Source organism: Aulonocara stuartgranti (assembly GCF_965226115.1).
Source record: "Aulonocara stuartgranti genome assembly, chromosome: 13".
In the NCBI taxonomy this organism is placed as follows: domain Eukaryota; kingdom Metazoa; phylum Chordata; class Actinopteri; order Cichliformes; family Cichlidae; genus Aulonocara; species Aulonocara stuartgranti.
This window is the reverse complement of record NC_138949.1, coordinates 521,975-593,572: the sequence shown is the minus strand read 5'-3', so window position 1 is coordinate 593,572 and position 71,598 is coordinate 521,975. Positions and strand designations below refer to the sequence as shown.

The 71,598-nt window shown below is 43.4% G+C and overlaps 5 protein-coding genes across 13 annotated transcripts in view; 1 reads left to right on the top strand and 4 right to left on the bottom strand.

Moving 5' to 3' along the window:
• Nucleotides 1-15,835, bottom strand: part of cep68 (centrosomal protein 68) — an 18,906-nt gene extending 3,071 nt beyond the window's left edge. Inside the window, exons 1-7 of one of the 4 annotated variants that reach the window (XM_082556857.1) lie at nucleotides 15,600-15,835; nucleotides 15,269-15,371; nucleotides 12,446-12,729; nucleotides 9,882-10,913; nucleotides 8,781-8,985; nucleotides 8,417-8,577; nucleotides 3,795-3,917 (exon numbers count right to left, since the gene is read on the bottom strand). In XM_082556857.1, the coding sequence (XP_082412983.1) occupies nucleotides 3,795-3,917; nucleotides 8,417-8,577; nucleotides 8,781-8,985; nucleotides 9,882-10,913; nucleotides 12,446-12,703 (1,779 nt within the window). In that variant the 5' untranslated portion in view covers nucleotides 12,704-12,729; nucleotides 15,269-15,371; nucleotides 15,600-15,835. The other 3 variants (XM_082556860.1, XM_082556859.1, XM_082556858.1) reach the window with 3 other exon arrangements.
• A 1,264-nt stretch (nucleotides 15,836-17,099) lies between these two features.
• Nucleotides 17,100-21,288, bottom strand: sdhaf4 (succinate dehydrogenase complex assembly factor 4). Its single transcript, XM_082556877.1, has 3 exons — nucleotides 21,127-21,288; nucleotides 19,337-19,450; nucleotides 17,100-17,383 (listed from the first exon to the last, which is right to left on the bottom strand). Exons 1-3 carry the CDS (start codon nucleotides 21,221-21,223, stop codon nucleotides 17,274-17,276), a joined length of 321 nt encoding a protein of 106 aa, XP_082413003.1. The 5' UTR covers nucleotides 21,224-21,288; the 3' UTR covers nucleotides 17,100-17,273.
• Nucleotides 21,289-25,538: 4,250 nt separating this feature from the next.
• tlx1 (T cell leukemia homeobox 1) lies at nucleotides 25,539-28,740 on the bottom strand. 2 transcript variants are annotated; one of them, XM_082556872.1, is made up of 3 exons: nucleotides 28,193-28,740; nucleotides 27,249-27,486; nucleotides 25,539-26,417 (listed from the first exon to the last, which is right to left on the bottom strand). In XM_082556872.1, the coding sequence occupies exons 1-3, from the start codon at nucleotides 28,641-28,643 to the stop codon at nucleotides 26,207-26,209; spliced, it is 900 nt and encodes a 299-aa protein (XP_082412998.1). In that variant the 5' UTR covers nucleotides 28,644-28,740; the 3' UTR covers nucleotides 25,539-26,206. The 2 variants fall into 2 exon arrangements, with proteins under 2 accessions (XP_082412998.1, XP_082412999.1); XM_082556873.1 differs by having other exon boundaries at nucleotides 27,249-27,450.
• A 9,712-nt stretch (nucleotides 28,741-38,452) lies between these two features.
• On the top strand, nucleotides 38,453-42,510 carry LOC309720724 (uncharacterized protein; the record flags this gene model as incomplete). Its single annotated transcript, XM_082557861.1, has 3 exons — nucleotides 38,453-38,476; nucleotides 40,567-41,422; nucleotides 41,808-42,510. 3 exons carry the CDS (start codon nucleotides 38,453-38,455, stop codon nucleotides 42,290-42,292), a joined length of 1,365 nt encoding a protein of 454 aa, XP_082413987.1. The 3' UTR covers nucleotides 42,293-42,510.
• A 27,443-nt stretch (nucleotides 42,511-69,953) lies between these two features.
• LOC309720197 (uncharacterized protein) overlaps nucleotides 69,954-71,598 on the bottom strand; it is an 8,146-nt gene continuing 6,501 nt past the window's right edge. Inside the window, exons 1-3 of one of the 5 annotated variants that reach the window (XM_082556871.1) lie at nucleotides 70,605-71,598; nucleotides 70,341-70,402; nucleotides 69,954-70,058 (exon numbers count right to left, since the gene is read on the bottom strand). The exon at nucleotides 70,605-71,598 is cut by the window's right edge and continues 521 nt beyond it. In XM_082556871.1, coding sequence (XP_082412997.1) covers nucleotides 71,143-71,598 — 456 coding nt within the window. In that variant the 3' untranslated portion in view covers nucleotides 69,954-70,058; nucleotides 70,341-70,402; nucleotides 70,605-71,142. The other 4 variants (XM_082556869.1, XM_082556868.1, XM_082556870.1 and 1 more) reach the window with 4 other exon arrangements.

The window sequence follows — 71,598 nt, the reverse complement described above, 5'->3', positions numbered from 1 at the left end:
TGCAATGTTGCGTGGAGATCAGGGGCAGTACCTGTGGACTGGCAGACCGGGGTGGTGGTCCCCATCTTCAAGAAAGGGGACCGGAGGGTGTGTTCCAACTACAGGGGGATCACACTCCTCAGCCTCCCTGGGAAAGTCTATGCCAGGGTGCTGGAAAGGAGAGTTCGTCCGTTAGTCGAACCTCGGATACAGGAGGAACAATGCGGTTTTCGTCCTGGTTGCGGAACACTGGACCAGCTCTTTATCCTCTCCAGGATACTTGAGGGTGCATGGGAGTTTGCCCAACCAGTCTACATGTGTTTTGTGGACTTGGAGAAGGCATTCGACCGTGTCCCTCGGGGTGTCCTGTGGGAGGTGTTGCGGGAATATGGGGTGTCTGGCCCATTGCTACGGGCCATTCGATCCCTATACAACCGTTGCAAGAGCTTGGTTCGCATTGCTGGCAATAAGTCGGACTCGTTCCCGGTGGGTGATGGGCTCCACCAGGGCTGCCCTTTGTCTCCGGTTCTGTTCATAATTTTTATGGACAGGATTTCTAGGCGCAGCCAAGTGGTGGAGGGCTTTCGCTTTGTTGGCCTCAGAATCTCATCTCTGATTTTTGCAGATGATGTGGTTCTGTTGGCTTCATCGGGTGAGGGCCTCCAGCTCGCACTGGAGCGGTTCGCAGCCGAGTGTGAAGCAGCGGGAATGAGGATCAGCACCTCCAAATCTGAGGCCATGGTTCTCAGCCGGAAAAGGGTGGAGTGCCCACTCCGGGTCGGGGATGAGTTCCTGCCCCAAGTGGAGGAGTTCAAGTATCTCGGGGTCTTGTTTGCGAGTGATGGGAGAAGGGAGCCGGAGATCGACAGACGGATTGGGGCTGCAGCTGCAGTAATGCGGACGCTGCACCGGTCCGTCGTGGTGAAGAGGGAGCTGAGTGTAAAAGCGAAGCTCTCAATTTACCGGTCGATCTACGTCCCTACCCTCACCTATGGCCACGAGCTGTGGGTAGTGACCGAAAGAACGAGATCGCGGATACAAGCGGCAGAAATGAGCTTCCTCTGAAGGGTGGCTGGCCTCTCCCTTAGAGATAGGGTGAGAAGTTCGGCCATCCGGGAGGGGCTCAGAGTAGAGCAGCTGCTGCTCCACATCGAAAGGAGCCAGCTGAGGTGGTTCGGGCATCTGACAAGGATGCCCCCTGGGCGCGGTGTTCCAGGCATGTCCCACCGGGAGGAGGCCCCGGGGCAGACCCAGGACACGCTGGAGAGATTATATCTCTCGGCTGGCCTGGGAACGCCTTGGTATTCCCCCGGATAAGCTGGAGGAGGTGGCTGGGGAGAGGGAGGTCTGGGCCTCTTTGCTTAGGCTGCTGCCCCCGCGACCCGGCCCCGGACAAAGCGGATGAAAATGGATGGATGGATGGATGGATGGATGAATGATGTGATTTATATGGGCTGTGAAGGATGACACCCAGACTCTTAACCTGAGTTATCAATGGATGGTGAAAAACTGTCAGAACTTTAGTTATGAGTAAATCAAACCTTGATTTCACTTAATCAGAAATAGATGTGGGTTTGGAAGAGAAGTAGAGCTGGGCATCATCTGTGCAGCAGTGAAACTGGATGTTATATTTCTTGAAAATATTACCTAGAGGTAGAGCTGGGCGATATGAGATTTTTTCATATCACGATATGTTTTTTTCATTTCAGGCGATAACGATATATATCACGATATAAGCCAAATAACTATATTTGTAAGATTTAAATGTGCCGTTGCTCACAAGTAAAATGTGAAATAATCAGCAGCTTGTTTTGATTTAAATATTTATTTCCCATAATAAGTTCAACAGGGTAGATGTACTTAAGGAACATGAGACTTTTTCAGATAAATAAAGGCAAATATTACAAACTACACAAAAGGCAGCCGCTAAAGCGTTTAAGTTTCAAAATAGAACAAACGAAGCAGACTACTAAATTGTCAATTCCACTTAGAAACAAAATATTAATTCTAAAAATAAATCTTAGTTTGTTTTACAGAAGAACAGACAAAAATGACTAACTTTTGTCAATATCAAATAAACTGAGAACTAAAAGGAAATTCTCAATCTCTCCTTGTTGTATAGCTGAGCTTTTCAAACAGTTTTAACAGTTACTTTAGTCTGACAAAAGCCGAATGACGAATTAGCGCTTCCAGTCAGAGACTGAGGCTACGTCCACACGTACACGGGTATTTTTGAAAACGGAGATTTTCCGTTTTCGTTTTAAAAAATAATCCCGTCCACACATAAAGGCAGAAATGAAGGAAAACGCTGCTATGAACATGCCAAAGCAGCAGGTGGAGCTAGATTCCTAACCGTGCAGAAATGTTGGCCAATCAGAAGTCTAGAAGCCTCGGTGGGAAAAAGTAAACAAAGCTGAAAGCTGGGGCATAGAAGCAGAACCGAGTCGTATGTGTGGACGGACAGTAACTGTGTGTATATGTAAGCATTTAAACACTGCAGAGAGTAGAATTAACAGTATTGTAGAAATTCATTTCACCGAAACAATAACGTGGCGCGCAGTGTGACGCATGCACCAGTTTATTGTATTTCCAGACTTGCTTTCGGCACAATTTACAGTGCACGCTACTCTGTTTTTTGTCAGACTTGAAATAGCCGAAATACCTTCACACTACGGAGCTTCTATGGCTCTTCGGTTCGACAATCTCTCCGGCGTTGGAACCATCATCTGTTTTCTCTTCGGTCACGCTCGGTTGATTTTTCTAGTCGGCACACTCATTTCCTCCATTACCCGCTGGCTGCTTCCCAAACAAACACACGTGCGGCTTGGCACTTGTGCTGTACGTAACAAGTCACGCGACGTGACGCTGCGGCTGTGATTGGTTCGGCTCTGCGCTACTTAATTTGGATTGGCTGACCTTTTTTTTTTTTTTTTTTTTTTTAAGAGGACAAGAGCGGCGAGGTCTATCGCGATAGTTTAATTTCCCTATCGAGTAAAAGTTATATCGCGATACATATCGTTATCGTTCTATCGCCCAGCTCTACCTAGAGGTAGGAGAAATAATAAAAACCAAAGGCCCCAGGAGAGAGCCTTGGGGAACACCAGAGTTAACTGGTGTAGACAGTGAAAAGATCATTTGAGGTGTTTCTGTACTATGAAATGAATGAAGCCAGATTCAAATTGTTCATACAAGTTATTTCCAGGGGGGCGTCTATGAACCTGTGTAGCCACTCCTTTTTTTTTTTTACCTAAAACCTTCGATTAGTTCAGAAAGCTCTCAATGCTCCCCCCAGCAAGCTACCGGCTTCAGTGTCTATAACCCAGTGTGAACTCTCAGGTCATCAGGTGCAGATGTTTTAAGTCTTCCCATGATGATCTAAGTGTGCTGCAGGTGCTTTCAGTTACTGTAGTCCTGTTCTTTGGCACAAGCTTCCTGCTGAGCTGAGGTGTGCATTTCAAAAACAGACTCAAACCATTGTGTTCTCACAGTAGCTGTCTGTGTGTGTGCACATTTGTAAACTTACACCTTTTGTCTTCATTGTAAACATATATAGGTTTTTATGTTTGCTGTTGGGAACGTGGATTTTGAATGTGATGAAATGTGTCATTTAAACAAACTTGCTATCGCCACTGAACTGCTTAATTCATCAAACAAAGGATTTCTCTGTATTACAAATCAATTAACAATTAACATGCACACTGATAAAACTTTCAGTAGTGCTGCTTTAGCCTGTGTGAAACAGACACAGTAACGTTTTTCAGGGCAGGACTGTGTGTTTGCTGCCAGTGTAACAACTCGAGAGGCTCAGCCTTCACCTGGTAGTCAGCCAGAGATGACTTCCCACGATCCACGTCCACAGTGGGTTCAGTCAGCAGCTCCATCTTCTCTGACATGGCATTCAGCTGCTGGATGAGCAGCTCCAGGTGAGAACAGAAGACCTGGAACATACAGTACAGGGAGTGCAGAATTATTAGGCAAATGAGTATTTTGTCCACATCATCCTCTTCATGCATGTTGTCTTACTCCAAGCTGTATAGGCTCGAAAGCCTACTACCAATTAAGCATATTAGGTGATGTGCAACTCTGTAATGAGAAGGGGTGTGGTCTAATGACATCAACACCCTATATCAGGTGTGCATAATTATTAGGCAACGTCCTTTCTTTTGGCAAAATGGGTCAAAAGAAGGACTTGACAGGCTCAGAAAAGTCAAAAATAGTGAGATATCTTGCAGAGGGATGCAGCAGTCTCAAAATTGCAAAGCTTCTGAAGCGTGATCATCGAACAATCAAGCGTCTCATTCAAAATAGTCAACAGGGTCGCAAGAAGCGTGTGGAAAAACCAAGGCGCAAAATAACTGCCCATGAACTGAGAAAAGTCAAGCGTGCAGCTGCCAAGATGCCACTTGCCACCAGTTTGGCCATATTTCAGAGCTGCAACATCACTGGAGTGCCCAAAAGCACAAGGTGTGCAATACTCAGAGACATGGCCAAGGTAAGAAAGGCTGAAAGACAACCACCACTGAACAAGACACACAAGCTGAAACGTCAAGACTGGGCCAAGAAATATCTCAAGACTGGTTTTTCTAAGGTTTTATGGACTGATGAAATGAGAGTGAGTCTTGATGGGCCAGATGGATGGGCCCGTGGCTGGATTGGTAAAGGGCAGAGAGCTCCAGTCCCACTCAGACGCCAGCAAGGTGGAGGTGGAGTACTGGTTTGGGCTGGTATCATCAAAGATGAGCTTGTGGGGCCTTTTCGGGTTGAGGATGGAGTCAAGCTCAACTCCCAGTCCTACTGCCAGTTTCTGGAAGACACCTTCTTCAAGCAGTGGTACAGGAAGAAGTCTGCATCCTTCAAGAAAAACATGATTTTCATGCAGGACAATGCTCCATCACACGCGTCCAAGTACTCCACAGCGTGGCTGCAAGAAAGGGTATAAAAGAAGAAAAACTAATGACATGGCCTCCTTGTTCACCTGATCTGAACCCCATTGAGAACCTGTGGTCCATCATCAAATGTGAGATTTACAAGGAGGGAAAACAGTACACCTCTCTGAACAGTGTCTGGGAGGCTGTGGTTGCTGCTGCACACAATGTTGATGGTGAACAGATCAAAACACTGACAGAATCCATGGATGGCAGGCTTTTGAGTGTCCTTGCAAAGAAAGGTGGCTATATTGGTCGCTGATTTGTTTTTGTTTTGTTTTTGAATGTCAGAAATGTATATTTGTGAATGTGGAGATGTTATATTGGTTTCACTGGTAAAAATAAATAATTGAAATGGGTATATATTTGTTTTTTGTTAAGTTGCCTAATAATTATGCACAGTAATAGTCACCTGCACACACAGATATCCCCCTAAAATAGCTAAAACTAAAAACAAACTAAAAACTACTTCCAGAAACATTCAGCTTTGATATTAATGAGTTTTTTGGGTTCATTGAGAACATGGTTGTTGTTCAATAATAACATTATTCCTCACAAATACAACTTGCCTAATAATTCTGCACTCCCTGTACAAGAGCAGATGCTGCTGGTGCAATAAGCTGTACGTTTTACGTCCAATGGATGATGATCTGATTAGTCGACTAATCGCAAAAATAATCTGTGACTAGTCGACTATCAAAAATAATCGTTTGTGGCAGCCCTACAGTACATATTATTCATGGTGCTTTTAATCATATAATGGTTGAAATATTGGAATACACAGATACATATCATTGAGAAATTCAAACAAAGTCACACAGTACAGAACAAGCCTGGCAGAGGAAGGAAGTGAAAGATTTAAAAGATTCTGGAAAGAAAACCAGTGAGAGATGTCCAAAGACCCCAGAACTAAGGATGGGTATTGATATGATTTTCATGATTCCGATTCCATTTTCGATTCAATTCTTTATCGATTCTTTATTGATTCTTTTTTAAAAAGGAGAACACTAAGGTCGATTAGCTTAGAACTTTGTTTTATATCTTCTCTTTGAACAAGATAGAAATTTAGGAGTAACATGGCCTTACAAACCCAACAGTGAGATCTTAAGAGATCCAGCCTACGGCTCTTCAGTGGGTGTCACAGGGCCCCCAGGAAAAAATTGTAAATGTAAAATAATAAAATAAATATTCTTCTGTAGCAATTACACAAGAATATCCAGTAATGTCCCTGCCTACAATTAAACACATTCACTTACTGAAAATCACCTGCTGTGGCAAACGGCTGCAAGCCTTTGACCACAAACTGAGTCTCTGCTCGGTGACATTCGTCTATCCTGCCTGAAAGGAGACGCTACCGGCAGACTGCAGCGAGAGCTGCCAGCATCTGAGCCAGACTGCCTCTCTCATCATGGTCACTAAATGCACAGTAATGGCAGGTTTGTAATAAGGCAGATCGCGCTAACATAACATGCACTGTTAGTTGATTATTTACCTGCCGCATTAACGGGAGAGGACGTGCAAACGTTACCGCTGCTGCTGGGTTGAGATTCATGGAATTAAAAACACGACATTCATTTAAGGTCATCGCGTGTTTTGTGAGCAAATGCTTTTGCATATTCGTAGTGTTTCCTCCCTTAAATGAAATATAAATATATATAAATACCTTGGAGTTCACATTGACAATAAACTGGACTGGGCTAAAAACACCACAGCACTTTACAGGAAGGGCCAGAGTCGTCTCTATTTTTTGAGGCGACTGAGGTCCTTCAACATCTGCCAGAAAATGCTCAGGATTTTCTATGAGTCTGTTGTGGCCAGTGCGATCCTGTATGCTGTTGCATGCTGGGGGAGCAGGCTGAGGGTCGCAGATGCCAACAGACTTAATAAACTAATCCGTAAGGCCAGCAATGTTGTGGGGATGGAGCTGGACTCCCTCAAGGTGGTGTCGGAGAGGCGGATGCTGTCCAAGATAAAGACAATGTTGGATAACACCTCCCACCCACTCCATGACATGTTGGTCAGTCACAGGAGCTCGTTCAGTGAGAGACTGAGATTACCGAAAAGCACCACTGAACGACACAGGAAATCATTCCTGCCTGTGGCCATCTCCCTGTACAACGCATCCACTTAACACACTGTTTGCTGCTACAGCTACACATGTTTCTTTTCCAGCTATTTATTTATGAGTGACTTATGTATGCATGCATATATATATATATATATATATATATGTATATATTGTACTATTCTTAGTTAGCGTATTGTCTGTCTTGTCTTAATGTTGGTTTATAATGGAGCACTGTAACAAAAAATAATTTCCCCCAGGGATCAATAAAGTATTCTGATTCTGATTCTGATTCTTTGCAAGTATTGCAAGTTGCCCTGTTGTCATCCGTTCTTGTAAAGTATAACCAAACTTTTGAGCGTTTGAGCCACTGTGTTTCCTGCCAGGTAAATGACGCTCTGCAACGTGGTGACGTCATTCGGGGCGACTGGAATCGATAAGGGAATTGTTTGCAAAAACGGCAAACACTTCCAAGGAACTGAAACAGTGGGAACCGGTTCTCAACAAGAACCGGGTTTCGAAACCCATCCCTACCCAGAACAGCTGCAAAGAGACTAGTGAGGGACTTAAAGAGTGGAGGAAAGCTAGGAGACATAACTTAAACATAAAAACAGACTGAATTACTAGAACTTTAAGTCAAGGTTATAAAAAACTTCAAACAAAAGAGCAAACATTATAACTTAATACTGTTGAGTTCTAAGGATATCAGCAGTTCAGCTGATATTTGTTCACCTATTATAAAGCTAAGTTATCATAACTAACTGCCTGACGATGGATACAACAGAAACAGGAGAACAAACCAGCTGCTCTCCGCTGAACGATTCATGATATACTCTGAGTGGCAGGGGAGCAACATGAGGACACTGTCACGGTAAATGTGTCGCAAATGTAAGAAAAACATCTGAACTTTTTAAATTTTCTGTTTAGTTTTTGTGTGTGTGTTTTAAACACAGTAACGGCTTCAGCCTTGTTATTGTTTGGTGGCCCTGGTCCTTTTGCGCGAGCCACTATGATGTGTTGACGCATATGAATGACTTTGAGTTTGCTTGTGCTGCAGTTAAAGTGAAGCTTAGAGGATAAAATGACACAGCTTTTCAATAAGAAGGCTGAAGACCAGACTGTTGACCCTGGGGCTTTGGGTTTTGGCACTGATGCCCGTGATAGGTTCACCTTTCCAGTCAAGGCTTAGTGGACCTTTCACTATTAAAAGCACTTTATTAGACAGGGACTACTTGATGCAAACACCAGAGAAGAGGAATAATCAGTGGTCATGTAAACCTCTTAAAGCGCCATAATACTGCTACTTCTCTTCCTGAACTAAGCAGTGATAGCCACTCCATACAAAACCCTACACTGGCTTCATTAGTGACATCTGCCATAGCAGGAGTTTAATCTGTTGATGACTTTCAGTCTGAAAAATTAGTCACAGATCCAACTGCGTCCCTACCTTGATGTGTTGCATCAGAGAGTCACTGTGCTCCTGGCCCTCCAAGCTCTCCTTTGGATTATCAATCAGGCTGAGCCCACACAGCCGGTCCACCAGAGTCTCAGCCTTCTTGAGACTAGGGCGACCCAAGCCACCGTCAGCATGCCCTACGTAAACCGCTGCTGACGGAGAGAGAATAGTTTTTGTTTGTATTTTCCTTAAGATCAGAAATCTCAAAATCACACACTTGCAAACCCTGACAATTAATCCGAACTCTTTTGGATAAAGAGATGGAAATATATCCATTGCAGTGAAGGTAATTTGATTCTTTAACTGTGTACAGGGCTACAATCTAAACATCCTTACAAATATTTATTACAAATACCTGTTGGAGGAGCATTTTTGTGCTCTGTGCTCCACTTTTTAAAGTCATTTCTGTCTTGTTTGTCCTCCTGGAGCTCCTTGACTTTAGTCCTTTCCTCTTGTTTTCCTGACAAGCTGATAGAAGAGGGCCAGGAGGTGGTGCATGTTTCCAGAGAGTCCCAGTTAGCTGTGACAGGCCAGCTCAGCTGAGCTGTCATCTCCCTCACCTGCACACAGGGACCACAGTGATGATGTGATGCGTTTTGCTACTTTAGCAAGAATTGCTAAAGGAATGCACAGTAAAAATACAACGTTGTGAACATGATTAGCAATGATGTAAAGCAGCGGTCCCCAACCCCCGGGCCATGGACCGGTACCGGGCCGTGAGTCGTTTGGTACCGGGCCGTGAGAGTTGAGGCTCAGGTGTGAAATGTCTGGTTTTCAGGGTTTTTATCGGTTTTCAGCGTTATTTTGTTATCGTTTTTATCGTTTACTCGTTTTTTCTGGGTCTTTTCACGTGTGTTATGAATAAATCTTCTTTTTTTTCGGTACCGGTACTAGTTTTATTTTGTTGTATTTATCCGCGACACCTTAAAGGCCGGTCCGTGGCGCGTGTTACACCCCAGCCTAGGCAACCGGCGTGCAACGTATGAAAATAAAAATAAGAAAAAAAACACACGAGAAAAAAACTAAAGCTCTCCACCAAAATCCCAAAACGAAGGTGTCTCAAACGAAAATATTAACAAACCCATTCACAGCTATTTACAACAGACTATTTATTTACAACAAAACACCAAACTATTTACAACACGGGGGAGATCGCGACCATGACCAACTGACACACAGGGCTTAAATACATAGAAGGAGCAATCAGGGAATAGACCACAGGAGGGAAACACAGCTGGGGCAAATTAGACCTGACGAGACAAGGAAACGTAAACTGAACACTCTAAGATAACAACAGACCTTCAAAGTAAAACAGGAAACACATGACAGTCACGCAAAAACAAAACACTGACAACACCGAAACGTAACACGCGAAAAAGGTTGGAGACCGCTGATGTAAATGGTTCTGCTTGCACAATCACCAGAGTGGTAAAGTCAGCGTACATATAGTACTGACCTGTCTGGACAGGAGCTGCAGCTCCTCCACCTGGTCTGGAAGAGGCCGGAATTCCTCATCCAGGTCCCCGTGCACACACCTGGACTGTCGAAGTACACTTTCAGAGCGTATGAAAGCAGAAAAGGTAGATGTGGATCGCATATGGTGCTGATCATTGAGACTATCATTAACAAAAGGATTTCTTTCCCCTCCATCCTCACTGCAGTCCAGACAGTCCGAGGACAAAGAGAGCAGGGATAGTGGTTCACCTGAAGATCTAGTGATAAACTGCAGGTCAGGTGACATATAATTCGAGCTGAGAGCGATTCTTTCACTGCTCTGTCCTCTTGCACCGGTTGAAATGTCCAACCCTGGCAGGCTGGTGGAACTACATAGGTGGCCCATTGCAATTCCTGAGTCCTGCAGGTTGAGGTTTGTCTGAAGGCTGTCATCCTGAAGGCTCTTGGAGCTGTCCCATTCACTGTCTACCTGTCTTGGTCTTAGTGGGTAGGTGTAATCCAGCAGTTCCTGGTACTCCTTGTTTGGGTCCCATGCTGTGCAGTGCCTGTTTGGAGATGGGGGCAGAGTTTCAGGGATGGCACAGGCCCAGTAGTCTGCCTGATAGGGAGACTTGGGAATCTCTTTGGAGTTTACTCCAAAAGAACACAGTTTTCTTTCTCTCCAACTTCTCTCCCTCCGGCTCTCTATCACACGCTGAGCTTGGCTTCGTTTGTTTGAACAGGGGCTGTACGTAGGATAAAGGACCGTGGAGGTCAGTCTGGGCTTCGGGGGAAGGTCAAGTCCACAGACTTTAAAGTTAGACCTTGAGAGGCTCTGCTGAGCCAATCTGTTTCCAGGGAAAGATGTTCCAAATGTAGCGGAGTCCTCATGGTGCAGCTCTGAAACACCCAAGGGTGAGCCCAGGTCTTCTTCAGAGGTAGAGGGAAGTGATATTTCAATGGGAGACGGGCTAAGTCTCTGTGGGATGAGCTCCTCTCTTGGTTTGGGCAAGAATTTAATATTATGATGTTCACTTCTGTCCTGTTGTTTCTCCTGCAAGAAAAATACTGTAGCATTATAAACCTTATTATTGCATCAGAGTAAAAGCTTCTGGCATTTAGTCGTTTACATCAGCTTAGACGTTTAAGCTACAAAGTGATGAAGAGAATAATAGAAAGTGACAAGGATGGCATACATTCTTAAGTGAGCAGTCATTTATGGATAAATGAGGAGGTTAAAGCCCTGAAATACTGTACATTTACATTTCAAGTTCCATCCATCCATCCATTCGCTTCCGCTTATCCTTTTCAGGGTCGCGGGGGGCGCTGGAGCCTATCCCAGCTGTCATAGGGCGAAAGGCGGGGTACACCCTGGACAGGTCGCCAGTCTGTCGCAGGGCCAACACAAAGGGACAGACAACCATTCACACTCCCATTCACTCGCACATTCACACCTAGTGACAATTTGGATTATCCAATTAACCTATCCCCACAAACTGCATGTCTTTGGACGGTGGGAGGAAGCCGGAGTACCCGGAGAGAACCCACGCAAACACGGGGAGAACATGCAAACTCCACACAGAAAGACCCCGGCCTGATGGTGGAATTGAACTCAGGACCTTCTTGCTGTGCGGCAACAGTGCTAACCACCGTGCCACCGTGCTGCCCCTACATTTCAAGTTAAACAACAAAATACCACAAAGATCATTTTGTATCATACATTTATACAACTGCCTGGAGCTTAATTTCTAACCCAATGATTTACTGTCTATAGCTTTAAAGGAAACTGGAGTAGCTGCTGATGACACAGACACACAGGATCAGCTTCTCTACTGGTTATAAATCCACATCATGCTTGTCCCCAAAGCTCTGCCTGTGGGTATATAGAGCTAACGTTAACTCAAAGCTGACTAGCTAATTAGCCCTGCTAGGGAGCTACAGAGTTCAGAGAGTAATTCTCTGGGCTTTCAGTTCTGTAAGGGTGGGAGACGATTATACTGTAAGTACACCTAAGTTATACTTTTGTTGTGCTGGACCCATGTAGAGCCTGTGGCCTAGCCTTCGTGCTTTGGAGTTCTGACACCCAAACACGAGCTGACGGTTAGTCTCTTTGAGGTTAGACATTCCAGCTGATTTAAGGGATAGCAGCTGAAAAATAAAGCAGAAATCCATAATAGGAAGCGACGATACTGAACAAGCCAATCGCAGTCATTGCACTGATGCAATGCGCAGATTCATTTGTTTCAGCAGAGCATGTTGGGATTAACCAGCACATGTGCTTCGGTTCCTTGCCACTGTGTGGCAGCAGCTTCATCTTAGCTGCATGCCAACGGATTAGTTATGTTTTTCACAGAACATTTTTTACTGACTTTGAAGTGTGGGAGGCGGAGATGTTACAAGGTCTAGAAGCAAGAGACACCACATATTTTACACCTCACAGTTTATAAAATTCTTATAACACTATATAAATGCGTTTTCATGATATGGGACCTTTGACAAAAGCCAAGTCGTTCTGTGTCTGCTGTATTGTTCCATCTAAAAGGACAAAGATTTTACTTGGAGGTCTTCTTTCTCCATGTTCCTTACCTTTTCCATGAGCCTCTGTGGATGTGTCTTCTTTAAGATGGACACATGCTCTTCTACAGAAAACAGAGGCTTCCTAGTGAGATATTGCCTGCCTGTCAGATACTTGGAGGTTGCTGCCATGGTAACACCTTTGTATGGCTCTTCTTTGTCCCCCTTTTCTATCTTGACTCTTTCAGTGACTTCTGGAGTTGAGCATCTCTTGCTCTGTAGCTCTCTGCAATTTAATTTCCAGCGCTGGCGGCATCCCTTCACTTCCATTGCACAAAAGGAGACTTGCCTCAGCCCTGAAATAACACAAGAAAGAAGCAAAGTACATGAGAAAATATAGAAAGAATTATCCAACGTCTGGTAAAACTAGAGTTATTGTCCTTTCTTATCCAACAGATGTGCTGGCTAGGAAGAGTTTTCCTCTTCTAGGATACAGGATGTCATTTATTCAGCAGATTATGAAGCAAATAATTTGTTGCTGAAAATTTGCAGAACATAGAGCCATAAGAAAAAAACTAAAGTTCCAATAGTGCAAGGTTCTGCTCAACTTTTCTTCTGAAATCATGCACAAAAGTCCTCTGATAACTTTAGTCCAAACAACTGATATTTTGTTAATATGTATTGCTGTTGTCGGTTTATGAATGTACAACATGAAGTCACCATAAACACACTTAAACTGTTGCTTTTGATATTTGGAATTTTCTTTACTCATCTTGAAGCCAATCCCAGCCACCGTGGGGCGAGAGGCAGGGTACACCCTGGACAGGTCGCCAACCCGACACAAAGAGACCGACAACCATTCACACTCACATTCTCCAGTTACCCTAACCCCACTGACTGCATGTCTTGGGACTTGTGGGAGGAAGCTGGAGCACAAACACGGGGAGAACCACTCCACACGGAAAGGCCCCAGTCGGGTGGTGGGATGGAACTCGGGACCTTCTTGCTGTGAAGCAACAGTACTAATCACCGCGCCACTGTGCTGCCCCAAATGATTAATATTAATAATAATCGATGTCCCTACCCTCACCTATGATCACGAGCTCTGAGTACTGAGCGAAAGAAAGAGATCGCTAATATAAGTGGCAGAAATGAGCGTCCTCCAAAGGGTGGCTGGCCTCTGCCTCAGAGATGGGCTGAGGAGCTCTGGGAGGGAGGGGCAGAATAGAGCCGCTACTCCTCAGTTGAGGTGGTTCCAGCATCTAAGAAGGGTGAGTGAGCAGGCCCAGGTGCATGCCAGATATACATGTATATAAACTTTCAACTGTTATGAGATTTGAGATTCGTTCTCTCAGATTAATCATCATACATCATACGTATGTCATCATACAAAAGGCTCAAACTAGAGGCAGCAGGTGTTTTGGATTCTTTTTTTTTTAAATTGAACTTCTTATTGCAAAGCAGGAAAACAGCAGTCATGAACATACACATGACAGAGATGTACTTAGATGTATGGAGGTCAAGGGAGTCAAAAAAAACAAACCAAAACAAAAACAGCAACAATAATAAACAATGAAAAAGACTAGCAATCATCCCTTTGTTGCCAGGCCAAATCCCATAAACCCAATTGCAACCTCTGAACTGAAGGAGTGTCCAAATAGGTCCCGGCGGGGTAAAAAAGGAAAGGTTTGTCCTTGAGCGCTGTAGAGAAGGCAACGATATGTGGCAGGTAGCTCATCATTTAGCCCTAACGAGCAAGTCCTTGGACCCAGATGCAGTCGGCAATTAAATATGATGCAAAGCTGGTCTATGAGTGATGGGTGCTTTGGATTCTTAAATTATGTCATTGCTTAATGTTCTGTTTCTGGTCCAAAGTTGTTTATGCTGTTATTCTTATATCCATCCATCCATTCGCTTATCCTTTTCAGGGTCGCGGGGGGCGCTGGAGCCTATCCCAGCTGTCATAGGGCGAGAGGCGGGGTACACCCTGGGCAGGTCGCCAGTCTGTCGCAGGGCTAACACACAGGGACAAACAACCATTCACACTCACTTTCAAACCTAGTGGCAATTTGGATTATCCAATTAACCTATCCCCACAAGCTGCATGTCTTTGGACGGTGGGAGGAAGCCGGAGTACCCGGAGGGAACCCACGCAAACACGGGGAGAACATGCAAACTCCACACAGAAAGACCTCGGCCTGATGGTGGAATTGAACTCAGGACCTTCTTGCTGTGCGGCAACAGTGCTAACCACTGTGCCACCGTGCTGCCCCTGTTATTCTTATATATTAATTTAATTTTGCTGCTGTAAACTGCTGAAGCAAATAATACAGTTTCGAGTTTACTTCACTGCACCGCACTCTGTAAATAGATCAGTACATTCAATGCAACACAGCAACAAAACGATTCCCTTTTTAACTCCAGCAGCAACAGGATATCCGCATGTTCGCGATGCATAGAACAAATCGGTTCTCTGACTACATACAGTCATCATCAGACACAGCGTGGACGTGGAGGAAACGACGACAACAACAAGCACAGAGGACTAATGTTCTGTCCCCTCATGACCTCTGTCATGGTTCATCTTCACTAGTCTGTAGTGCTGAGCGTCACAGTCCACGAACGACAGCCCGGATAAAAAAACACCAGCCCAAACAAAACCCACAAGTAACAAAGTACGCGCTGACTCTTACTGACGAACCTCGCTCTGTGATGGAAGTCTTCCACTGTTACACGGCAAACTCAAACATTTTCAGCCTCATAAAGTTTCCTGTTCAAACTGTATGACACTTCCCATTATTCAGCAGTGTGTGTGTAAGTCAGACCAACAGCCAGTTATAGAAAATATATTAAAACAATCTATCTTGTTTAGGAAAAGAAACGACAGATATTTACCAGCGTAGCTCAGCTCGAAGCATCCATCCGCTGTAGCTTGGTCCCCAGCCTGCCTCCTTGCAGGGTGTAGTCGTTAGAGCCGTAATGATTGCTGAGTACAAGCCTGTTCAAAACAGTGTTATTAGCATCCAGGTTGTGCCTTATAAAGGAAATGTCGATTTACTGCCACTCGGCTATATTTATTAGCCTACTGGTGTTTTATTATAGCTTGGTATTTGTTGTATATAAAACATATTTGGTATAAGATACATTTCAACGACACAAAAGTAAGTAGTAATTACAGAAACACATAAAATAAAGGTAAAAAAAAAAGCGAATGGGTCTTTCTTACGGTACGTGACTGTGACGGAGCTCTTCTTCTCGCGAGTTTTATGGTCGTTGCCAAACTAACTTACAGGAGCGTTGCTGCCACCTACTGGAATTTGGACGAGAGTGCAGCAGGAGAAAACAAAAAACAAACAAAAGAGAATAACGACATTCATCTTCATTGGCCAGTTATGTGTACACACGCAAGGAACTGAGCCCCGGATATGAGCTCAATGTACCTACAGAATAGACGAACAGGCAAACAGCAACACGACGCAGAAAATAACAGCATATTTTTATGGTGGAGTAGTGTTCAAAGATGCACAAAGTGCCCGTCTCTGTGTGGATATAATAGATTTGGTTGTTCTTACCACAGTGTTGGCATTGGTTGCTATAATTTCTAACTGTGGAATCCCATAGCTGATGATGTCTTCTGCTCATTACAAGAACTAGAGGACGTAACAACGCTGGATACTCCTGTGTGCACTCTTTTATACTCTGCCAAGTGCTGATTTGTATCTCTCCCTCAATCTTCCAGTCTGGACGTACAATCACCTAGTGTCAATTGGATTTAATTACATTTATCATTAGCTCATTTCTCTTCAAAATCCTGTGCCAATCACAATATACTAAATACAATTAATTTGATTAAATCATACATTTTAAAAGTCATTCATTCTTTTACATTAATGGTTTCTTAGTGTCGGAGTAAATCCCCTCCCATCATTTTCACACACACGCAGCAGCCTCCAAGGCATCTTCCCACACTGTCAGTGTGAGGCCTGTCATTAGAATCATTATTATATTTTCTTATTCATTCTATTGGTTAAAGGCTCCTGTAAGTGCAACACTGAGGGAACAGTTCACCCTGACCGATGTAGGGTTAAAGGGGACCCCGCTCTGGCGCCAGGCCTGCGGAGGGTGCCTGGTAGCCGGGCCTTAGCCCATGGCTCCCAGCTGGGTGCCGCCTGAAGAAGGGACATGGGACCACGATCCTGTAACCCCAGCACTTTTATATTTATCAACCTGAACATATATATATGTGGAGAAAGAACCGACAGTCATGTCTTTCTCAGAGCTGTAGCAGAACACCATCAATGTGCAAACTCAAACTCGTAAAATTCTTACCGGTAAGTGATTTTGACTTTTTTGAACATTAACCCATTAAGTATGAGATGAACTAGGTCTGTGACAGAAGACTATTGTGGCTCTTTGAAGTTGAAGGCTGTGTTTAAAGGTTTCGACTGATATTTAATTACTTTTTCATGTGTAATTGTTGCCTGGCCTGAGTGTTCAGTTAGCTCTGTATATGATGGTAACAGGATCCAGACACAACAAACACAACGTAAGTGTGCACGTTCCACATGCAGTGAACCCAAGCACCTGCTTATATTCCTGCACCTGCTTTGATATAAAATGAAAATGGTAGAAAAACAGCGTGGGGGAATTCTTCTGTCAATAGATTAGCAGAACAGAGGTGTCTCTGTAGTCATACTTCTATTGACATCAATGAAAACACAAAGTGTATCTTTGTTGTTTTATTACTTTAATTTGGCAACTTGCTCGTTGCTCCTCCATCACGATTAAACAAAAGACAGAAAACCACTAATGGCTACATACATATCCAAACTGCATCAGTATGTCATTTTACAGTACATCTCCATACTCATAAGGTACATATTAATTTACAGATAATGAGCTAGAAGTCTACACACCGGCCCTTCCTCTCCCAATCTCCATAGCGAGTTGGCTCTGGACCCCGTGGGCCCCCCTTCTCCTTCGTCACAGGGTTCACATCATCAGGGAACTCTGAAAAAATAAGAGTAATTGAGATCTTCAGTGACAGTTTTCCTTTTCTCAGTTTACAATAAGGTGAGTTTCAGACCTTTTGAAACCTCTAGACCAGGGGTGTCAAACTCCAGTCCTCGAGGGCCAGCATCCTGCTTGTTTTTGAGATATCCCTGCCCTACCTGCTGTTGATCACCTGGATCAGGTGTGCTTTGCCAATAAGAAGCTAAAAGGACAGGTTAGTTGGAAAACAAGCAGGACAGCGGCCCTCGAGGCCTGGAATTCGACACCTGTGCTGTAGAGCAATTTGTAATGAAAATGCATATTAAATATAAAAATATACCTTGTCTAAATAAACGCACTGTCCATTCAAATGAAAATGTTTTGTTAGGAGGACTAAGCACATAGTCTAAAAATGTTTCTTAATATGAAAGTTTGAATCCATTTCAACGACTTTGGCCGTTTCTGATTTAACTTCATGGTCATTCTGGAGATTACAGTTTGCACTTGTGAGCCATTTCTAAACTTAATCCCTATAACCACTTCCCAAAAACCAACATCCCAGATAGGGCTGCTCGATTATGGCAAAAATGATAATCACGATTATTTTCACTGAAATTGAGATCTCGATTATTTGACGATATTTATTTAACGATAACAATGTGTTGAATAATGACTTTAAAAAATAATATAAAATAGTGCAAATACTGATAACAGTGCAAATGTTTGCAATATAAGAAATAAATGTAAACATCTATGTTTAGTGAGCTTTGCAGTGTTGCTCTGTGGTGCAGCTACACTGTAGCAAAGTTTACACACTGTGTCTACTTGATCCACGTCTGACTGATCCCATAATGTTTCCACACCACTGAAGGTTTTTACCTCTTTAACCAACGGCAGTCACTCTCCTCTCCAAATAACTTCTGCTTAGCTTTCTGAGCTTCCCTCGGGTCCTCTTAATTGTTGTGACGCGTGTTCGAAATGCAAAGAGGTGCGCTCGATTTGCCACACGGAGCAGCGCGAGAGTAAAGCATGAGGGAGGGGCTAATAATCGGCTCAGTCATTTTTAATGATCGTTGAAAGCCCAGATCGTAATCGAGATTAAAATTCGATTAATTGAGCAGCCCTAATCCCAGATGTCGGACAGAACGTGGATGTGACTCCTGAGTTTGTGTGTTCCAGTAACAACGTTTGAAAAGTGAGAAAAAACCATAGCATGCTCATAAAAACATTCATGTATAACTACCAATGTAGCATACTAGCTTTTAGAGCTTAAACACGTTCATGGACAGAGGCGGCTCAGTGTGCTGCTTATGGCTCACTTATTTAATCCCAAACAGTGGCAGTACAGATGAAAGTTTTACAGTCCCACTGCTGTTTAAACTCACTACCACCGTCACCTTGAACTGGTCCCTCAGGGTTGGTGGGTTGGCTCCGACTTTCTGAATAGGAAGTACAAACTGAAGTTCCAGATTGAAACTCTGACTGGGAGCTCTGAAATTCTGATTTTATTTGGAGCAGGACACGATTCCAGCTGCCACAGGACAAAAGGTGAGGTACACCTTGGACAGGTCATCAGCCTGTTGCAGCGCTAACAGAGAGACTGACAACCATTCACACTCACATTTACAACTATAGGCAATTTAGAATGACCAGCCAACCCAACTCCACTAACTGCATGCTTTAAGACTGCTGGAGGAGAACCCAGTACAGTGCTAAACACTGTCCCACACACACGGCCAATTAGGCCACGCGGTCATCAACAGTTTTACTCTCCTGTTTTATCTTAATCTCTGTTCGTGTTTCGAAAAACAGAGACTGTAATAAAGAAACAGCACTTTCATTCTTCATCATCCCTGATTATTAACAGTATTATTTACAGTTTGTTCGCTGATCACTTTGGTTGTCAACTTGTTCAGTGCAGTTTGTAACTGTTTGTTAACTAGATGCAGAAAGGCTTTGTCTCTTTCTCACTTTCTAGTACATCTTTGCTCGTCTCTTCGAGGTTGTCAAACCGTCCTTTTGGGGTTTTGGCCTTCTTCAATGGCTCCTTGTCATTCACCGCTCTGCTGGCTGCCCGCAAACACCCTGAAGGAAGAGACACACTCAAGTATTAGGTTCCAGTTTATTCAATGGCGTCTTGTCTACTTTTGTTTTGTTGAAGATCTGTACCCTGGCCACTTCTTCTATGGAAGGGGCCTGACCTTCCATGATGGTTCCTGTTCTTGCTCTTCTTCTTTCTCAGGTTTCTGCTGCCTAAAATATTCACTATGCATACTATCAGTTGTACCTATCTTCCTGTATACTGGCGTTAACACTCACTAGTCCTCGGCCACCTTCCTTCCACTTAGCATACAGACTTAGGGTGCTGGGTTTGGGGTGAAATCCTCCATGCATGGTAAGGAAGTTCCTTGTCTTGATGTCAGTGGCTTCTGTTTCCTCCTTTGGCCAGTTTATTATCCCAGCAGGGCGTAGATGTTGATTGCCTGGATCTTGTTCTTCCCATTCAGCTTACTCTGCAGATATTTGGTGGTTGTGGCTTTCCTGGCCGCCTCTTCATGGTTTCCCTTTGCCAGGGGGATTTCCAGGTACATATTGCTATCCTCAGTAATGTTCCCCTTTGCCTTCAATTACTACCTTTGCTCTCTTTGTTACCACTCAATTACATTTCTCCAGTCCAAATGACATTCTGATGTCACCGCTGCAGATGTTAGCGGCATGGATCAGTGAGTCGATGTTTCCTTCACTCCTGCCCTGTAGTGCTGTTCGCCGCATCAACACTGAGTTGCTGCTGCTCTCAGGGTACTGTTTATCTTGTACAGTTCTAGGCACTCTAGAAGCCATGTGTGAGACATACACCTTCTTGTGGTCAATCCAGGCGGTGCACAGGTTGTTCAGTCTGGTCAGTCTCGTGTGGCTGCTCCATCTAACATTAGCTTATGTTTTGCTCCTCTAGTGTGCTTGACAATTCCCTTCAGTGCCCTGATCATGTATTGAAACATGTACTGTTCATCTTAGCACTTATGATGCCTGACAGGTGCTTCCCTATTGTATTGAGGCAGGTTATTGGTGGTAGTTGGATGGGACTGGTCCCTTCTGGGGATCCTTGGGAATCATTTAGCCATTCCAAGTCAATCTTGTCCATCAGCAGCTGGTTCATTTGTACTGCCAGGTGCTCGTGGAGTGCAGTTAGCTTCTTTGTTAGCCTGGTGCTGTCCAGAGACCCTTTCCTGGATATCTGCCACTGTGACGGTTACTGGATCCTGTTCACGGAGGCTGCTGTGGTCTGCTCTTAGTCACTGAACATTGTTGTTGTGTGTTGCACACATTAACACATATCTATGATCTTTCTCAGCTGCTTCTGGACCCACTTAAATGTCAAGAAGTGTGAGTTTTCTCCCTTACAGAATGCAACATATCCCGTCTGTAACTTTCCTCTGTCAGTGCGCCCCAGGGTGGCTGTGGCTACAATGTAGCTGCCATCACCAGTGTGTGAATGTGTGGATGACTGGATGTGTAAAGCGCTTTGGGGTCCTTAGGGACGAGTAAAGCGCTATATAAATACAGGCCATTTACCATCTTTCCAATCAAGAAGAAACATTTATCCACTATTTAGAATACGGACTCTTCTGTTCATTAATTATGTACAGGACCTCCTCCTGGCTCTGTTCTTTTGTTCTGCGGGTAGATGTATTACATAAAGCATTTAAAGAACAGTTCATTTTCGAGGTTCCGTTTTCTCTTACTGAAGCGAACAAACTGACCTGTGAAAAGCGGCTCCACAGCTGGACTCTTCCAGAACAGCTGTCTGGAACACACGCGCAGAAGAGACATCTCTGAAAAACAGAAACCAGCAGTCATTTTCTATGTACTCCGCCTGCACTTATACAATGACGTTACTGTTTGTCGACTAACATTTACGCAATTTTCATCATCATCTAGCGACGAAAAGTGATCGGCGAGCCAGTGCAGTGCTGCATGCAGCCAGCAGGGGGAGATAAAGGCTAAATATCCGTTTTGATATTGACTCGTCGGTTTAATTATTTAATTAAAATACAGCTTCACATGTAGAAAATAAGGTTGTGCAATTCATCCAATTTTAATCTGGTTCGCAGTTTTAATTTTCAGTTAAATGAATGAGATCAAGCAGTACAAAAATGCGCGCTTTGCTAACAGAATGCAAAGGAAAGCAGAGCAGCCGCTCCCTGAATCAGCGCTCAGCGCTGCCTGCGTGTGCAAATCACAGCTCACTGATGGACGGAAAACACGGGGTCACTACACAGCTGCGTCCCATCTACGTCAAACAGTTTTTCCAAATTTGTCCGATAAACCCACCGAGGATGGAAGGCTTAGGAGAATGTTCACAGTACAAGACAAGATACACGATCTCCTGCAACACCTGAACTGTACACGTGATCTCACAGCTGTGGAGGACTTTTCTGTTTTATTTACATCACACAGGTACAATGAATGGAGTGTTATTTTTACGTGCAACAAAAGTATTTTTTCCCATTAAACTGAAATAATCATGACAAATAGTCCGGATCTAAACAGTGATAAAAGAAAAATTAAATATACAAATACAAAACAACAGCAATAATAATAATAATGACAACAATAATAAACATATGCATGCCATATTTTTTCTTTTTATCATGTGCACCTCCGCATTTACCAGTGAGTTAAATTGATGAGTTTTCATGTTATTCTACTTTATATTTCCAGTGCACCAAATTTTAGATGGAATAACCTTTGCTGTCAAATTAACGTGGCAGCAAAAGTTATTAGAATAAAAACTTTACACAGTGAATCATAAACAACCAGCCAATAAAATAATGCCACCTAAGAGGTTAAAGGAATGGCAGTCATCATCCCTTCAAAATTAACATTTTCATACAATACCCCGCACCACCACACCACACACACACACACACACACACACACACACACACACACACACACACACACACACACACACACACTATGGCCCTAGTATTGGTATATATTGAAAATATAAAATTTCAGACACGACTTGCAATTAAAATACTTGAACTTTATTTCAAGCAGCAGCTGTAAAATAATTCTTTGACATTAAAGCATGCAGAATGATAATGTAATGATATAACATTATTATTAACAGTCACTTAAAATGCAGTTTCGTTTTGGAACTTAGCCCTCTAACTGTTGTACAGCACTGTGCGCCTGGAGTGTTCAGCTGCCCAGATGAAGAACGAGAAACTCCCTCTGCTCTTGTACTGCCAGTTGACAGTGGAGTCAGCTGTTTTCACAGGACAAAAAAGTGTTGGGCACCTGAATCAAGTGAGAGAAAGCAAAACCACACACCCAGTATATACAGTCCAGTCTCATATGAGTCCAGTTCACAGAGACACTGGCCACAGCATCAGCTTACAGTTTTTTACAGACGCTAGGACACATATCTCAATACTTAGGTCACGTTTGCAAAACTCCTCACACAGTGAGCACAACAGAAGTCTATGTGGGCCAAACTGAGGACCAGTTATCATTGTTTTGGCACAAAATGCATTCAATGACTACATCTCTCAAATTTCATGAATTATTTTCTCACTCAGACACAACAACTGCCAAAAATCTTTGTACGTACAGGACATTTTGCATGTGCTTACATACTGTTTTCAAAACTGTTAAACTTATGGCCAAAACAATAACACAATGCAAAACTTAAAAAGACAGCAAAATGCAACAGCAATATTTTATTGAAACATATTTTAAATCTAAAAATGCAGTTTAACCAGCCACAGCTGATTCTCATTGTAGATGAACATCTGCACAGGTGTTACTCCTTCAATTGTTCAACTCCTTCAATTCTGGCAGCCAGAAGATTCTTTCCTAGGTGTGTTGCCCTAGATGACATAAGATGTGATGTGGATGAGAACCTGTGGCCAAATGGAGAAGACCGAGTAGATTAGCATTACTATTGTATGTGTATCAGTGGATGGTGTGTATACAAATTCTTGTATTTTGGGATTACTTAGTGCAAAAAAATAAAAATACATAAACAAATATTAACGAATTCTGCATGATGTCTGATTCATTCCAGTAACATATATTGAAATTATAAACAGAGATGTGTCCTTGTTTTACACAAGAAAACACTGTGTAACATGTTGTTAGTGTTTTTTAGGTCATTGTTTTGTGGGTGACAAAGTGTGTTTGTCGGCTGTCAACCTTTGCTAGTGTTCTGGAAGAATGAGTTTATTTGAGACCTGAATGAAGTGTTTTGGTAGTTGTAGTGCATTTTGAATGTGAAATGAGCTGCTTTGCCAAGCTGACGGTCAGTTAGGAGGATTGTGTGAAGAGTTTTGCAAAAGTGACCTAAGTATTGAGACATGTGTCCTAGCGGCTGTAAAAAACTGTAAATAGGACAGCTGATATTGGGACCTTATAAACAACCGACTATGTAAAGGCCCTCCTACCCTCTCCTACTAGAGCTTTTTAAAATTGCTCATCTCCACAGGATTCAACTGTTGCAAAGAATCACTTCAGAGTGTATGATGCAGCGGGCCGTGCAACACCATTATTTTTTAATTATTTTTTAAGTATGTCAATGACATCACTGGAAGCAAACCAGGCTGCAGCATGCGCACGCACGCACGCACGCACGCACACACACAGACACACACACACACTCAATTAATTGCTCGTTAACTGAAGGTGCCAGAAAGCCGTTGCCCACTTTAACCCCTGATAATGACTTTTGTTCAGAAGTACTAAAACTGGTCAGGAGATAATCTTGATTTATATGTAGGTTACTCTAAAGCAGGGGTGTCAAACTCAAATACACAGTGGGCCAAAATTCAAAACTGGAGCAAAGTCGCGGGCTAACGTTAATATTTACTGAAAAAAAAATCTTCCTCCAGATTTAAGAATGAATCTCTTCTTATGGACTCAAACAAGTTTTTCTGAAAAACTGAATATGGAACAAGCCAAGCTTAATACTAAACAATATATATATTAGCTGTATAATACCAGTAGGCCAGCTCTAATAATAATTTGGTATGGCTTTGCGGGCCAAATGTAATTAGGCTGCGGGCCAGAGTTTGACACCTATGCTCTAAAGCCACACTTCCACTGTCTGGTACTGCTCAGCTCACTTTGATCTAGGCACATTTCTCTGTGTTGTTCTCCATTTAAGACAGAGCTCACTCAGAGGACTCTAGGGTGAGCTCGGAGGCAACACATGAAGCTCACATCATCATTATCTTACTCAGGGCATTTATTCTGGCCTGACCAGCAGGACGTTTTGCTGTGATCCTGGATGTGCAGTGGATTCTTTCGCTGCCTTGTTGTCTTTCTTAAACATAAGATTGGGATGTGTTTATTAATGTATACGTATCACAGCCCCAACATTTTGATTTAATCTGATTTCAGGCTGTTGCAGGGATGTGTGTGTGTGTTGGGGGAAAGGAATTCCAGGAAGCTCCAGTGTGGATCAGCTTCAGCGGCTCAGCACTGATGTTTCTGAGTGGATGATGAAATTCTCCTTCAGCCTTTCAGAAACCAGTCCTGGCAAATGTCACATCACACATGTATACACGCACAAACCTGCTCCTGCAGTCTGTTGGCATCAGTGAAAAAAAGCAGAAAATATCCACATTTATGTTTTTGTTTATACACGAATGTATGAGAAGAACTACATCTGTCTGACAAAAAAATAAGCAAAACAAAATTCAAACGCCTGATTTGCATCTGGAAGTGCTGTGAGAAGTGACTGACAATCAGTGAGATACTTCAACGATAGCCTGCGAAGAGAATTCCATCTACTTAAATTACAGAACATAACACAATCATAGTATTTGAAGAAATTCATTATTTTTTCACTTCAGCCATTAGCGTGTCACACGGGGAAAACTACGGCATACGTGTACACACACACACACACACACACACACACACACACACACACACACACACACACACAGTGGGCAAAAAATGAACACACGGCAGCTTTGTGTCATTGTTTTTTGGTGTCAGGTCTAAGATCCTTTGCTTTACAGTGGTGAAAATACAGTCTGTAAAAGCCTTTTACAAAAATAAGAGAAAAGAAAATGTAATATGAGCTAAACTGTGGTGAAAAGTGTGTTTTTTGTTAAACGTACTTGTAAAGTGCCATGGTATTTGTTCCCCCATTAATCGGATGATTTTGGACCATATATAGCCGAGCTGCAGTAAGACGGGGTGAAACACACAGGTTTACTCTTCTCACTCTCGCTGTTATTCATCTCAGGTGATAAAATAAGTGCTCTTTTATGCTGCTGTAAGCCAAAATTCATTTCATGTGCATGACATAGTGTAGGATAATATGGAACACAAAAAGGTGAAAACTTGTGTCCAGCAACACAAGTCAACAGATGAAAAGTGGCAGTTACATCACAAACTGCTGTGAGGGGCTGGATAGACACTGATTGCAGAAGCATATTCTTTTTGTAAGAGACCCCATATGAAAATACGTTATTTAGCCATTAATCATTTAGTCTCTTTTAGGAAATTACAGTAGCTACAACAACTCTTCGATGCCACTCTGTAACACTGTCCATCAGTACTCCTCCAAATTATTCCCGAAGATTAAACCTTGGTGTCTGCAGAGCTGGATTCACTCCAGACCACTGAAGGATCCACCTCAGACTGTGATCCCCATTAAGAGCGAGTAGTGCTGGGGGACTCTGTCTGATGGCGCTTCAATGTCTGTCTGACAGTAGATGGGTGACAACAAGAACAGGGACATGACCTTGCATGTAGGCTTTAGCCAGCTTCTCTGCTATTAAGCAGTCTCTCGGACACCCTGCTGGATGGTTTGTGCTGATTCTACTCGCAGGCAGTTACGCTGCTTATCTTTGCGGTATTCTCGTTCCATGGCTGCAGGCTCTGCAGAGCAAATAGAGAGCTGTTCTGTAGGCACAGCGGGTCTGGGGTCACGGGTTGGTTGATCGTCTTCTGGAAGGCCTCCTGCTGCAGCTGCATGAGGATCCGATTGGCCTGCTGCCGCTCAGCCTCCCGCTCTTCCGCCGTTTGCCGCCTGTATCAACAACAGAGTGACATGAAATCGAGCACAGATTCAGCACAGTGTACAAACACGAGCTGTGACACTCCGGGGGATCAGAATCAGGCTACATCGGTTTGTTTTGGGAGAGACACAGAGAATTTGGAGAGTTATGCTGTATGTTTTCATGTAGCTCAACTGTCTAACTAAAATAGGCTAATGCAAACAGTTTCTTTCAAATATCAGTGATGTTTGATCTTTAATAGTTATTATTATGAAAATGTTTTCTGTTGCTGAATTTGCTCTTAAAAATGTAGAAATGGGAAAGTAGTATTAAAAGCCTTTCCTGAGCTTTTCTGTAACACAGAAAATTATTATTTCCAGGACAAAAAAAGAGATTTCTACAGACAGAGAAATGTTCAACAATATTACCACATTTTAATAGTCACAGAGCCAGAAATCTTCACAGAGCGCCTGTTTCAGTGTCTCCAAGTTGAGCTATATACATGCCAGTAGCTATTAGTAGGCTCATTTCATTTGAATTCATTTGTCCAATGGCCTTGTTAAATTGGGAGGAAGTTTTCTGCCTTCAGGCACTTCACCACAATCCTGCAATGAAATTAAGCTACACAGCCTCTACCTCTATGAGGATTTACGGTAAATGTGCAAATAAGAACACAACAAGATAACGTCACAAAAGGGAAACTCATGGTGGAGTATTTGGATCCAAGGAGACCTTTAAAAAACACAGATGGTTTTCCTGACACCCCCTAGGAACCAAATAGACACGCAGTCTTTGATAAAGAATGTCTGTTCAGCGCATGTTCGGTAGATTTTGTACCAACGCGTATACACTGGTAACTTCACCTCCACTTGGTGCGTCTGTTTTGGAACCAGGTTTTGACTTGTGCGTCGGTCATCTTCAGTGCTTTGGCCAGCGCAGCACGTTCAGCCGACGCCAGGTACTTCTGCCGGTGAAAGCGTTTCTCCAGCTCACAGATCTGCAAGCGGGTGAAGGACGTCCGGGGCTTTTTCTTCTTCGGCGGTGTCCGGTTCTGATAAGGGTGACCTACACGACGTGTTACAGTGAGGGGTGAGAGGGACACTAAACAGGAGAGAAGGGCAGAAGGACGAGAAAGGAAAGGACAGGATGAGACAGGACAGGGAAGCAGGATATGCAGAGCAAAAAGAAACCGAGAGCGCACCAGCAGCGTAGCAGGAGAAAAGCAGCTCCGTAAAAATAAATAAAACTATTACATATATCACACGTATCAATAGTTTCCTTTAATATAATGCAGAAATCATTTTTTAAATTATGTATATATATTTTAATTCAGGGATTGAAAAACCATGGGCAAACCACCACATTGCCTTACGGCAAATCAGCCACATATTTAGTTATAAACAAAATTATATTTTCAAAATTTAAAATCAATATTTTTATATTAGAAACACGGTGCAGTTACTAAACACTAAAATTCCGGAGAGGCAGCCACAGGTTTTCACGCGTATTCTGTCTGTGTACAAATTACTGCTGAGAAGAACGGATTCTTCTCTTCCCCCCGTTTTATTGTAAGTGGACATTTGCTTTTAATTAAAAAGTACCGAGTTTAAACTAACGTTTAGTATTGCTATTTTATCCTCTCTCCCACACACACTCATATTATTCTTTTTTTATTTTAAACAATGAATAATCGGGCTACAAAATGAAGAGAGGCCGCAAAACAGTCTGCCAGGTACATTTACATTTTCATCATAGGAAGGACCAATAAATACTACTTCTAGCAATTCTAATAATAATAAGTGGATACCTGTGAATCTGTCTTTAGTGTAGCGTCGATTGCTCTCCATCCATGGGAACGTGAGCGCTGTCAGGTTGTTGATGGTCCCGCTCATCGCAGGCATGGAAGAGTTCCCGGCGCTCAGAGGCCGGTGAGCGGGGACACGGATGACCCCGGCGGAGTTGACGTTAGCACCGTTCATATTCACGCCCATACTCATTTGATAAGCACCGCCGAGGGAAGACATCCCGCACGCGCTGCCGGTGCCGTTATATCCGCTGCTGTTGCACGTGAAACCTCCGTTCACGCCGCCGCTCGCGCCGCTGTTGTAGGCCAGGTGTCCGTAGTCCGGCTCGTGCATCCTCGTGCCCAACATGCAGCTTTGCTCCACGTTGCTGAGGATCTGATCGATGCCAAAACTGATGGACTCCACTTGCGCGTGCTGCTGCAGGTGCGCCCCCAGTATCCCCATGTGATCCATGGCTTCCACGAGCCGCCGCGAGCCCCCGCTCCTGCGCGAGGAATTTAGGCTGCTTCACGCGCCACTTCCTGAACTCTAATGTATGTGCTCACGCGAGCTCCGGCAGTTCTAGTGCATGCGTCTTTCTGTGTGCGTTTGCAGGAGAACCCCAACACCCCCACATCCCATACTCCCCTCCCAGCGCACGAGGACACCAGTCAAACTGCCAGAGATTAGACAGAGATGAAGATCCGGTTTCAGGCCTGCGAGCTCAACTGGTTAAACAGGCCACTGCTCTCTAAAACACAAATTAACCGCCGCACACGATCAGTTGGAAACAATTGAAGATGTTTGTGCTTTTGGCACTTTTTTTGGACATTTACTGTGCGGGCCTTCAGGCCTTCAGCCGAATATTTAGCTTAACAACCTGAAACAAACCGTTTGTGCTCTTTCTTCATTCTCTGACGCTAAATTCTGTAGTTTTCATTTGTTCCAGCGCTGGTGTGAATTACCGCAGGGAAAAGATTGAAAATTCAGTTTGGGCCATTTTCTCCCAGCTGCGCGGCGCTGAGCTAAGAGGAGCTGTAGAAATATGAATGAAGAAAACAAAAACGACATTTTTTTTGCTTAAGGGAATTTGAGTAGCATTTACACATTTTTGTTTTTTTTGTTTTTTTAACATTTCATACATTTATCTCAGCAACAGTGTTTATAGACCCCGCAGGTAGAGAAAAAATGCATTGAACCCCGTTACATTTAAATTCTGTGATCGGCCGACGGTCTGACGGCTGAAGTGGCTCCGTGAACTGAACTCTTTGCAATGGCCCCAGTTCAAAGAACACAACGCAGTCAATTTTAATCTATGCTGCAAAAATTGGGAACATTGATAGTTTGGTCTAATGGGCTCAAATATGAATCACTGAAATAAATGAATGGTACGCTGCTCCTTTGTTGTTGCATCGACATCATTAATTCATGTTTAGAGGGATGATGGGACACAAACACCGTTTAACCGAAACAGAACTGCACACGGTGCTGCTGGAATGTTTTCCCCGCAGACAATAAAACTAACATAAATTTCAAAATTGAAGTTAATACACACAAATAGCATGTTGTTTTTCGACAGTTATTTTAAATATTAACGATTCTGGAAATGATCAATGACTATGCGCGGATTTAAATTAGGACGATATTTATCGCAGCTTAACAGAACAAACAGTTCTAAATTTATTCAATCGTGGATCGTAGATCATAGCAATATTAAAATTAATATAGTAACTTTTATATTTTGCTTATTTCAAGACACAACTATAGAAACTCCTCGTCAAGTGAATGAAAAATTAAACCGCACAGTTTATTGATTTTCTCTCCTAAAAGCCACTGGGACTTAATTACTTAACGTGGGGATTACTCTTTGATACCTTTAAAGAGTTTTCACTGGCCAGTCGGTCGACATCAAATTTTAATGCCTAGCAGCGTTTCTGCACACTAAAGTGCAGGTCTTCGTTTAAAACGGGACCGATAATGAACATTAGGGGAAAGGCTGCTAAATTACAAGGATCAAATGCAGTAGCTCACTAATACAACGCAAGACTGAACTTAACTCCAAGCGTGGTTTCAAGGAAATCAGTTCTGGAAGTTTTATCTCTTCATGAAAAGCAGCTTTAAAACGGAATACTGCACTAAAACACAGCTGCTGTTTTTTGGAAGTACATTTCCTTGAACTAAAGTGATTTTCAGAAATAATTTTATTTATTACAAAATGCGAGTTTATGGCTCCAAACATGAACGAGCATTTTAGCTCTAAACTCTGAACTTTCTACTGGGAAAAAAAATCAGCTATAGAAAACTGAGTGTGTGATTAAAGCGCTAATATGTCACTGAGAGGCTCCGACAGTAAACTAAATGATCAAGTCGCCGTTTTCATTTCAGCCCAAAGGGCCTCATGGAGTCTGGAAAAAAACTTGACTAAAATGGAAACAGGCTCTTTAAGCAGCATAAGCAGAATAATCACCGTTAACTGAAGCTGAAAAGTATTGCCTGTAGAAAAGGCTACCACAGAACATTATAGAGCCAGAGTACTTTTACACATTTGTTTGATCACTGCACCGAGTACTTGTGTCATGTCTTCTGATCTGATTTTTTAATAAGGTTTCTCAGTTAAAAAAATAAAACTTAAAACCTTAGATGACACCCGAATCCCTATTTACTAGAATCTTACACTCTTTTTATGCTTCTTTTGTGTGTGTGTTTGTCTTAATTTTTCTAGTTTAGTGTTTATGACGTTTACAGTCATAATAAATAAAAAGAAATTTAGAGAGCACAGTTTCGTGGGCCCCGCAGACTGGTGTTTAATGTTTTTTTTCCTCCTCACATGGATTGGTGGAGCCATCAAAGCAGGCATGTCTGTACCTTCGTTAATAAAGTGTGAATGCCTGTGTTATTTTTAAAAAATTAACCCTATTTAATTATGAAGGGAGAAATTACCCATAGAGACAAAAAATACAACACAGGAATCTTTTGGGACTGTCTCTCCTCTGAAGACAGCCATAAGTCACAATTAGAAAATTGCAGCTTTTGGGAATTCCACAATAGCTTTATTCTTCAGCCCATTGAAAATGGGTATGATAAGGAGGAAGTGAAGGAAGCTTGGATTATTATTAGCTTCAAAGTTACACAGACCCTTATCTTGGGTTGTGACCCTAACTAAGTAATGCCCATGCAAAGACCAAAGTTAAAATAACCTGATCAGAAATCACATGTTCACATGTGTCATATTAAAAAAAACGACCCAGCAAACAACTGATATCAAAGACCTGTATGGTTTAACAAATTGCCAAAAGCTTCCAAGTAGTGAAAGCTAAAGCAAATTCACCCCAAGTCAATGCAAAATCTGCTCAGAGAAATTGCAAAACTGCATTTGCTAAATCTTAGACTCTACAGACCCCAGTTAACAGGTTGAATTCAGTTCAGTTTCACTCATATAATACCAAATCATAACAACATTTGCCTTAAGAGACTTTATATCAAGCTCAAGAGGCACCCTTGCTGCAGGAAGGAGCGCTTTCACAAATCATTCATCCCAACAGCAGTTAGACTCTATAACTCCTCAATCACAAAGTCATAAGTAACTGGACATTGTGGACATCCACGGACACCACTTCATGCATAATGGACCTTCTGTAATAATTATAATGTATACTTACTCTCTCTGCATTTGACCCATTCACTCAGTGAAGCAGTGGGCAGCCAGTAAGCAGGTGCACGGGGAGCAGTGTGCAGGGAAGGTACAGTGGATTCGCACCTACGACCTTCCGATTATGGGGCGACCACTCTACCTACCGAGCTATCCCTGCCCCTAAAAAGATGTCTCCTTCTAGCCAGATGTATATGCTATGTGTCTGGATGTGTGCAGGTATATATGTATGTATGTGTATACATATGTATATTTAGTGTGCACCTGTGTGTGTGTGAACATGTCTATACATTGGACTAGTAGTGGTAGAATAGTTATGTTAAGCTATATAGTTTATGTCTTGCATATTTCCACAACCATATCCATAATCACATACTGTGTATGCTACCGTTGTATATAGTGTATTATCTTACTTTTTAAAATTTTATTCTTTATTTTATTTGTATTTTTTGTATTTTCCTTCTGATATCTGTACCTGAGCTGAGGTAACGCATCCCCGTCGTAGGATCAACAAAGTCTTATCTTATCTTATCTCTTATATTATAAAGTAAAGACCCTACAATAATACTAGAGAAAACCCCTACAATCAGGGGGACCTCTTTGAGCAAGCACTTGGCAACAGTGGGAAGGAAAAACTCCCCTCCAATAGGAATAAGCTCAGGAAGGGGCAGCTGCTGAAAGCTTTTAGGAGTGAGAGTAGGAAGACAGGACAAAAGACATATATGTTAAATGTTAAAGTCTAAACAAAAATCCCCCTGCCCATCGGTCTTTGGAAGGGCTGCTGAGATCAAGTGTCTTCTCTCCAAACAAACAGTCCCCCCATCCCCCCCTCCAAAACACACACACACACACACACACACACACACACACACACACACACACACACACACACACACACACACACACACACACACACACACACACACACACAAGGCAGAACAAACATGGCAGCATGGCTTGGGCTTGCAAAATTGCATCTAAGCAAACCAAGACTTTTGGAATAGTACCAAGTTTATTTATATAGCAAATTTAAAACAGAGTTGACCAAAGTGCTGTACATGAAAAGTATACAGCCCCAAGAAAAATTACACTAAACTTTTAGAAAATTAAACAAAATACTTCAAATTAAAATAGAATAAAATGGAAAGAAAACATGATAAATGAATAGCAATAAACACAGTATCTCAGCAACAGTGTTTATAGCCACTCCAAAGAGGGAAAGAGTTGAGTTGAGTTCATTTTTATTTCAAACATGTACATTCACAATCATTACAAAATATCATTCCATTTTTTTTGTTTGAAAAGGAGTAGGCAGAAGTATACACTTATCTGGTCGTTAAGTGATGATGCGACGAGGCTACTTCCGGGCCTAAAGTAGTCTGCGTGTAATATGACTTTTGTGTTGTTAACATGTTTAATGTTATGTATTTTCTTCTATTTAATCTCAAAAAGCTCATTTATTTAAGCTCAGTTTTTAAAACCTTAGGATGTAACTACAGCCCAGCCCATGCAGCAGTATATGAATGACTAACCTCGTATTGTGGATGGATTATCTCAGTTGTTCTCCTGGCTGAAGTTTGGTCCTTTTACAGCATCCTGCCATGCGATTACATTTGTTCCTGACCACCGAGAACACTCACGTTAACTTTTATCGAGTGGAAAAAATTTAGCTTATTTATATTATGCTAACATAGCTGTGTCGCTAGCGGTCACGTAGCACATCAACAACTGTAGCTTGCCTCCACCAGTGTGTGAATGCGAGAATGATTGAATAGTGGCATTGTAAAGCGCTTTGGGTGCCTTGAAAAGCGCTATATAAATCCAATCCATTATTATTATTATTATTATTATCATTATATATCAGCTAGCCCAACTTCAGTAACCCTACAAACGTCACTGCTGTTTAGTTTTCTGTCTTCATTTATGTTGGAAGTGATAACAGAGCTGTACGTTTTAATTTGTTTCCAAAACCCCGCAGTCAGGACATGCTATATTGTATTTAGATAGAAGCTAGCGAGCTAACTCCCTGCTAACTTCTAACTCCGTTAAATGTCATATATTCCGTTTTCATGGATGCCTGGATGTTAAACTCAATTGTTACACCTGGTAGAGCAGAACGCTGATCATTTTATTAAAGATGAAAGACTTTAGACAGTTTTTCAACTCTCAGTAATGCCACAGTGATCGTTTGATATATGGACCTGCAGCGGAGTTTAGGTCCAGACACTGCTAGTGACGTCAGACTTAATGACCGGATAGTATACACTGTCTCTACCCCTTCAAGTTTTACCTCTCATTCATTAAATTTTCTTTGAGTCTTCAATTAAACAAACAACATATGAAGCAAAAATAAAACAAACAAAAAAAACCCAAACAAACACAAAAAATAAACAAGAAATAAACAAGCCCCACCACATTATAGTTTCTTTCATATAAATAAAGAGATGAAATAAAGTGATATAAATTAAGTGGGGACTTAAATACACACGCAAGGTAATGAGAGGATGGGAAACAGCTGGGAACACAGCTGGGGCAAATCTGACATTACAAGACAAAGGGAAAGCCAAACTAAATACACTGAACACAGGACAAAGACTATCAAAATAAAACAACCAGAAACCAGAGACACACATTGAGATATGGACCCAACACTGGGACCGGGGAAGAATAGCCATGAGAACATAACTAACTCGACATGACACATAAAACACATATAATCTGAAAAGAACTAAGGAAGTGAAGTACAAACCATATTTATCTTCTGCTCTTGCTCTTGACGAGGGCGGTCGCACTTTTCTCCTCCTCCTCTCCCTTAGCTTCCCTGTTTAGCCTCTTGTGTCCTTGTCTAGTCTTGTGTTTTTTGTATTACTTTTCCCTGGAACATTCTCTCACAGTCTGTTCTCTAAAACCTAAAAGAGGAATTATGGATTGGATCAACTGGTCCCTAAATGCAATTGACACGCTTGGGTGAGCCTGGGTGCTGAAGATATCTACCTATTCGGAACCATGGTAACAGGGTTCTGGCCAGGGCTGGACTGGGACAAAAAATCAGCCCGGGCATTTTGACTAGAGACCGGCCCACCAGGTATTATAGGAAAAACCATAAAGCCTTTGAATGAAAACAAACGTCGTTGTGACAGTGATGTACACTGTCTTGTTGGTACATATGTATCAATCTAATAAACTTAAACCTACACCATCCTCCTTATTCTGGTATTCTAAACAGTACTTAGCCGAAACCCAAAGACTGCTTGGTTGAGTTAACTTCCTGAACTATCTACAACATATGGTGGAAACCTGAAATTAAGACAGAGAAGACTAGAGGTGAGACATGACCATTACTGAATATTAAAAATAATAAATGACAGATTTAGTGATATTTTCATAAACTATTTATTTACCACATCAATAAACAGCATGGCAGGGCAAAATATTTTTTCTAACATGGCAACCTTTTAAAAGTGAAAGGAGACAGAAAGACAGCTGAAAAAGAATAAAACTTAATTGACTTTTTGATGGCATTTTACACAAAGTACTGGTACAGAATCTAGAAAACGTGGGAAAATACTGGCATCATGTACAGTACTTTCTTCTGAAGAAATTATGTTGGGACCCTGAAAAAAACTTACTATGTACAATAATGGATTTCTATAAATTTGACATCAGATGAAAATTTTGGTTGTAAGATTCGGATAATTATTTGTTAAAAGCTAGAAATTTTAAATGAGAATAAGAAAGAAAAGTATTTCTTTGTGCCCCCCTCTCCCTGTTAATGCCCTACCTGCCCCCCCTGGCAAAACTTTGCTAGACCCGCCCCTGCACAGTTACCAGCTGTCAACTACTTAGAAAAGGATCCTGGGGTTATTTGTCTCTCAGAAACAGTTCATAACTTCCCTTCAACTCATTCATGTCACCTAAAAGGTAAACCTGTTTCTCCATCACCTGTTCAGCTCTGATGATCCAGTAAGGACATCTCCTGGTTTCATCTTCATGTTTCCCTCTCACCACATATCCAAACCGACATCATGACCACACAAAGTTACAGCTGTGACTCCAGCAAACATCAGCTGATACTAGAAATTAATATTAAATAAATTCTAACAACCGCTTATCACGTTTAAAGGCGCTGCTGCTGTTTAACGCGACCTCCGCTAGTTTCCTCTTTCTGGCGCAAAGCGGGAGATAAACAAGCAAGAGAGACGGGACTTGTGGCAGAAACGCCACTGATCATTGATCAGTTTCATGATTGAAGTAGCAGCAGGAGAAGGAGGGGGGAGAATGAGAGAAGAAGAGGCAGCTGACAGCGTAAAGACACAGAATAACTCCAGCTTTTTGTCTTTTTTTTATTGTAGCCTATGTACAGGACAAATCCTGTTTATTTTCAGCTCAATACGAAACACATAATATTAACTCTGAATACCAGAGGATTCCGTTTTTTACTGGACGGTTGGCAACTCTACTAACTAACCATATGAATAAAATAAAGTTCACCAGTAACATCATAGCACCCACCCAACTGTATAGAAACTCCGTCATGCTAGCTAGTACACAGTACAAGCTATTGTAACTGACTGTAAAAAGTTAGCACAACGAAAATAAACTCCACCTAAACTTGGTTTATATCTGACCCAGATAGACTGCAGGTCATAACTTCTTACCTGAAGCTCATTTCACCTGACAGTTGGACCGGCAGCCGCCTTGGGTCTCTCCACCTCCGCCTCCCCTTTCCCCCATCCACCTGCTGGCCTCCACCACTTGCTAATTTTACTGTATCTGTGAAAGCTCCACCATAGCCACTACCAAACAATTGAGTTATTTTTACATGCCTGCCAGGATCTGTCCAATCCGCCACCTTTCATTGTTTACACGGTTACGAAAAAAAGACAACGACAACAAAACATCGGCCCATTTAAAACGAAAAATCGTCCCACCGGGCAAATGCCCGGTATGCCCGATGGCCAGTCGAGCTATGGTTCTGGCTGATCGGAGCTGGCTTGGCCCTGACTTATCGAAGAATTAAGAAAGCGGAACCGGCTGTTCAAACCCCCACAAGGCTGCCGGCTGGGATTGGAACGATGGAAAGAGGCGTGAGTTTCTCAAAATGGGCTCATTGAGTGCAGCACGGATAAGATCTTGGAGAGGCTACGGCTGCCATGAATACTCAGAATAAGATCTCTGAGTGCAAATTGGATCATATCTTTGAGCAGCTCACTGCGGTCGTGAGTTCTTAGACTCGGCTCTTTGAGCACAAGAATGACAACATCACAGAGCGCAAGTTTGATAACATCATGCGGAAGCTCGCGGCTCTCCAACGGGAGATTGAGAGACCAGTGTTGGACTGTTAGAACTGCTTTGAAATTCATATGAGCTGTTCGCACTAAAGTAAAAACCACCATCACTTCATGCGGATACCCTTTTGGCGCCAGCTGCGGTCTCAAGGCTGGAGCCGAACAAAAACACCCTGAAAACGACTGTGTTTAGTCTGTTCCTTCCCATTCCATGCAAGGCCACCTGGATTGGCTGGAAGACTGTTTACTTAGCCTAGCAGGGCGAAGGACACTGTCTCAGCTGAACTCTGGACACACACACACATACATATACACTGATATGCACACACTCATCCTCCCTCCCTTTCCAAACGCCTTCGACGCTTGTTCCCTCCTGGGGAACACGGCGGGTCTGAGCCCGCACTGGAATGGTAGCGCTGGGCAGGATGGCTGCTGTGTTTGCTTCGGATGACTCCTCACCCCCCATCCAACCCTGTGGCTTGTCACGTGCTCCATAATGTTGTGCTGTGGACATTTATGTGCTTTTTTGTGCAGAGGAGTTTTTTAGTTTCCTGTTCTCATGCTGTCCTCCCAGGAGCCCAGCATGAGTAGAGGTCTCTTTTTTTCCTCTTGTTCTTTCCCATTGTAGTGTATATTTCAGTGTTTTTTTTTCTGTAACGCTACTGATCTCCGACCTGTATCCCCATGTGATGTCTGTGTTGTCGGGGGGGGGGGGGGGGGGGGGGGGGGGTCCTATTTCACTGCAGGGCAACCAGCCTTGATTGATTGATTGACAAATGACTAAACCATGACGAACACTAAAACAAAGAATACCCGTAAATCAGAAGACACATAGACACAGGGTCCCCAGACCCAGGACCATGACAGTTGTGTTTTTCAAGGACACACCCCATACACAGGGTGGGCCATTTATATGGATACACTGTAATAAAATGGGAATGGTTGGTGATATTAAAGTCCTGTTTGTGGCACATTAGTATATGTGAGGGGGCAAACTCCTCAAGATGGGTGGTGACCATGGTGGCCATTTAGAAGTCGGCCATCTTGGATACAGCTTTTGTTTTTTCAATAGGAAGAGGGCCATGTGACACTTATTGGTAATGTCACAAGAAAAACAATGGTGTGCTTGGTTTCAATGTAACTTTATTCTTTCATGAGTTATTTACAAGTTTCTTAGCACTTATAAAATGTGTTCAATGTGCTGCCCATTGTGTTGGATTGTCAATGCAACCCTCTTCTCCCACTCTTCACACACTGCAGGAGAAATGCCAGCACAGGCATCCAGTATCCGTAGTTTCAGTTATAAATGGCCCACCCTGTACAATGAAAAAAGAAGTGGGCCCAGAATGTGCCCTGGAGACACTCCACAAGTGAGAGGTGCCTTTATAGAAGAACAATCTCCCACATGTAAAGAGAAACTTCTAGTTGTTGATATGATTTAAACCAAGTCAGAACTGTGCCTTTGAGTCTGTCTTTATGTTCTAGATGGGATAGAAGGATGTTATGGTCCACAGTGTCAAAAGCAGCAGACAGGTCTAGAAGCACCAAAACTCCACGGCTTTTGATATATCCTTTGGACATATGAGAGCAAATTGGCCACGTTTGATAATGCACAGAGGCCACATGGACAAAATTGTAACAGGACAATGAGCAAGCACAGCAGCAAATCTACCACAGAATAGCTGAAAAAGAAAGCATCAAGGTTCTGCAATGCCTCTGTCACTCCCTGGCTGACTTAATCGGTTTTCTTTCTGTTTGTTGTTGTTGGTGTCTGTGGGCAGGACCCATTTTGTGTTTATTTCAACAAGCCAGTTGAATTCCCACACTAAGCTTGTGTAATTTTTTGAATATTGGTATCACCACTTACTATGTATGGACTTATATTTTTTACTGGTATGGTCATGTGATGTCATATATATATATATATATATATATATATATATATATATATATATATATATATATATATATATATATATATATATATACATGGAACGCCATAACCAAGTGGCCGGCATAGTGTACAGGAACATCTGTGCCGAGTATAACCTGGAAGTCCCGAGGTCAAAATGGGAGATGCCCCCAAGGGTGGTGGAGAATGACCGAGCTAAGATCCTGTGGGACTTCCAGATACAGACGGACAAAATGGTGGTGGCTAACCAACCGGACATAGTGGTGGTAGACAAACAGAAGAAGACGGCCGTAGTGATTGATGTAGCGGTTCCGAATGACAGCAATATCAGGAAGAAGGAACACGAGAAGCTGGAGAAATACCAAGGGCTCAGAGAAGAGCTCGAGAGGATGTGGAGGGTGAAGGTAACGGTGGTCCCCGTGGTAATCGGAGCACTAGGTGCGGTGACTCCCAAGCTAGGCGAGTGGCTCCAGCAGATCCCAGGAACAACATCGGAGATCTCTGTCCAGAAGAGCGCAGTCCTGGGCACAGCTAAGATACTGCGCAGGATCCTCAAGCTCCCAGGCCTCTGGTAGAGGACCCGAGCTTTTACGGATAAACCACCCGCAGGGGCGTGCTGGGTGTTTTTTTTATATATATATATACATGAGCAGCTGGATAGCGTAGTGGTTAGACTACACGCCTTTGGAACAGAGGATCGCAAGTTCGATTCCTGCCTGGGGCGTCTGTATCCAGTAAGGGTCCTAAGGCTAGACCCCCTATGCTAAGCAAGCCTACCGCAGACATGAGCGAGACAGATAAATATGAAGGCATGCCGGCTCGGACGTCGCCCGGATCAACAAGGTCCGCGTCAGGTGTTGAGGAACCAGGGCACCCTGACGAAAAGTGGGCTACTGGAACAAGAAGGCATCGGTGGGCAAGGGACGAAAACAGGGCGTTGTTGGAATGCTACTACGCAAGTAACCCCGGCGGAAGGGGCTACATGAATAGGATGAGGGACCTATGGATTCTTCGATACCCAACATCCACAATGACGGCGAAACAACTAGTAGCTCAGTGTTCCAACATTCGAAAGAAGGGACTGCTCTCACAGCTAGAGATTGACGAGGTACAACACAAATGCTACGGCAAGGAGGAGTCAGGACGCCAGGTCAGGGGGGAAATATCATCACCCCCACCCGAGATTGGGTACATAGCCCCAAGTGTGATAGGAGAAGGATCGTTGAAAAGGACCTGAAAAATAGGATCATGGCCAAGCTTGAAACCTGGATCCCCCGTAGCCGGTTACCAAGATTACGTGAAGTACCCTCAGAAGGTCTGCTAGATGATGTTAATGCAGCACTACGGGCAATACCTACAACCACGATTACCGACACTAACAAGCTGATCTACAATACGGCAGCAGTGATCAGTGAGATGCTTGGCTACAAGTTGAACAGCCACAAGGGGCAGTACCCTCCATGGAGAAGGAGGCTAGAGGGCAAGATCAAAGTAGCACGGAGAGAGGTTAGCCAACTAACAGAGTTGCAGAAAGGTGCGACGAATAAGGTGCCTAAGAAATACAGCAAGCTGTCCATACCTGAGGCCTTGGAAACTGCCTTGGCCAGCCGCTTGAGGAGGTACACCAGAGAGATAGAAGGCAGGAGAATAAACCAGCTGTTCTCCACAGAACCAGCAAAGGTGTACTCTCAGTGGCAAGGGAACAATAAGAGAACAGCACCACCAAGGCTGGAGACGGAGCAATACTGGAAGAGCATATGGGAGAAGGATGCAACCCATAACGGCAATGCTCAGTGGCTAGAGGATCTGAGGGCAGACCACAGCGACCTCCCTGAACAGGGTCCAGTAACCATCACAGTGGCAGATATCCAAGAAAGGGTCTCCAGTATGAAGAGTTGGACAGCACCGGGGCCTGACATGGTTCACGCCTACTGGCTGAAGAAGCTAACTGCACTCCACGAGCGTCTGGCAGCACAAATGAACCAGCTGCTAGTTAACGAGAGACACCCGGAATGGCTAACTGAAGGCCGGACGGTCCTGATCCCCAAGGACCCCAAGAAGGGACCGGTCCCCTCCAACTACCGACCAATAACCTGCCTCAGTACTACATGGAAGCTCCTGTCAGGCATCATATCGGCTAAGATGAACAGGCACATGGGTCAATACATGAGCGGGACACAGAAAGGAATTGGCAAGAATACCAGAGGCGCAAAACACCAGCTACTGGTAGACAGAACAATCAGCCGAGACTGCAAGACCAGACTGACCAACCTGTGCACTGCCTGGATTGATTACAAGAAGGCCTATGACTCAATGCCCCACAGCTGGATACTGGAATGCCTAGAATTGTACAAGATCAATGGGACCCTAAGAGCCTTCATCAGGAACTCAATGGGGATGTGGCGTACAACACTAGAGGCCAACTCCAAGCCCATAGCACAAGTCACCATCAAGTGCGGGATCTACCAAGGAGATGCTCTGTCCCCACTGCTGTTCTGCATAGGCCGGAGCAGTTGTCAGCCACCTCCTGTACATGGATGACATCAAGCTGTATGCCAAGAGTGAACGAGACATCGATTCACTGATCCACACTACCAGGCTATACAGCAATGACATTGGAATGTCGTTCGGACTGGAGAAGTGTAGTCGGATGGTAACAAAGAGAGGGAAGGTAGTCAGAACTGAGGGGATTGAACTACCAGAAGGCAACATTGCAGACATAGAGGACAGTTACAAGTACTTGGGGATCCCGCAGGCGAATGGGAACCATGAAGAGGCCGCTAGAAAAGCTGCAACCACCAAGTACCTGCAGAGGGTCAGGCAAGTCCTGAGGAGTCAGCTGAATGGTAAGAACAAGATCCGGGCCATCAACACGTACGCCCTGCCCGTGCTCAGGTACCCTGCTGGGGTAATAGGCTGGCCAAAGGAGGAGATAGAAGCCACTGACATAAAGACAAGAAAGCTCCTTACCATGCATGGAGGGTTTCACCCCAAATCCAGCACCCTGAGGCTGTACGCTAAGCGGAAGGAAGGGGGCCGGGGACTGGTGAGTGTCAGCACCACAGTCCAGGATGAGACAAGGAACATCCAAGAATACATTGGGAAGATGGCCCCAACTGACCGAGTGCTCAGTGAATACCTCAGGCAGCAGAAACCCAAGAAAGAGGAGGGAGACGAGGAACCATCATGGAAGGACAGAGCCCTGCACGGTATGTACCACCGGCAGATAGAGGAGGTGGCTGATATCCAGAAATCCTACCAGTGGCTGGACTGAAAGACAGCACAGAGGCACTAATCATGGCAGCACAAGAACAAGCTCTGAGCACAAGATCCATAGAGGCTGGGGTCTATCACACCAGGCAAGACCCCAGGTGCAGGCTGTGTAAAGATGCCCCAGAGACAATCCAGCACATAACAGCAGGGTGCAAGATGCTAGCAGGCAAGGCATACATGGAACGCCATAACCAAGTGGCCGGCATAGTGTACAGGAACATCTGTATAACCTGGAAGTCCCGAGGTCAAAATGGGAGATGCCCCCAAGGGTGGTGGAGAATGACCGAGCTAAGATCCTGTGGGACTTCCAGATACAGACGGACAAAATGGTGGTGGCTAACCAACCGGACATAGTGGTGGTAGACAAACAGAAGAAGACGGCCGTAGTGATCGATGTAGCGGTTCCGAATGACAGCAATATCAGGAAGAAGGAACACGAGAAGCTGGAGAAATACCAAGGGCTCAGAGAAGAGCTCGAGAGGATGTGGAGGGTGAAGGTAACGGTGGTCCCCGTGGTAATCGGAGCACTAGGTGCGGTGACTCCCAAGATAGGCGAGTGGCTCCAGCAGATCCCGGGAACAACATCGGAGATCTCTGTCCAGAAGAGCGCAGTCCTGGGAACAGCTAAGATACTGCGCAGGACCCTCAAGCTCCCAGGCCTCTGGTAGAGGACCCGAGCTTGAAGGATAAACCGCCCGCAGGGGCGTGCTGGGTGTTATATATATATATATATATATATATATATATATATATTTTGTCCCGTTTGGATCTTTAGCCATCAGAATTGTTGTCTTAAGGCCAAGAAAGATGCCAAGCGGATTTATTTTACCAAGTAGATCGTCATGGCCTTGCCATATTGGTCCATTTGATTGACCTTTATTATAATTATGAATTTATTTTATTTTCGGTTGCTACAAACGGGACAGACATGACTGGGGGATAGGAAAGGGAGAAAGAATGAAAGAAAGAGAGGGAGAGAAAGAAAACCAAAGGGGAGAAGAGACGGTGAGAAGGGGGGGAAGAAAGAAAAAAAAATGCCTGGATCACCTGTGTGGAGAAAAAAAACAGAAGAGAAAGCAAACAACAAAGAGCAACATAATAATAAAAAAAGCACCGTCACAATAAACCAGCTAGCAGTAGATATCAGTAGATACTAAATAATAAACGATATTGTGCAGCACGCAAGATAGACAGCGCACAATGTGCTTTGAGGCAGCAGCCAAGAAAGCTGTAGTCTGCGTCTGTGAATACCCGTGTGTACACCTGTGTGCATACCTGTGTGGATCAGCATGCTTGTATTCCCAAGGTTTCTCCATGTAATGATCTGCTAGGGAGTGTGGGGAGCCAGAGCCCTGTCCTCCAGGGTATGAAGCAGGTATGGAGGAGATCCAGGCCCCAGATATCCAGAGGCCCCAGAGTACAAGGACCCGAGGAGGACCACCAAAGGGGGGGAACCGTGCCACCCTCCTGGGAAGAGCTGAGTAGAGCCCCAAGGAGAGGTCACCCCGCAGCTACGGAGCAGAGGCCAGAGGGGGTTGCAGTGGCGTGCCCGCGGGCTCTGCCGGCAGCCAGCTGTGCCAGAGAGGACCGAGCTTCAGGCCCAGAGGCCAGAGGCCTGAGGGCATCCCACCCCCCGGAAGGAGCCCAGCCAGGCCACAGGCGCCAGGCCCCGCCAATCGGCCACCAGGAGTGAGCCGGTACATACATGAGCGCCCAGCCCCAGTCAACAAGAACCACCAACACACCAACGTCTGAGGGCATCAACCACCGGCAGGGAGTGTGGTGAGGGGAGATAGGCCTCCGTACTTTAGAGGGCCTGAGATGTACCCAGAGAGGTGGAGTCTAAGACCCAACCTGACATATAGACACAGTCGAACAGGCACACGCGGACACAAACGTGCATTCCCACCCCATATGCACAACCAAATACTCGGCACTCACCCAACGTGTAGACAGACACAAATAGACACTGCACACACATTCACATTCTCCAAACATACTCTATATCCCAGGTCCAGGTACCCCCGCCCTCAGAGGGGCAAGCCGCACCTAGACCCAGGAGATGTAACCCTTCTTTCTGGGGTGGAGGCAAGCGGACCACTTCCTTATCTGCAGTAGCAGGGAGGCCCCGCATCCCAGACCCCAGTCTGACGGCCAGCACCTCCTCCCAGCCCCCCAGCCCTCACGGCTAATAGAACTATTTTTTAGATAAAGTTTTATCTCTTAAATCTACTCTTCCTTTGGTGACTGATAGTATGTCTATTTCTGATTGTTCTGCTACTCTTTATCAATTTGAACCCGTTTCACTCTCTACTCTGAAGCGTCTAATTGATAAACTGAACAATACTAATTCTGTACATGATGTTCTTCCATCCCGTATAGTCAAGGATTGTTTTAATGCAATTGGACCTTGTTTATTGTCCATATTGAACTTTTCCTTGCTTTCTGGCTATGTACCTTCAGCTCTCAAACATGCTATAATTCAACCTGTTCTAAAAAAAAGGAACCTTGATCATAGTGATTTTGCCAACTATAGGCCGATTTCTAAGCTTCCCTTCCTGGCTAAAATTCTTGAGAAGGTGGTTCTGCTTCAACTGCAGACCTTCCTGGATGAGAATAATATAAATGATAAATTTCAATCGGCCTTCAAACAACATCACAGCACTGAATCAGCGCTGCTTCGTGTTTTCAATGATCTTTTACTAATGGCTGACAATGGACGCACCTCTGTCCTAGTGCTATTGGATCTTTCATCGGCATTTGACATGGTTGACCATAACATCCTATTGGCGAGACTAGAGCACACTGTAGGCATTAAGGGCGCTGCCTTGGATTGGTTTAAATCTTACCTCTCCAATCGGCTCTCTTCGGTACATTTGGCCACATCCTCTTCTTCGGCTGTACCTGTTTGCTGTGGTGTCCCCCAGGGATCTGTGTTAGGCCCTACCCTTTTCTCATTGTACATGCTTCCCTTAAGTGCTATCTTTGAGAAATACCACATTGCTTTTCACTATTATGCGGATGATATCCAGATCTATTTTGAGTTAAACGATGATCTTGCTCTGTCTTTGAATAGCTTTCGAGAATGCATGTGTGAGGTCAAGAAATGGCTTTTGGCAAATACTCTTATCCTTAATGATAAGAAAACTGAAATTATGATTTTTGGTAGTAATGCCCTTCGTGCCAAACTTCGGGATGCCTTTGGTTTTCTCACTAGTTCTTTCTCTGACACTGTTAGGAATCTGGGTGTCTTATTTGACAGCTCATTTAAACTTGATAAACAAGTGTCTGCTGTTGTCAGATCCAGTTTTTACCAGCTTCGCCTTATTTCTAAGGCCAGGCACTATATCCCGTATAAAGACCTAGAAAAGCTCATCCACGCCTTTGTAACGTCAAGGCTTGATTACTGCAATTCACTTTATTGTGGTCTCCACTCTTCCCTTTTACATAGATTACAGACAGTTCAGAATGCTGCAGCACGCATTCTAACTAAAACCAAGAAGTTTGCCCACATTACTCCTGTCCTTGCTGATCTGCACTGGTTGCCTGTCAAATATCGTATTCAATTTAAAATTTTGTTGTTTACTTTTAAAATTACCAATAACACTGCACCAAGCTATCTTAAGGAACTTTTAAACCCATATGCTCCTGCTAGGGCTTTAAGGTCATCCTCACAGTTACTGTTGGTTCAGCCCAGATCTCGACTGAAATCTAGAGGTGATCGATCGTTTGCTCTAGTTGCACCGGAGCTGTGGAACAATCTCCCAATTGGCATCCGGGCATCTGATTCTATTCATTCTTTTAAATCACGGCTAAAAACATATCTTTTTAAACTTGCCTTTTCTACCAGTTAAATGCTGGCTTGCTTGCAGTGACCTATTGACCTATTGTATTGTATTGTATTGTATTAAATTCTCTGCTATCTTTCCATTATTGGTGTCTTTTATCATGGTGGTACAGTCTTACCTTGCTATAACCTATGTGCTGCAGTTTACTCTTATTGGTGGCTTTTATCTGTGAACATAATCCGTTACTTTTATGTATTTGATGTTAATGTGTGAACTGTTTTATTTTTTATTGTTTTATGTAAAGCACTTTGGTATGCCCAAGGCTTTTAAATGTGATCTATAAATAAAGATTGTTGTTGTTGTTGAGTGAAGACCTCAAACCTCCCTACGCCCGGTCATATGTAGTGTTGCTGTGTGCTGTTCTAAAGTGCATTTAAAACTCAGGAGAGCATGGTACTAGCTTCCTCTCAGAGAGCAGCACGGCTCTTCCCGAAAACCCTCAGTGTCTATATACATTTAAAATTGAGGGTGGGGCACCAGCACGGTGGTTAGCACTGTTGCTGCACAGCAAGAAGGTCCTGAGTTCAATTCAGGGTCTTTCTGTGCAGAGTTTGCATGTTCTCCCCGTGTTTGCATGGGTTCCCTCCGGGTACTCCGGCTTCCTCCCACAAAGACATGCAGCTTGTGGGGATAGGTTAATTGGAAAATCCAAATTGCCACTAGGTGTGAATGTGCGAGTGAATGTGAGTGTGAATGGTTGTCTGTCCCTGTGTGTTGGCCCTGCGACAGACTGGCGACCTGTCCAGGATGTACCCCGCCTCTCGCCCTATGACAGCTGGGATAGGCTCCAGCGCCCCCCGCAACCCTGAAAAGGATAAGCGGAAGCGAATGAATGGATGGATGGATGGTGGGGCACCAGCACCAGAGGTGGGTTGGAGTACACCGACCATCCTCTGGATGCTGTAAAACGTGCCCACCCCCAAGGCCCTATATGTATGTGTTATGCGAGAGTGTGAGTAATATGGATGTCTAGGTTGCAGAATAAAATTGAGGCACAGGTGGCCAGAAGGGGACAGAGGGGCCTCCCCTGCGCCCTGGTGACATACCTGCACCCCAAGCCCTGCGTGTGTGGGTGGGTGTGGTAGACCCCCACACTCTGGAACCCACCAGGGCAAGGGGGCATGTACGTTTGCATGGGATTAATGATTAATGAAGACTCTGTCATTTTTAGAAATTCCCACCATGCTGTCAGAGAAGAGCTAATATTGATGCTTACAAGCCATCACTAACTACAGGACGACATCCCCTGGCTGTGACAGTGACGGCTCCCTCCCAGATGCGCTGAACAACTTCTACCCTTGGTTCGACAGGCAGAACGACGTGGCGGCGAGGAAGACCACCCCTCCTCCGAACAACCAGGTCCTGTGTCTCACTACAGCTGAGGTGAGGAAAACTCTACGCAGAGTCAATCCACGTAAAGCTGCTGGACCAGACAACATCCCAGGCAGAGTGCTCAGAGAATGTGCTGATCAGCTGGCAGATGTTCTCACCGACATCTTCAACATCTCTCTGAGCAGTGCCGTCGTTCCCACATGCCTCAAGGCCACCACCATCGTCCCCGTGCCCAAGAAGTCTTCTGTGTCCTGTCTCAACGACTACCGTCCTGTTGCACTTACACCCACCATCATGAAGTGCTTCGAACGGCTCGTCATGAGACACATCAAGACCCTGCTGCCCCCCTCACTGGACCCACTGCAATTTAAGTTCGCTGATGACACGACCGTGGTGGGTCTCATTAGCAAGAACGACGAGTCAGCGTACAGAGAGGAAGTGCAGAGGCTAACGGACTGGTGTAAAGACAACAACCTGTCTCTGAATGGTGACAAGACAAAAGAGATGGTTGTTGACTTTAGGAGGACACGAGGCGACCACTCACCACTGAGCATCAACGGCTCCTCTGTGGAGATCGTCGACAGCACCAATTTCCCGGGCGTCCGCCTGGAGAAGGACCTCGGCTGGTCCCTCAACCCCAGCTCCCTGCACAAGAAAGCCCAACAGTGTCTCTTCTTTCTGAGAAGACTGAGAAAGGCCCGGCTTCCATCACCGATCCTGACCACCTTCTATAGAGGAACTATCGAGAGCATCCTGAGCGGCTGCATCACTGTCTGGTTTGGGAACTGTGCCATATCGGACCGCAAGACCCTACAGCGGATAGTGGGAACAGCAGAGAAGATCATCGGGGTCTCTCTCCCCTCTATTGAGGACATCTACACCACACGCTGCATTCGCAAAGCCACCAGCCTTGTGGCTGATCGGACACACCCCTCTCACACACTCTTCACACTCCTGCCATCTGGAAAAAGGTACCGAAGAATTCGGGCACACACATCCAGACTGTGCAACAGCTTTTTTCCACAAGCCACCCGTCTCCTCAGCAAAAAGGGACTGACTGATAAACACGCACACGCACACGCACACACACACACACACACACACACACACACACACACACACACACACACACACACATTGTCACTCAGCTTAACTCAACTACCTCAAAACATTGAGACTGGACTGACTAATCAACACAAGCGCAAACACACTGACCTACACCACCAAACCATCGTACACACCAACCTGTAAATGCTCTTTTGCACAATATTATTACTGGACTTTCTGCACTAACTTCTGCACTTCCTAATTTTTGCTGCTACACTAAGGAATGTTTACTGTTCCTCCACTACCTCAACTCATCATCACAAAACCTTATTATTATGTTACATTGTAGGTTTTTTTGTCACACTGTCACTTGCTGCTCTTGTTTGCACATTTGCACGTGCACTTTGTTGTCTGCTGTCTGAAAACAACAACAAAAAAAGTCTTCCTTAGATAGTTAGATAGTTTTTTGTTAATTTATGTTGTAATTTATGTTAGGTCAGTCTGTCTTGTCTCTGCTAGCCAGCTAACTAGGCCTCTTAGTTAGCTAGTTTAGAGTTTTCTGTTAATTTATGTTGTAAATTTATGTTGCATGTAGCACCTTGGTTCCTGGAGGAACATTGTTTCGCCTCACTGTGTACTGTTAAACTGTATATGGTTGAAGTGACAATACAGCCAACTTGACTTGACTTGACTTTAAAGCATTCATGTCGTTTGATGTTTGAGCTGATAAATGGTAGGTTATTACATAGTGCCTGTTCTACATCTATCCAAGGTTCATCTAAGAGGGTGTGTTTAAACCATCTAGAGATGAACTGAAGCCTGTTGGCTAAAAAATAGTGATTAAAGTTAGGCAGATCTAATCCTCCTTTATCCTTGGTCCTTTGTAGTGTTTTTAAGCTGATACGTGGGGGTTTATCTTTCCAAAGGAATTTAGAAATATACGAGTCTAGAGATTTGAACCAATCTTGTGATGGCTTATTTGGAATCATTGAAAATAAATAGTTTATTTTTGGCAAGACCATCCTTTTTATAGCGGCGACCCTTTCCATGAGTGATATGGGTAAAGATTTCCATCTAGCCAGATCATCTTCTACTGTCTTTAAAAGTGGGATGTGGTTTAATTTAGTTAATTCTGAAAGTTTAGGAGAAACATTAATACCTAAATATTTTATATTTCCACATTGCAGTGGGGAAGGAGAAGAATTATGGAGGGAGCAATTAATCGGAAGAACTGTTGATTTCGACCAGTTAATTGAATAATCTGAGACACTTGAGAAGGAATTTATCAATGCAATTACCCCAGAGATATTGGTTTGTGAGTTTTGGAGAAAAAGTAACACATCATCTGCATAAAGGCTGATTTTATGTTCTATATTCTTACATGACCGTGGCTCAGGGGGTTGGGAATCACATCTGTAACCGGAAGGTCGCCGGTTCGATCCCTGGGCTCTCTGTCCTGGTCGTTGTGTCCCTGGGCAAGACACTTTACCCTACCGCCTACTGGTGTTGGCCAGAGGGGCCGATGGCGCGATATGGCAGCCTCGCTTCTGTCAGTCTGCCCCAGGGCAGCTGTGGCTACAACTGTAGCTTGCCTCCACCAGTGTATGAATGTGAGAGTGAATGAATAGTGGTATTGTAAAGCGCTTTGGGTGCCTTGAAAAGCGCTATATAAATCCAATCCATTATTATTATTATTTTATGCCCTTAATTGTTGTAGCCTGTCTAATTGCTGCTGCTGCTAGTGGTTCAATAAAAATTGCAAACAGTGAAGGGGAGAGTGGGCATCCCTGCCTGGTGCCCCTCAAGAGACAGAAGCTGGAGGATGTCTGGTCATTTGTTCTAACACAAGCTGTTGGGGAATTATATAATATTTTTAACCAGTTTATGAAAGAGGGTCCAAAACCAAATTAAAGTTGCAAATAGAAATTTCCAGTTAACTATGTCAAATGCTTTTTCTGCATCTAAAGAAAATATTATGGTTTCAATGTTTTTACTGTATGAGTATATATATATATATATATATATATATATATATATATATATATATATATATATATATATGTGTGTGTATATATATATGTGTGTATATATATATATATATATATATATATATATATATATATATATATATATATATATATATATATATATATATATACACATATATAAAAACACCCAGCACGCCCCTGCGGGCGGTTTATCCTTCAAGCTCGGGTCCTCTACCAGAGGCCTGGGAGCTTGAGGGTCCTGCGCAGTATCTCAGCTGTTCCCAGGACTGCGCTCTTCTGGACAGAGATCTCCGATGTTGTTCCCGGGATCTGCTGGAGCCACTCGCCTAGCTTGAGAGTCACCGCACCTAGTGCTCCGATTACCACGGGGACCACCGTTACCTTCACCCTCCACATCCTCTCGAGCTCTTCTCTGAGCCCTTGGTATTTCTCCAGCTTCTCGTGTTCCTTCTTCCTGATGTTGCTGTCATTCGGAACCGCTACATCGATCACTACGGCCGTCTTCTTCTGTTTGTCTACCACCACTATGTCCGGTTGGTTAGCCACCACCATTTTGTCCGTCTGTATCTGGAAGTCCCACAGGATCTTAGCTCGGTCATTCTCCACCACCCTTGGGGGCATCTCCCATTTTGACCTCGGGACTTCCAGGTTATACTCCGCACAGATGTTCCTGTACACTATGCCGGCCACTTGGTTATGGCGTTCCATGTATGCCTTGCCTGCTAGCATCTTGCACCCTGCTGTTATGTGCTGGATTGTCTCTGGGGCATCTTTACACAGCCTGCACCTGGGGTCTTGCCTGGTGTGATAGACCCAAGCCTCTATGGATCTTGTGCTCAGAGCTTGTTCTTGTGCTGCCATGATTAGTGCCTCTGTGCTGTCTTTCAGTCCAGCTTTGTCCAGCCACTGGTAGGATTTCTGGATATCAGCCACCTCCTCTATCTGCCGGTGGTACATACCATGCAGGGGCCTGTCCTTCCATGATCCTTCCTCGTCTCCCTCCTCTTTCTTGGGTTTCTGCTGCCTGAGGTATTCACTGAGCACTCGGTCAGTTGGGGCCATCTTCCCAATGTATTCTTGGATGTTCATTGTCTCATCCTGGACTGTGGTGCTGACACTCACCAGTCCCCGGCCCCCTTCCTTCCGCTTAGCGTACAGCCTCAGGGTGCTGGACTTGGGGTGAAACCCTCCATGCATGGTAAGGAGCTTTCTTGTCTTTATGTCAGTGGCTTCTATCTCCTCCTTTGGCCAGCCTATTACCCCAGCAGGGTACCTGATCACGGGTAGGGCGTACGTGTTGATGGCCCGGATCTTGTTCTTACCATTCAGCTGACTCCTCAGGACTTGCCTGACCCTCTGCAGGTACTTGGTGGTTGCAGCTTTTCTAGCGGCCTCTTCATGGTTCCCATTCGCCTGCGGGATCCCCAAGTACTTGTAACTGTCCTCTATGTCTGCAATGTTGCCTTCTGGTAGTTCAATCCCCTCAGTTCTGACTACCTTCCCTCTCTTTGTTACCATCCGGCTACACTTCTCCAGTCCGAACGACATTCCAATGTCATTGCTGTATAGCCTGGTAGTGTGGATCAGTGAATCGATGTCTCGTTCACTCTTGGCATACAGCTTGATGTCATCCATGTACAGGAGGTGGCTGACAACTGCTCCGTTCTGTAGTCGGTATCCGTAGCCAGTCTTGTTAATGATCTCACTGAGGGGGTTCAGGCCTATGCAGAACAGCAGTGGGGACAGAGCATCTCCTTGGTAGATCCCGCACTTGATGGTGACTTGTGCTATGGGCTTGGAGTTGGTCTCTAGTGTTGTACGCCACATCCCCATTGAGTAGGCGTGAACCATGTCGGGCCCCGGTGCTGTCCAACTCTTCATACTGGAGACCCTTTCTTGGATATCTGCCACTGTGATGGTTACTGGACCCTGTTCAGGGAGGTCGCTGTGGTCTGCCCTCAGATCCTCTAGCCACTGAGCATTGCCGTTATGGGTTGCATCCTTCTCCCATATGCTCTTCCAGTATTGCTCCGTCTCCAGCCTTGGTGGTGCTGTTCTCTTATTGTTCCCTTGCCACTGAGAGTACACCTTTGCTGGTTCTGTGGAGAACAGCTGGTTTATTCTCCTGCCTTCTATCTCTCTGGTGTACCTCCTCAAGCGGCTGGCCAAGGCTGTGAGTCTTTGCTTGGCAGTTTCCAAGGCCTCAGGTATGGACAACTTGCTGTATTTCTTAGGCACCTTATTTGTCGCACCTTTCTGCAACTCCGTTAGTTGGCTAACCTCCCTCCGTGCTACTTTGATCTTGCCCTCTAGCCTCCTTCTCCATGGAGGGTACTGCCCCTTGTGGCTGTTCAACTTGTAGCCAAGCATCTCACTGATCACTGCTGCCGTATTGTAGATCAGCTTGTTAGTGTCGGTAATCGTGGTTGTAGGTATTGCCCGTAGTGCTGCATTAACATCATCTAGCAGACCTTCTGAGGGTACTTCACGTAATCTTGGTAACCGGCTACGGGGGATCCAGGTTTCAAGCTTGGCCATGATCCTATTTTTCAGGTCAGTTCCTCTCGCACTCAACGATCCTTCTCCTATCACACTTGGGGCTATGTACCCAATCTCGGGTGGGGGTGATGATATCGCCCCCCTGACCTGGCGTCCTGACTCCTCCTTGCCGTAGCATTTGTGTTGTACCTCGTCAATCTCTAGCTGTGAGAGCAGTCCCTTCTTTCGAATGTTGGAACACTGAGCTACTAGTTGTTTCGCCGTCATTGTGGATGTTGGGTATCAAAGAATTCATAGGTCCCTCATCCTATTCATGTAGCCCCTTCCGCCGGGGTTACTTGCGTAGTAGCATTCCAACAACGTCCTGTTTTCGTCTCTTGCCCACCGATATATATATCCATAGGTCCATCATCCTATTCCTATGGATATGCTCAATACCAAGGGCTCAGAGAAGAGCTCGAGAGGATGTGGAGGGTGAAGGTAACGGTGGTCCCCGTGGTAATCGGAGCACTAGGTGCGGTGACTCCCAAGCTAGGCGAGTGGCTCCAGCAGATCCCGGGAACAACATCGGAGATCTCTGTCCAGAAGAGCGCAGTCCTGGGAACAGCTGAGATACTGCGCAGGACCCTCAAGCTCCCAGGCCTCTGGTAGAGGACCCGAGCTTGAAGGATAAACCGCCCGCAGGGGCGTGCTGGGTGTTTTTATATATGTGTGTATATATATATATATACATATATATATATATATATATATATATATATATATATATATATATATATGTATATATATATATATATATATATATATGTATATATATATATATATATATATATATATATATATATATATTAGGGGTGCAACGATACACAAAATTCACGGTTCGGTTCGGTTCGATACTTTGGTGTCATGGTTCGATATTTTTTCGATACAAAAAAATGTTCATGCATTTTTAATTTGTCATTTATTAAAATTATAAATATATATTTTAACTCAAAAGTACAGTTTTTAAATTTAACCCTAACCCTTGTGCGTGTTTTTTATTTTGACAGTGAATGCGCACCTGCGGACCACTTATGTGCAGCCCTGGTTATTTAGCTCATCATATTGCAGCCACAGAAATTCTTTTGTCCATGAAACCATAAAGCTGCACTTTCTTTTTGCCTTATAGTCTGATTTGTCATAACTTCTCCGTTTTGTGGTAAGCTTTTCTTTGGCTGTCACTTCTTCACCCTGACCTGTCTTATTTGGCTCAGCAGAACTGAAATGCTTTTACACACGCACTCACATAAGCTCAGCGATTCTCTGCGCGATCAACCTCTCACATGTTTAAGCTTGCTGCGGGAGATTTCACTTGTCATGTTTGCATAGTAAGCTAACGATTAATAAGACGATGTCAGAGGAATTGGTGCACAAATTATCATCACTCACAGATCAGTGCTGTCGCTCTCTATACACAGTTCGCACGATTGCAAAGTGAAAGCAAAAAAACAAGCGCAAATTCAAACGCGACTTCAATATGTCACATATTGACAGTCGCTCACCGATGCCAATGACATAATTACCCAGCTACATTTCTGAAAGAATGCAAAAGCATTGACATATGTTTTTCCTACAATAGCCCGACGGGCAGGGAAGAGCTAGATTTTGGTAGCCCGACTGAAAAAAATCGCTAGCTCCGGGACGTCGGGCTAGCGATATTGCAAGCCCTGTATCTGATTGAGGAATCACTCATCTTTGGAAAAGAGAGTTTATTACAGAGAAATGGCTCTTTCCAAAATAAAAGCTATACTATCCGCTTCTTCTGGGCTATATTCTCAGCAGCATAAGGAGAATCATGTGCTAACAGCTGTCTAAATGACTCGGCTAAAGTTAGTAGCATGCTTGCTTTTTTTTGTCTGCTTCCACTTGTCTTTGCACTGGGATGATGTCGGCGTAAATGTGCAGTCATATTCGTTGTGTTCCCACTAGTGCTTTCAGGTTAATCTCGTTGAAATGACCTTAACGCCACAACACGGCAAATCTCCGTTAACGAGCTACCGCCGATCGCTCCGTGCATGGGGCTAGACGGCCAACACGTTAACGAGCTAACTGCGCTAACACACTAGTTCCCACCCATGTAATTGAGCATTGCGTGGCACATCCAACATACTTTACTTTAGTCCATGACTCGCTTACCTTCAGGGTCATACGTCACATGAAAACCAAAATAATTCCAAACGCCAGATCTGAATGAGGGTGGGGGAGGTGCCCTGCGCTCTTCCTTCTGTCTATGCTGTCTGTGTGGAGCGCTCAGTGGATCTGCGCTCGACAGTGCAGCCTAGGCGGAGTAGTCGAACACAGATTCACTGAGCGCTCAACACAGACAGCATCATCAGAAGGAAAATTGATAAAATAAATTACAAATGTTGTATTGTTCGATACATATGCGTACTGAACCGAAAGCACTGTATCGAACGGTTCAATATCGATACGAATATCGTTGCACCCCTAATATATATATATATATATATATATATATATATATATGATTTGTTAGATTCAGTCATGTTGATTTAAAATGGTACAACCAGACTGTGGTCATGTGTCTAACGGGGAGATGCTCTTGTAATATCATGAAGTTACATGAGATCTCATACCATCGCCTTTCCTGGGAAGATCTGTGCAGTTATCTCAGAAAGATGGCAGAAAAGTGCATTGCAGTCATTTTGAAAAGGTAAGATAACGTCTATCTTCTGCTGTTTAAGTAAATTGTGTGTTTATTTTCAGTGATATCAGTTCACATGTGTTTTTTGTTTTATAATCAGACTGTTTATGCGATGTTAATGAGCTAGAGGACAGCTACAAGTACCTGGGGATCCCACAGACAAATGGGAACCATGAAGAGGCCGCTAGGAAAGCTGCAACCACCAAGTACCTGCAGAGGGTCAGGCAAGTCCTGAGGAGTCAGCTGAATGGTAAGAACAAGATCCAGGCTATCAACACCTACGCCCTGCCTGTGATCAGGCTGGGATAATAAGCTGGCCAAAGGAGGAGATAGAGGCCACTGGCATCAAGACAAGAAAGCTCCTGACCATGCATGGAGGGTTTCACCCCAAGTCCAGCACTCTGAGGCTGTACGCTAAGCGGCAGGAAGAGTGTCAACGCCATTATCCAGGATGAGATGATGAGATATTGATGAGATAGCCTTTATTTGTCAGTTGCAGGTCTTTTGCCCACAACCGAGATGACAGACCTTGCCGACCATACATACAATACACAAACATCACATTGGGGAGACAGGTCAGGCTAGGTAGCGAGGAAAAAAACATCGAACTGTGTAACACAAAAGGATAATACAGAAATGCACAGATGTCAACACACCATAACACAATAAACACAGACAGCAACATGGGAAAGAGTTCCAGTCTGTACATCTGATCTGGGACTGCTGCAATCTTTCGACTGCGCCTCCAACTGACCCGACGTCCACATCAGAGGGGAGGTAAGGCAATGAACATCCACAAATACATCAGTAAGATGGCTCCAACCAACCGTGTACTGAATACCTCAGGCAGCAGAAACCCAAGTAAGAGGAGTAAGAGGAGGAAGGATCATGGAAGGACAGGCCCCTACATGTTATGTACCACCGGCAGATAGAGGAGGTGGATGATATCCAGAAATCCTACCAGTGGCTGGACAAAGCTGGACTGAAAGACAGCACAGAGGCACTAATCATGGCAGCACAAGAACAAGCTCTGAGCACAAGATCCATAGAGGCTGGGGTCTATCACACCAGGCAAGACCCCAGGTGCAGGCTGTGTAAAGATGCCCCAGAGACAATCCAGCACATAACAGCAGGGTGCAAGATGCTAGCAGGCAAGGCATACATGGAACGCCATAACCAAGTGGCCGGCATAGTGTACAGGAACATCTGTGCCGAATATGGCCTGGAAGTCCCGAGGTCAAAATGGGAGATGCCCCCTATTCTGGTAGACAACGGCCGAGCTAAGATCGTGTGGGACTTCTGGATGCAGACGAATAAACTGTTGATGGCAAACCAAGTGGTGGACAAGCAGAGGAAGACGGCCATAGCGATAGACGTAGTGATACCGAATGACAGCAACATCAGCAAGAAGGAACACGAGAGGCTTGAGAAATACCACGGACTCAGAGAAGAGCTGGAGAAGATGTGGAGGGTGAAGGTAACAGTGGTCCTTGTGTTAATCAGAACACTAGGTGCGGTGACTCCCAAGCTAGGCGAGTGGCTCCAGCAGATCCCGGGAACAACATCGGAGATCTCTGTCCAGAAGAGCGCAGTCCTGGGAACAGCTAAGATACTGCGCAGGACCCTCAAGCTTTCCTTCTTAATCAACTGCCTGTGCACATGTGTTCTGTAAGGATGTGGAGTTTAAAAAAGTATATAGTTATATTGGAAACTTTATTATTGGTATTAGTATTATTATTTAGAATTATACAACATACTTTAACTGTATCAAACTGCTAAAAACACAACTTATTAATCAAATTCAACTTCGTGGGTGATATTTTAATTTCTCATTGGTACACAGCCTTCTAAAAAACTGTCTGGGATGAAGAAATAATAGCTGTATTATTAGAATTGTTAACATTAAGTATAGCTCAGCAGTATGTCTATTCAATAGGAGTTAGAAAATCTGTTTTTAAAACACTTATTTATAAAGATTTGGCCAGGTTATACATCTTGCAGTACTGGAGTACTGATCATTAGCGGCTTATCAGTTGAGTCTTACCCTAGACACCTCCCAGCAGGTTACTTTAGCCATGGATGTAGTTTAGTTCACTGGAGAAACAGAAAAAGGGTGACCTGGTGATTCTTTCTATGTGTATCTATCTATTTTTAAATACTTTTAAAAATTTCTTCAGTTGTTGTTTTGTTTGCCTTTGTGTGAGAAAACCCTTCTGTTGTAGTAGTGGTAGTATTTTTGCTGAACCATCTAAGACAGAGGGCTGCTACTTCCCTTTCCACTGAGTGATTGAGGTCTTCCTATCAGTGCACTTATCATATGAATGTCAAGGACTTGGAAAAAAATCCCATTTTCAGGTGACTGATGGAAGCCAGTCAGCAAACAGACAGAGAGAGTTAAAGAGAAGGAGTGGGGCAAAAAAGAGCTGACAAACCTCAACATCACATCAATGTAGCCAAACAGACCACAGATTGGTAAAAAAAATATCTTAACTGAAGATTTCTTTTCTTACCAGGGATGGTAAATGGACTGCATTCATTCTTTGAGATTATATCAGGTTGTTGATGTGGTCACTCCTAAATATTTTGGTATCTTTCTAGTCATATATTTTTCCAAGGATGATTTTTAATGATGGCCTGCCTCATTTGTACTTACATTTAAAATTACAATGAAAAGATATTCAACACTTTGGTTAATTTAAGGTCAGATGTTATGTCTGCTTCAAAACAACCAGGAAACAGGTCTCACTTAACTGTGAAACTGCTTACCAGTCAACCAGTATAACTGAGCACTCAGACAGACGTTACAATGGATTATCAGGGGTTAGGGTTAGTATCTTGCCCCAGGGTGCTAACTGACTGGGGCAGACAAGGATCGAACCACCAACCTTCTGATTAGTAGGTGACCGGTGCTACTACCTGAGCTGCAGCCACCCACAACGTTAAACTCATGTTTGCTCTATAGTTCAGTGTCTTCCAGATTCTTCCTCCGACATGGTGCTTTTAAATAGGCAAAGTGTTTCTCTGTGTTCATCTGAATTCTGAAAAATGTACTGAAATATAAAACGAGACTTATACAGAAAGCTATCTCTGCTACAAGCACCAGTTGCCTGGTACTGATACATTTCTTGTATGGATTACTTTTAGACAATAGCTTGTATAATTCTATATACTAACACTAAAACCAATAATACATTTTCCAATATAACTATTGGTACTTTTAGATAATATTTAGCATTTGTACATTTTAATGGTGAACAGAATTTACTGCTGTGTTATGCAATTAACTCATTCACTGCCAGCCATTGGCAGTGAATGGGTTAAACCCATTGACTCATTCACTGCAATTGACGGCTATAGACGTCAATGGCAGTGAATGAGTTAACATGTACATGTTAATTTGGAGCGTTTTACCTTTATTAGACGTCACAAGAAATGATTTGTGAGATAAAGTCTTTGGCAGGGTACGTCTGATGTGCCATAAATCAGGAGCTAAACCAAGACTAATAGGCCAACTGACCCACAGCGTTTCATAGTTCTCCCATATAAGGCCTCTGGTTAGTCAGATCCCAGCTTGTTGACCTATTGACCTATTGAGGAGAATAAATGGAGTAGCTGATGGGAAGAATTGTTGGCTCCGTGTGGAGGAACTGAAAGGAAAAGCGAATGCTCGATGGTTGGCCTGACCGAAGATTAAACTTTTGAAATTTTAATAAAGAAAACTCTTCCCACTGAGATTTGATTGCTGTTTTTGTTTTTCCACAGAGGAAGATCCATTTTGTTGCAGATCAGTCAAACTGACTGAGTGCTGAAAGTGCTCTATTATGCTCTCACGGGGTTCCCAGAGTTCTTGAAAAGTAGCAGTAATGTTTGTCTGAAATGGATAATTTTAAAGATTATATTCATAAAAATGTAATTTTCAAAGAGTTTCATTACCACAGCTGCAGTGGAAACCAGGGCTATATTTTTGAACACTTGTTCTTATTCCACAACGTTTCATTGCTGTTGTTGTGTTAACTGTATTTAACTGTGGTTAGCAATATGCTAGTAAATGACATCACTGTGGAAAATGCATTTTATTTAGTGAGAATGTGTTTAGAAGTTTATAATATAAGTAAATGAACTCATCAAACACATTTGGTGTAACGTACAACTCTCTGGTTTTCTTTCCATTCCCCCAAATTGCTCATTTAACTTCCCACCTTGTTAATGCCTACAGGGAAGTTTGCTGGTTTCATGGCCATAAGCTTAGCATTGCTGAGTAGAAATAAACCACGAATGGCTTATAAAACACAAACGTGTCTTATAAATCGCAATCACAATAGGTCTTAAAGTAAAACAATGGAAACCTGCAGTTTATTACTAGAGAGTGACAGGACAGATATACTGGGATTAGGATCGACATCGATACAGAAAAAAAATCTGGAGACATAATGTAATTCCATCCCCAAACTCATAATTATTTCACTTTGGTTTGGTCTCAGTGGAGATTTTACAGTGTCAGACATGAAAAAGCTATTCAGATATTCAACAATTGGCAGCTTCAGTGATGCTTTATTATTATTATCTGCACAATCTTTCAACCGTCTTAGTTCTGTGGTAATGACTGAGAAACGTGTGTCATTAGAGCCTGAGGTCATAGACACAACAGAGCTACTGGTGTGAAGGTCCATCACTGCAGCCAGTGTGAAATGAATCCATTTAGACAAAACACAGTCTATCACACAGCCCATCAGTAAACCCATCAGTATAATGTGGCCGTATGTAAATGCCACCATGACATGCTGAAATAAAACAAAGCCAACATGGCTACCACAGATTTTAATATGCACACAAATGTGTTTTGTACTATGAGTATAATCTTTGTTCATCTTTTACATGTTTCTTTCTCCTGATTGCACAGTGCTGTATATTAGTCATATCTCTAAGTCCATTGTCTGCAGGTTGGGAGCTCTCTGATCAATACAGAATCTCTATTCAACAGAATAATGAAGAACTATCCCATGTAGCACAAGAAGGAAAAGCTGTCTTGTCTTATAATGGTCTGTTGATGGATGTAGCACAGAACTAGCTTTTGTTGGCCTCTTCCTTTTCCTGGCGTGTGTGTTAGGAGCATCTGGTATGCCCACTTTACACACTGGGGGTGGCATGCTGTGGAACAACTCAGCTAGTTGGTGGACAGATTACTTCAAGGATCTCCTCAATCCCACTGGCACGCTGTCTTTAGTGGAGGCAGAGCCTGGGGATGAGGAGGACAACGGGTGAGTTGTCCACTGTAGTGGTTAAAATACTCTCCAGTGTGAAGATGAGGTTCACTCTGAGATCTTAAAGGCTCTGTTTGGAGAAGCATGTCAACTGTTTCCCTCGGAGCATCCTCTGGGTGATGCTCCTACAGTATGTGGTGACTGGTCCATTGCTATGGGCCATTTACTCCCACAGTGAGAGCTTAGTTTGCATTGCTGGCAGTAAGTCGGGCTTGTTCTTGTTGAGAGTTGCTAACCTTTGTCACCACTCCTGTTCATATCCATACTGTCGTGGATAGAATTTCTAGGCACAACCAAGTGGCAGAGGTTTCCACTTTGGTGGCTTTAGGATCACGTGACTGCTCTGTGCAGGGGATGTGGTTCTTTTGGTGACTTCTCATGCCCTTCACCTTGCATTAGTGGCAATTTGCACCTGATTGTGAAGAAACTGGGATGAGAATCACACCTCCAAGTCTGACACTATGGTCCTCAGCTGGAAAGGGTGGAGTGCTTACTCTGGATTAGACCAAAAGCTCCAGGTATTGACCACAGGAATAAAATCAGGGAGTGAGGTGGCAAAAATTAACTTTTTCTTAAGGGTGGCTGGCTCTCCTTGAAGATTAAGAAGCTTGGTCAATCAGGAGGGGCTCCTGGACACCTCCCAGCTAAGGTATTTTTTGGCCTTGGTCCACACCAAGGCCACACTGGAGAATTGGTGTCTTTCAGCTGGTTTGGGAATGCCTCATGTTCCCCTGAATGAGCTGGCTAGGGAGAGTGAGACCTGGGCAACTTTGCTTCAGCTGCTGCCCCTGCAAACCAAACGCAGTGACAGAAAAATGGAAACATGATTCCTGTAGTATATAAAAAATGTTCCTTTACATTTTCTTATTCTGCTCACCTCTACCATTCTCTGTCATATCATCTTCCTGCTGCACAGGCAAGAATGAAGTACAGAACTGAAATTAGCCTCTTAACCTTAACAGACTGATACTGTTTTCAGTGGTTTTGGTGCTAAGGCACATCAGATGACAAACCAGACAAACCATCAAGACCCACCATACTAATGGTAAAAAAATTCAAGTACACATCCTGGTTTAATTGCCCAAACAGCATTATGTTAAGATTTAATCAATCTAATTTAATGAAATCTCTCTCTCTCCAATTTTTGAAGAAAAGAAATGCCATTGTAGTATTTGATCTTGAAGCTCCTCCAGCTTTCAGCTGAAACTGTTATTGACACCAGTGATTCTTTGGCTTTAGTTTTCACTGCTTACCTCATGTCCCATCACTGGAGAGGGACCGACTGCTGCTGTACTCTCTCTGGCTGTTTCTGAAATTAAAAGCTGTGCATAGCATGGTGTTAGGTTGTGCTGAGTAATTATGAAAGCAACATTGCCACATCTGATAGTGAGTTACTTTCTTTAACAACTTTTGAAATCAGTGAAATCATTCTTAGCCTGTCAGTGCTCTGCTCACCTTTCTTTTCAAAGAAAACTTTGTTTTGGCAGAAGATGCTCACGGACAGTTTTCCAGGTAGAATAAATAACCTGTGCTGTAAAACTGAGTATCAGTGATGTGCATCTGTTTTACTTAACCACCTACCCTTTAAATCTTTTTGAAGTATCTGCATTGATTATTCTTTTTGTAGTTGTTCATTGTGTCAGACATTTAAATTTCTCAGAAGCCAAGTCAAATTGGTTTCACTCTTGTAATGAAGCAGATAACCTTTAATGAGGCAAAAAAGTAAAGAAAAGTAGGTGTACCCTTTAGACACATGTATAACAAGACAACAGATGGGCTGTGTCTGGTGTAACAGCTGACCCTGTCAGCACCCTGAAACCCCAACTCCCCCCCAGTCCTCCCAGTGCCTCTATCCTGCTCTGAGTCTCAAAGGGTTGAGTGTGCACTTCCTGCTGTCTCTGTACAATTGGGTGGGAGAATGGTAATTATTCTGCTTTCTATTTCTCATCCATCCATGCAGTGATGGCAGCTGGGAGATGTTGGTGCTCACAAATAGATGGAATCATCCTGCTGAAGCCCCTCTATATGTGGCCATACTCAGCTTCAGTTCTAGAGCCATCTTTTGGGTTTGTTTTGTATCATCTGCAGGGCTGTCATGAAAAATTGTCAATTATAATGCCCAGGATGACTAATACCCCCCCTGCCAGTGCCTGTGGTATTTCAGATGCATATGATGTCTTTTGGTAAAAGAACGGGGTTTTGGAATAATTACGTTGGTCACATGCAGATGATTGTTAAAAGCCCCCTGTTTTTGTTCTCATCTTTAAATTGTTGTCATTCAAACCCAGTGTTACCACCTCCATCCCGCCAACATCCAAATTTTATCAACCTTTAAAAGAAAAGCATTGATCTGTTGTCATCCAGCACTAATGTGGTCTAAATTGGGACACCAACTATGACTATGTGAACCTCCTTTGACAAAACAAAGTATTTTTATGCTTTTGAATGATAATGCTTTGGGAGGACTAGAAAACAAATTCTTCTTTTTTTGTATTTCTACCTCTAGATTTTTATCCATATCTATATCGATGTTTCACAGAGTGCTCTATATGACAGTTGTATGAAAGATTAGTAACTGACCTGATGATTGTATAAAAGACTGTACAGATTAGTGTTCATTCGAGGCAGCCAGGAAAAAAGGCTGCGCTTAAGTTATTCCAGAAACGTTGCTCAGATGCACAAATACACAGCATCACACAGTATGAAGATGTATTAGGCATACTGAAGCTTGTGCATGGACACACACACACACACACACACACACACACACACACACACACACACACACACACACACACTTCAAAAACAGACTGGCTGGTGCCTGTGCAGCCCCAGGGGTGTGTGCTGCTGCCCTAATGACATGCTCTGATCCAAGCTGAGCCGTTGCATCTCCTCAGCCTCACTTGGGGATAAGGACAGAGCTGCAACAACTGATACTGGACCTCCTCTTTGGCTCACTCTGTTCCTCTCTCTCTCTCATCTTTGTGGAATTAATGTTGTATTGTCTTTAAGCTTTTCTTCTTTTCTGCTTTGTTTCCATTGCTTTTTAGGCTCTTGTTTCTGTCTCTCTCAAACTTTCCAAACCATTTTAACAGATCCTGAATCCAGCCAAGACCTACTCTCTCACTTCATTAAGTTACAGTCGCACAAAAAATCCAAAGTGCAGTCACTGCTCATTTTCCATTGTCTTGTGTGTGGTTTCTATGGTTTTCATTTAAAGTTCTTCCGTTGGTGTTGCATCTCTGAGCTGCTTTGCTCAATGACAGCAAACATAGAGCAAGAATGAAATGTTTTACAAAAGATTTAACCTGCAGTGCTCCACACTTTTTGTTTTCTGCATGAGTATATTTATCTGTGTGTCTTTATTCACTACTATTATTATTATTATAATTTCCAAGAACAACATTAGGACTCACCACAAGTGAAATGCTGTCTGCAAGGCAAAACAGAAGGTGAAATGAAAGAGTATGCATACGTATGATGGGTCTTATCCTTTCCTCTTTTTCACTCTCAAATTTTCCAGAGGTTAAATGTCACACTCTAATTGTCTTAATGGACTGTCTTGACCTAAAACAAACAGATTTCAGGTCAGCTTGAATGAGGACATGAGAGCTGCAACAAAACAGTAAACAGAAATGTGTTAGACATAACACACATCTGATGCAGGGCTAGCGCAGACACAGCGGGGTCACTAGTGTTTCTTGTTAGTGTTCCAGGAGGATTTCTCAAGTGTGCAAATCCATACTTTTTGCTCAGATGTTGACAAATGCTACAAAAGTGATCAGGTGGCACTTCACAGTGCAACCCAAGAATTTCACAATTTTTCAGGTGTTAGGTCAGTCACCTGGTCTCAACAAATTCACTCTACACATATATGCAATGGAGTTACTGCAGCAGGGTGTGATCACACAGAGGGTGAAAGGGTGGCCTACGAGGTAATTGGGAAGGGAGTCAACCCCCCACAAGATTGCCAGGCACTCTTCTTCTGCAGTGCTTTACCAGGCTTCATACACCACAGGTTCATCAACCTCCCTTACCTGCTAAGACAAAACAGCCTCCAGCCAATTTTCGAGGCATACAATTTAGGAGTGTGGGGCATGGGTTTCCCCCTTCTTCCCCTGCATGAATGCTGCCCGGGGCTTTCGACTGGAGCAGATGGGGCACCGTTTCAGGTGAGGTCAGTTAAGGGGCTGGTCAGCTAGGTCAGCTAGGTCTTCAGATGTGGGCAGGAAGTGATAGTTGTTGTTTTCTCCATTCGTTCATTCCATTCCCTTATCCAGCCAACCCCGCCCTTCTTTGGGGACTCTGGCCAACTGCTGCATATGCTCGGCCCAGGTATCACTATGGGTGATGATGTCTGCAGCCTACGGATGCAGAACCTGGTCCATGTGGCTGGGGCTACAAACGAGCTGAACAGAATTGCAACAAATTGGTACAAACCGCACTGAGTGGAGGCTGCTTTTCCCCTTGACTCTGGAGACAAGGGAATCTGCCAGTAGCCATTGGTCAACTCCAGTGCTGTGAAAAAACGAGCAGTGCCTAACTGGTCCAGGAGATTGTCCTGTCCAAATAGAACAAAACACTTTCCCGATGATATTCTAATTATAACTCAGAAAATCATTTTGTTAAAAATGTGCACATTTTTCATTGTGAAGACCTCCTTACTATTCTGAGACCGTGTCCCCTGGAACATTCTGATAATTAAGGTAAAAATTAAAAATAAGATATTCTCAGTTATAAACAGAATATATTTATAAGACGGCTTGAAGATGTTTTCTTCCATATTTCATTTAGTTAGTACTCAGACATGTAATGTATCTGTCCAGAATGATAGATTCTGATTCATGGTGATGATAAGAAAGACCAGTGAAAACTTCATCCTTTTAACTTTTAATTTGATATATTCATCTTCAAACACTGGCTCAGAGTTAATGTGAAAAAAGGGACCTGAAAGTCGGTTTGATGAGTCTTTAAAAAAAGAAAAGAAAAATGATTTGACATCGAAAGTTACAATTTAGCAGTAATCGTTATATATGCCTCATAAAAGTTTTGGGCACATCTGAGATGGTTTAACAGAAAATGTTCTAAAAATCTGATGATTTGAAACGGACCATTTATGTGGTGAACATGGACAGCGGTAACGTGTTAATGAGCTAGCCGCGCAAACGCGTTGACACTGTGCAGGCATTAATGCGGTTATGGCATTATTGTCATTTGGCCTGTGGCCTGTATTTGTAAAGCACTTTTCTAGTCCCTAAGGACCCCAAAGCGCTTTACACAACCTGTCATCACAACATTCACACACTGGTGATGGCAGCTACATTTAAACGAGATCAACACTGACAGCAGTATTAATTATACTACATTTTGAAATTCCATAATATATTATTCATAAATTGTACCTAACTGCAATGTAATTAATTTGTTTTTGTGGTGTGTGTGTGAACGTGAGTGCGTGTATCTCTCTGTGTTAGCCCAGTGCCACACTGTGGATGTGTCCAGGGTGGACAGTTTGCCAGTGCCATATCAAGCAAAGAAAATTAGATTTTTCATTTTTATTAACGAGCCAATACTCAGATATTGATGTATCTGTCCCAAATTACAGATTCTGAATTATTTTGATGGTAAAAAAGGCGAGTGAAAGTTCAAGCTTTTATCTGTATTAGTTTTTGAGATATGAGCTATTACACTTCATATAATATATTAAGCTTAAATTTTACAGCACCCATTTATCTGTTTGAACTTTGGACCAAAAACATTTCATGCAAACAGGTGAGCAAGACTAGTTTTGATCTTTTGTGTCCTGACAGCTTTGCAAGCAGAATTGCATCTGAATGCACTCTTCAGTCAAACTTATTTGCACAGTGAGAAATAATGTGATTGTATTATTGCCTATAAAGTAAATGCCATCCCTAGGATTCTCAGACCATATCATGGTTCACTTTATCCCTGCATACAGGCAGAAAGTAAAACTTTCTAAACCTGTATTGAAGAAATCTAAGTACTGGATTAATGAATCTGCAGGCATGTCTGGACTACACTGACGGGGACGTTTTCAGGACTGCTACCAACTATTTGGACACGTATACAGACTGTGACGTCCTACATCAGCATCTGTGAGGACAGCTGCATCATGCATCACCATCACACACCAGGGTGAGTTATAATATTGACAAGCCCTGGTTCACAGCTAAGCTAACGAGGCTAGGGCTGGAGAAGGAGAGAGCGTTTCAGAGTGGGGACAGAAACAGCCCAGAAAACAATACCTAATAACATAAGAATAATTTCTTTCCCAGGCTGTCGGGCTGCTCAACAACCTCCACTCAGCTCAGTTCACATGTTTCACTAAGACACTTACTTACTGAGGCTATAGAAATTTACTGGATTGAGGAACAACACTTTACACTACACACAGTGAGTCGCAGCAAGAGGAAATCCTGCTTCTCTGATGGCTTTGTTTCTTTAAGTATAGTATTTCACACTCTTGGTGTCAGAAAGACCTTGCTGGCTAGAGCAAAAGAAACTGAAACCCACGTGTGTCCAAGTGGAATTTCAGAAAAATGTGCAAGTCTAAAAAGAAACTCTAGCTAGGGGTTTGAGTTAATGCCTTGTGGTTATCTCAGTAAAACATAGATGACTTATTCTAGCTGTCGTTCCTTCACTTCCTGATGATTATTGTAGCTGATTTTCATTTCACTGTCAAGTGTTCTTTAAAAATATCATATTCAGAAAAGCTTGTTGAAGCTGTAACATATAAATGATGGCTGTAGCTTCTGGCTCTCAAAGTAAACCCAGCACATATGTACCTTAAACCTGGATTTTTTGATGGCCACCAGGACATGGTAAATGGACTGGTTCTTCTATAGCGCTTTTCTACCACAAGGGCTGGACTTTTGATAGTATTAATTGAAATGCACTATCTAGAGGTACGCTCATATATCCAAGTATGCTCACAGGCCTATAACTTAAGATTGATAAGTTGCTGCCTCACGTGTGTGCTTTGACAGTGATATTAACCACTTGTTGTTACAGAGGCCTTCGAAACACTGTGATAGTTAGGAGGCTTTCAAACCAATGGGGTCAGAAAATCCACCTTTTTTTGTCTTTTTTGCTTGAAGCCAAAGCCAGAAGACTTTGATTAATCACACTGTGTGGTTATTATGATCACACTGTGATAACAAAAGTAAAAACATAATGCACTATTACTGTTAAATACTGATTATAGACAGAGTGATGAAAATAAAATCAGTGGATTATATAGAAATGTGGGTCTTTGAGAGTTCCTTTAATGGAGAATACTGGGTTGAACTACAGATAGTTTGAGGCGACCAGTCATTCATTAAACACTGCTTTGTATTTTAGTCTTTTGATTTAAAATTATTTAGTCCAGGTCAATGCTGCAATTTGTGCCCTAGGGACAGTCAGGAGCTACTCATGGCCTTGATTGCAGAGACACTTGTCTCCACAATCATGGACAAGCATCAGCTAACAGAATATGTGAACTCTGGGCTTACCAGCTCATTAATATCTCAGGGTGTGACAGGACTGAGAGGAACGCAGTGAAGGGCTTCCGACCAGCTCCAGGAAGCTGGAGAAACAAGCAGGAGTTTTATGGCTTATAACCACTGATCTTGACCTAAGGCACACACACACACACACACACACACACACACACACTTTCCCCCTGCGCCCTGAACATGGGACACATCAACAGGACTGAAGATCAGTCAGAGCAAAGGCCAAGTCTAGCCCCTTGCGTGTCTTCCGGGTTCTTTTCTTGCTTGTAAAGGGAGAAAAGCATTCTTAAGATAAAAAGCCTTTCCTAGTAGTGATGGGATTTCCGGCTCTTTTTAGAGAACCGGCTCTTTCAGCTCAGCTAACTAAAAAGAGCCGGCTCTTTCGGCTCCCAACCGGCTCTTCAGATTGTTTTGTTGCTTTAATAAATTTATTATCATCAACAATATAAAATTATGCACAAAATGAATTACGAATGTAAAAAAACCCCGTGGTTTTATTTATATATGTTTATATATAAATATATAGGGTGGCCCCTAGAGACAAAACAGAGAGAGACAGAGAGCCAAAGACAACAACAAGAGACAACATCGTCACATTAGAAAGGTTGGAGGATTCATGTGCTTTGGAGTTTGTACGTGCTTTGCCTCTGGGGGCCACCATAAGTATACTTTTATTTATTCACTCCACATAAAATGTAATAAATAAACTATAAAATACAAAAACCAAATATTGACATTTCAACTTTTAACTATTTAAATTTTCAGCTTTGGATGGGTTCTTTTATATTTTAAAAGAAGAATATTGAGTCTAATAATAAATCAAATGCTGATTGAGCACTAAATCAGATAAAAAGTCTGAGAAATCAGACAGAAACTCTGAGTAAAGATAACAGATAACAACAAATATAACAGGTTTTGGAGCTTTCTAGCTAAGCTAAGCATCAGATTTTTAAATGAATTAAAACTCTGTCTGGGTCTTTGGTTCATTAATGAGCTGGAGTGGAAGATTGCTGCCACATGCCGTCCTTGGCCTCTGTTTTAGGGATTCTGACAATTAGTATGACTCGGGGGTGTTGATTAATTTAAACTAACTAGGCTGTAACCAGTTTATCTAATTCAGAGTAAATCAATTTGTTGATCAGTTATTAATTTGTGTACTTACTGGGACTTAGAAGACAGAGATCTAATGTTTAGTCATCCAAATCCAAAATGTTTTGTGGTGTTTAATAAATTTGGCCAGATTTCTAGATTTGGGATCGAGCAGCTCTGCTAAGAAGACCAGAAAGTGTCTAGCTTGATCTATATAGCCAACATCCTCTTTTGTAAGCTATAAGACCTCTGGTTGGGTCATCAGCTGGCCAGACTGTCCCTCCGCTTGAAGGCTGAGTAGCTGCCTGTGTAGCAGATGTGAAATGGTCGACTGCGTTGTGACAACAGACACGGACTGGCTGGAAACAGGGTTTATTCCTATAAAACAGAGTGCAGCAGCAAAATCAGTGTCACACAGCGGCAGCAGGCTTCTCCTCACCCAGTGTGGAGTCCGTACAGCTCTGCTTGCATCATATAAAAGAAAATACAACTTATCAAAATAATAATTTTCACAACCGCCACTTCAAAATCAAATATTACAGTGGGGTAAAACAGAGACAATTATGGAATCACTAACAATAACGTATAACATTCAAATTCCCATTAAAATAGGTCAATTGCATAATACATATTCAAACAACTTTTTAACTCTTCCCAACATGGCTGAAGATACTGCTCAGAGCACAGCCTCGGGACATGAGCTCGTTATACACATAAAACAAAAACTACACATTTACACATACCTATAAAACAGAGTGCAGCAGCAAAATCAGTGTCACACAGCGGCAGCAGGCTTCTCCTCACCCTGTTTAACACAAGTCAGTTCCACACAAACGGATGATACAACAGATAAAGCGCAGTTCCAAATATCATTTTTCTCACTCAAAGCGATTGAAAACACTTTGAGAGCTTTTAACCCTAGGAGCCAATACTTAACAAAGACAAATACACCGAATTTATATGGATAATTTAGTACAGGGAGAAGAGCTACAGAAAGCGTGCCTCACCAGTGTGGAGTCCGTACAGCTCTGGCTAGGAAACCCCACACCCGCAATGTGGCCGCAGGTGGCGTTACACTGATTAATGTCCCACTTCAACAATAACACACGGAACCTTAGTTCCACAAAAATAAAGTTCACACAATAAAAAAGTATAACCTATGTACAATACAGTTTTGAGAATGTTCACAATTCGTACATTATATCTCAGCTACATACTCCCCCCTGAACTTCTCAAAACCCGTTAGGTAAGGGTGAGCAACTGAGCGTCACATATAACAATTCGTAACTGTCAGTGATCTGGAAATTCACTACCCGGTGATACGTGCAACAAATATGTTTCCCAACTCATGGGGAAAGTAAACAGAAGAAAGTTGGCCAGACCCCCTAATGTTTACTCGCAAGAGAAAGTGCCTTATACACTATCCTGAACAAACAACACGGTAACAGCTACTATATGATGAATAGTACTCTGAGCTGAAGACAATCTCAAAATAGGTGTTAACATCTGACATGAAAATCACCCAACATATAAAACAAGTAGCCCTCACAGAAACAAGTTCTTGGCAAAGCTGCTCACTACATTGCCTGTTTGTAGGTTTCTTTGCTTCATAGTCTGGATTAACCTATTCACAGGCTTCACTATTCGACCCACTCTCGTCCTGATCTGGCCTGCTGCATTACTTGGGGGTACACCACCATGTTTCACGAGGCTCCCAACCTCGCTGACTGGCTGACTTTCAGGGTAACTGATACTTGGTAGTGTTCCCTCCTCAACTGGGGTAGTGCAAGCCCTGCTGTTGTTGTCATCATCTACTTCAGGGTAAGCAGCTACTTCACTACTGGCACTGTCACTGTCCTGATGCTCCTCATCATCCAACTGCGCACAGACACTGTCTCCAATACTGTCACACTCTTGGGGTCCTCTAGGAGCCGGGACACAGTCATCCGTCATCTGAGCCACCCAACGGGCTGTGCGTTCAGTACAATCGTCCTCAGGATC

Bases quoted from the DNA above. Each gene is read 5' to 3' on its own strand.
- sdhaf4 (XM_082556877.1), bottom strand. From the start codon at position 21,223: ATGACTGCTGGTTTCTGTTTTTCAGAGATGTCTCTTCTGCGCGTGTGT. The intron at 19,451-21,126 runs GTCAGTTTGTTC...CTCTTCCTTCAG, and splicing joins TGTGGAGCCGCTTTTCACAG to GGTGTTTGCGGGCAGCCAGC. The intron at 17,384-19,336 runs GTGAGAAAGAGA...TTATTTTTTCAG, and splicing joins GAGCAAAGATGTACTAGAAA to AGTTCCCTGATGATGTGAAC.
- tlx1 (XM_082556872.1), bottom strand. From the start codon at position 28,643: ATGGATCACATGGGGATACTGGGGGCGCACCTGCAGCAGCACGCGCAA. The intron at 27,487-28,192 runs GTATCCACTTAT...TCTCCTGTTTAG, and splicing joins CACTAAAGACAGATTCACAG to TGTCCCTCTCACCCCTCACT. The intron at 26,418-27,248 runs GTGAAGTTACCA...TTGTTGATACAG, and splicing joins AACAGACGCACCAAGTGGAG to GCGGCAAACGGCGGAAGAGC.